This window comes from Salvelinus fontinalis, chromosome 4 (assembly GCF_029448725.1).
Source record: "Salvelinus fontinalis isolate EN_2023a chromosome 4, ASM2944872v1, whole genome shotgun sequence".
NCBI classification, from domain to species: domain Eukaryota; kingdom Metazoa; phylum Chordata; class Actinopteri; order Salmoniformes; family Salmonidae; genus Salvelinus; species Salvelinus fontinalis.
The window spans coordinates 31,516,474-31,578,781 of record NC_074668.1 but is presented as its reverse complement, the minus strand read 5'-3'; the positions used below and the strand labels follow the sequence as shown (position 1 = coordinate 31,578,781).

General features: G+C 42.1%; 3 protein-coding genes, 1 long non-coding RNA gene and 1 other non-coding gene across 6 annotated transcripts in view; 2 read left to right on the top strand and 3 right to left on the bottom strand.

Annotated features, from left to right (window-relative positions):
• Positions 1-2,884: 2,884 nt before the first annotated feature.
• On the top strand, positions 2,885-3,017 carry LOC129854656 (small nucleolar RNA SNORA49). Its single transcript, XR_008759361.1, has one exon. It is a non-coding gene; the product is annotated as a small nucleolar RNA SNORA49 (small nucleolar RNA).
• Positions 3,018-4,443: 1,426 nt separating this feature from the next.
• On the top strand, positions 4,444-50,093 carry LOC129853525 (dedicator of cytokinesis protein 5-like). Of its 2 annotated transcripts, none has more exons than XM_055919657.1 (51): positions 4,444-4,600; positions 14,935-15,018; positions 15,325-15,365; positions 15,458-15,513; positions 15,660-15,756; positions 15,930-16,078; positions 16,213-16,348; positions 16,469-16,626; positions 16,873-16,954; positions 17,273-17,402; positions 18,214-18,286; positions 18,713-18,855; positions 19,091-19,216; positions 19,357-19,481; positions 19,701-19,799; positions 20,061-20,133; positions 20,273-20,376; positions 20,667-20,847; positions 21,010-21,107; positions 21,192-21,281; positions 21,453-21,553; positions 21,705-21,839; positions 21,942-22,053; positions 25,595-25,665; positions 25,798-25,904; positions 26,013-26,149; positions 26,287-26,382; positions 28,422-28,520; positions 28,870-29,040; positions 29,171-29,271; positions 30,385-30,443; positions 30,714-30,868; positions 31,012-31,097; positions 31,216-31,372; positions 31,621-31,661; positions 31,744-31,834; positions 31,969-32,088; positions 38,500-38,589; positions 40,362-40,466; positions 40,894-41,035; positions 41,269-41,350; positions 41,429-41,513; positions 41,724-41,810; positions 41,996-42,172; positions 44,159-44,242; positions 44,343-44,480; positions 44,701-44,876; positions 45,168-45,318; positions 45,446-45,596; positions 45,810-45,928; positions 46,025-50,093. In XM_055919657.1, the coding sequence occupies exons 1-51, from the start codon at positions 4,558-4,560 to the stop codon at positions 46,127-46,129; spliced, it is 5,619 nt and encodes a 1,872-aa protein (XP_055775632.1). In that variant the 5' UTR covers positions 4,444-4,557; the 3' UTR covers positions 46,130-50,093. The 2 variants fall into 2 exon arrangements, with proteins under 2 accessions (XP_055775632.1, XP_055775631.1); XM_055919656.1 differs by having other exon boundaries at positions 45,443-45,596.
• Positions 20,760-24,928, bottom strand: LOC129853526 (uncharacterized). Its single transcript, XR_008759137.1, has 3 exons — positions 24,644-24,928; positions 21,799-22,029; positions 20,760-21,074 (listed from the first exon to the last, which is right to left on the bottom strand). It is a non-coding gene; the product is annotated as an uncharacterized LOC129853526 (long non-coding RNA).
• A 2,531-nt stretch (positions 50,094-52,624) lies between the features above and the next one.
• On the bottom strand, positions 52,625-53,602 carry LOC129852849 (uncharacterized). The gene has a single exon (XM_055918484.1). The coding sequence runs from the start codon at positions 53,600-53,602 to the stop codon at positions 52,625-52,627; it is 978 nt and encodes a 325-aa protein (XP_055774459.1).
• Positions 53,603-61,202: 7,600 nt separating this feature from the next.
• vsig8b (V-set and immunoglobulin domain containing 8b) overlaps positions 61,203-62,308 on the bottom strand; it is a 3,225-nt gene continuing 2,119 nt past the window's right edge. The window contains exons 5-8 of the mRNA XM_055919655.1: positions 62,247-62,308; positions 61,989-62,111; positions 61,735-61,873; positions 61,203-61,609 (exon numbers count right to left, since the gene is read on the bottom strand). The exon at positions 62,247-62,308 is cut by the window's right edge and continues 91 nt beyond it. Of these exons, the coding sequence (XP_055775630.1) occupies positions 61,369-61,609; positions 61,735-61,873; positions 61,989-62,111; positions 62,247-62,308 (565 nt within the window). The 3' untranslated portion in view covers positions 61,203-61,368. The remainder of the gene's footprint in view (positions 61,610-61,734; positions 61,874-61,988; positions 62,112-62,246) is intronic.

Below are 62,308 nucleotides of genomic sequence, written 5' to 3'. Positions count from 1 at the left end.
AGGTCAGAGCACAGGGTAGGGCAGTGTGAGCAGAACCAGCGGTGTCGTTTGACTTAGCAAACGAGGATCGGATGTCGTCGACCTTCTTTTCAAAATGGTTGACGAAGTCATCTGCAGAGAGGGAGGAGGGGGGGGGGGGGGGAGGATTCAGGAGGGAGGAGAAGGTGGCAAAGAGCTTCCTAGGGTTAGAGGCAGATGCTTGGAATTTAGAGTGGTAGAAAGTGGCTTTAGCAGCAGAGACAGAAGAGGAAAATGTAGAGAGGAGGGAGTGAAAGGATGCCAGGTCCGCAGGGAGGCGAGTTTTCCTCCATTTCCGCTCGGCTGCCCGGAGCCCTGTTCTGTGAGCTCGCAATGAGTCGTCGAGCCACGGAGCGGGAGGGGAGGACCGAGCCGGCCTGGAGGATAGGGGACATAGAGAGTCAAAGGATGCAGAAAGGGAGGAGAGGAGGGTTGAGGAGGCAGAATCAGGAGATAGGTTGGAGAAGGTTTGAGCAGAGGGGAGAGATGATAGGATGGAAGAGGAGAGAGTAGCGGGGGAGAGAGAGCGAAGGTTGGGACGGCGCGATACCATCCGAGTAGGGGCAGTGTGGGAAGTGTTGGTTGAGAGCGAGAGGGAAAAGGATACAAGGTAGTGGTCGGAGACTTGGAGGGGAGTTGCAATGTGGTTAGTGGAAGAACAGCATCTAGTAAAGATGAGGTCAAGCGTATTGCCTGCCTTGTGAGTAGGGGGGGAAGGTGAGAGGGTGAGGTCAAAAGAGGAGAGGAGTGGAAAGAAGGAGGCAGAGAGGAATGAGTCAAAGGTAGACGTGGGGAGGTTAAAGTCGCCCAGAACTGTGAGAGGTGAGCCGTCCTCAGTAAAGGAGCTTATCATGGCATCAAGCTCATTGATGAACTCTCCGAGGGAACCTGGAGGGCGATAAATGATAAGGATGTTAAGCTTGAAAGGGCTGGTAACTGTGACAGCATGGAATTCAAAGGAGGCGATAGACAGATGGGTAAGGGGAGAAAGAGAGAATGACCACTTGGGAGAGATGAGGATCCCGGTGCCACCACCCCGCTGACCAGCTGCTCTCGGGGTGTGCGAGAACACGTGGGCGGACGAAGAGAGAGCAGTAGGAGTAGCAGTGTTATCTGTGGTGATCCATGTTTCCGTCAGTGCCAAGAAGTCGAGGGACTGGAGGGAGGCATAGGCTGAGATGAACTCTGCCTTGTTGGCCGCAGATCGGCAGTTCCAGAGGCTACCGGAGACCTGGAACTCCACGTGGGTCGTGCGCGCTGGGACCACCAGATTAGGGTGGCCGCGGCCACGCGGTGTGAAGCGTTTGTATGGTCGGTGCAGAGAGGAGCACACCGAAAACACCAATAGTTAAGTACTTTTTATCTCTATTTAACCCACATGTCAAAATAAACATGTAAAATTCAATAAGTAAAACATGAATGTCAAGTTAGTGTTGGTTTACCACATGTAAGCCAGTCTGAGGCAGAGCAGCGAAGACCCCACCAGAAGGAAATGAAGAGAGGAATGACAGACTAGCCAGTAGAGACAATCCTCCCAGCCCCATCTCTCTGGGCTCCTATAAGGCTGTTTACTCTCTTCCAGCTCTGTCTTTCACTTGAGACCACAAGACAATGAGAGCGATTGTTCTTTAAGTCCTACAGTCCTGGCAGTAACTCTACTTGTACACCTGTTTCTGTTAACATTGTACTCCAAAGCACCATTAATAGGGTACAGTACTCACCTTTCAATCTGTTTACCCCTGTCTCTGATAACCATAAAGGGTGTCTTGTTGTTCGGGATGACAGAAAACGAGTCTGTTCACAGTCATGCTTTCTCTCAAGGGGTTTTTAATAAAGCAGGCCTGGCGTGTGATGCAAACCGATCTAAACTAGAACACTGGGTGAGAAGTGGAGGGTACAGGCAGTTTTTCTAATCAGAGCCTGACTTAAGTGAGGAATAGACACACATCCCTGTCTGCTTAACTGATTCATCGACCTACACCTTTTCGACATCAACCTGAGATGCCAATACATGTCATGCTTACATAATGCTTACAATAAGCTTGCCTCTGAGTTGGTAGAATGTTCAGAAAACAATTATACTCGATGCCCTATTGAGCCAGAATCTGTCTCTCATAAACTTATTGAGATTATGAATATGACCTCATAATACCATGACTCAAGCACAATCATGCAATCTGAATAAGAGGTATCTGTTTCATAATAGTTGTAAAACCACTTGCTGTCACATGATGGCAATATTGTCTTCCTTATTCACAGCTTGTGGAATTCCTTTTCATTTGAGTGGTCTCTGGTATGTCAAAGGATCTTTTTTATAAAAATAAATTAAAGGATTCCATTTCTGTTTATGATTATATTTGTAGAAGTTTTTTACATGGCAAAAGTGTACACCTGAATATTACTAAAGATCTGCAGACCTAGCCTAGTTGTTTACGCTATGCAAAGTAAGGCCTACTCTGAATTTAGAAGTGAGCTTTGATTCATTGCTGGTCCAATACATCTGCTTGAATCCAACATGACCTTATGCTGGCTCACTGTATTTGTGATGCACATTGGGATGTTCCCGTGCATTTTTAAGAATACACAAATCACTCTACCAAAAATGCTCAGATCCAACAAAACTGTGTCAAATTATTCAAAAGAACTTAAGTACATAAACCGTCAGTGGTCCAGTTTTTTAATCGCTTAGATGAGGCAGCTTAGTAAAGCAAAACAGAAAATGAACAAGTCAGACAAAGATAACTATTGGTCGCACTTTACAATAAGGGATGGTGTACAGTGTAATTACAATGTAGGTACGTTATCTGATTTGTGTAACTGCATGTTGACATTTTTATATGCAATAGATTTGTAACAACAAACTTCTCTTCCCCTCCCTTAGTCCAGTCACTCTGTCCCCAGTGGAGATGTCTGGCATTGACAGGGGATACAGCACCATGGCTCCCTCACCTCTCTCATCTAGAACCTCTTACATGGGGCTTGTGAGAGAGCTGAACATTTCTGTAGATTTAGATGTATTATTTTAATCCATGCAAGTCTAAAGCACTCTCTCTCTTTTAATTGTATTCAGCCACATAAACCTTCCAGCACAACAGTATATTCTACAAAAAATGTCCATACTCATTTCCCCAGCAAATAAATTTACATTAATTGTAGCTAAACCTCCTCTCGACACCGAATAAATGTTTAAGATTAGTTCTACTCAGTTTTTCTCTATTGTGACTTTAATTGCAAATCCTTTGTATTGTGCATGCCACAAACATGCATAGCAGTTGTAAGTGCTTTGTAAATATGTACCAGAAACTGTAGCAATAATTCCAAGGGCTGACTACTCATGCCATCTGCAGTTATCCTGCTGTTTCCATGGGAATATGACATTTTGCAGAATCAAATCAAGATATATTCTGTGATGGTTGGCAAAAACCCAATAATGTTTAATGCTTAAAACCTAATAGCAATTGCACAGAATACACAGAGAAATCACAATCCAAATATTGAGAGCTAAATCAAGCTGTCGAGGGGAACAGCAAAGTAAATGGATGGCTAATGGTTATTGACAGCAACATTTGGTTGTTCTGTCAAGTGTTATCAGCAACACATGATGTGAAGACAAATGGCTAAGTAGAATAACAGGCCTGACCCACTAAACAGCTGCAGATTGCTTCATTGGGTGGAGAGGGGGAGGGTGTGGCATCTCTGCCCATTGTCATAAATAAAATATCATAATCAATGCATGCATTGATGCAAACATACATAATGCATGAATGGTAACCTCACACAGATTCATCCTCTAAAATATAAACAGTGTGAACCTGATGATGATAGAGCAGGCTACTGTTACAAACACACACACCCTCTGTCAGTGTCCACTAAATTACATTTAAGTCATTTAGCAGACGCTCTTATCCAGAGCGACTTACAAATTGGAAAGTTCATACATATTCATCCTGGTCCCCCGTGGGAATTGAACCCTGGTCCCCCCGTGGGAATTGAACCCACAACCCTGGCGTTGCAAGCGCCATGCTCTACCAACTGAGCCACACGGGACTAAATACTGTGTAGTATGACAACGAGTGGATTCCTCACATTCCCGACCATGAGGAACATAACACAGTCAATGGTTGAATCACGTCAAATAAAAACGTTTTTATACTTCTAGTTGTGGCAATTACATCTTATGTCATGTGCCCATACAGTTTGCACCATGTGCTCATGGTGAAAGGTAGCCCACTGTACACTAGCCTACTAGACAGTGTAGTGTAGGTTACTCTTTTGAAGTGTGGTTGTGTTACATTGTTCTTATTGACATTGTTGGCAAATTGGCTCAATTTGGTAACTGAATGATCGTTTTACGCAAATTACGCATCGCTGCACCGCAACGCTCCGCTGCTGGATTCAGTTGCATAGCGTCCTAGATTTCTCCCCTCCCCCCTTTTGAAGTCATGATGGCGGAACTGTAGTGTTTAGGAGGACTAGAAAACTATTACCCGCCCAGCAGTTCACTTATTTATTTATTTATTTATCTATCATTTCCCCGCAATGACCCGCTGGATTCCAACAAAAAAAGAGAAATATGGCGTTGGTAAGTTAGAAAATTATATCGTCTTATTTACAATAGGGCTGTTTTCACACAGCAGTTTTAATTATTTAGCTAGTTGGCCAAGCCTATTAAACTTGGAAGTTATGTAGGAAGTTTTAGGAAAGGGCGAAATTAAGCTACCTGGAATATTTCACACATGTTGGCTGTATAGGGATCACTGAAAGAAAGTGAATGTTGGATAGATATGAATAAGTTTGGTCAGCGTGTGCGCCCTATGTCCATACAGTAGCAATCCGTAAATCAAGAGGTTCGACTCTAAAGTGAAATAGAGCCATGCTACATGTTGTGTGTAAACGTTTGTGTGATAACCAGGTGAAACGTTCTTGCGGCCCCTATACTGTAGAAATTGTGTAATTAGTCTATTACTAGACATTTCAGATATCATGAAAATACCAAGTCACATAGCCTACTACATGAGTCACTTCAGTTAGGGCATGATGTGTGTGTGTGGATACACGCCCTCAAGGTAAAGCAAAGCGAATGGGGAACCGTTTCAGCGAGTATGTTGACGTCAGTACACTGTAATAACGCAGTTTATTGGTACCTGCAAGGTTCTTTGGTTGATGTTGTCACTGTATCAAGCAGTAACACCTTTCATAGATTCTTATCAAAACATAGTTAAGTGAAAATGTATCAAAAGTTATCACCTAGTTGGTTTCCCTCCATTGTTTACAAAACATTAAGATGTGTAAATATAATAGGCATACAGATATCTGTATTCAGCAGGACAGAAAATAACCATAATCTCATAGAATGATTTAGATCTCATCATGTATGTTCATTTTGTTCTGACACTTATTTGGGTTTTAACTTTGTTTGAACTGGGGTATTGGTATAATTCAAAAAATAACAATATTCTAGTAAGGAATGCCCTTTACCCAGCTTGCTAGCACCAAAAGTAACATACCTCTGTGGAAGTTCCTGTTCATTATTTGTTGTTTTGTAAAGACCACAGACAGAGGTGTCATTTTCTCAGGGTTACTGAAGTCGTAGTTTTTCTCGTTGTTGTTCCACTCTTATATTTTTGTTTCTATCTTCTCAATTTTGAATATGACAGATGACTTCATTTAACTGCTGATTGGTTTGTTCTTATTTGGGTAGATACAGTTTGTAACAGACACTACTTTTAGTTATGTTTGTGTTAAATGCTGATTGAATCAGAACAGCCAGTAATTCGACCATGATAACAAGTTTAGATAGCTGGCCACTAAACTAAGTTAGCAATCTAAAAATATTTAGCTGACATGGGCTAATTGACCAACTATCAGTGACTGACATAACAAGAGAAAAACTGCTGATGCACTACCAAATTTCTAAATTGAACCTTGTGTATTCTACTATTCTAACTCACACCAGTAATTTGAGACCTTGACTGAGTAAAAAAAATAATAATATCAGAGGGTCTTCAAAAGGGCCAGTTGCCCATCCTGATCTATAACATGCCAGCCAGGGATGTCACAGGTTGAAGGCCAGCCAGGGATGTCAACATTGTGAAGGAGCTGCACTAGTGAACCATACTAAGGCACAGACAGTAGCACTTGAGCAGTGACAGTATTGCTGCATCACAACACGCTTGGCTTGATTATTTTCACTGGCACAGCGCCGCTGTTGCCAGGCCTGGCCCTGGACACAGTCAAAACTGTGTCAAGTTGGTGAAACGGGCCATTGTCACTATCTGCATGACAAGAGGGAGATGTCATTTCTTTGGTTTGTTTTTTTATAAAGGCTATTGTTTCTGAGTTGGCAGAGGGAGTTTTAACTACGAATAAGGAAATGTTTTGATGAGGTTTGATGCCATGATGAATTCTATTATTTGCATCCTCTATAGGACTGAATGGCACCCGGGCAATTCCACTGTTTCCATGCGCAAACACTTAAAATGTATGCCAAACCAAAAACATTGATTTCAAAGTTTAACAAACCATACAACTCTATGCACAAATACTATTTTTAACAATTTACACTTACATTATTACAAAAACACATTTACTAGAAGAACTGTGCAGATTCAAAGTTTGCTAACAGAATCTCAGTAAAATCTCCCTCAGTTTTTTATGTGACCATGTTTTCTGCTCCTATTAAACAGAAACTCCACCCCAAAACAACACTTTTATATTTGTTTCATTAGTCCATTGTTGATATAGTCCCAAAATATTTTGCTTGTCAGCAATCACGTTTTCAAGATATATACTTGATCGCTGACATGCAAAACATTTTGGGACTATATCAACAATGGACTAATCCAGCAGCATACCACCCTGCATACCACTACTGGCTTGCTTCTGAAGCTAAGCAGGCTTGGTCCTGGTCAGTCCCTGGATGGGAGACCAGATGCTGCTGGAAGTGGTGTTGGAGGGCCAGTAGGAGGCACTCTTTCCTCTGGTCTAAAAAAATATCCCAATGCCCCAGGGCAGTGATTGGGGACACTGCCCTGTGTAGGGTGCCGTCTTTCGGATGGGACGTTAAACGGGTGTCCTGACTCTCTGAGGTCATTAAAGATCCCATGGCACTTATCGTAAGAGTAGGGGTGTTAACCCTGGTGTCCTGGCTAAATTCCCAATCTGGCCCTCAAACCATCATGGCCACCTAATCATCCCCAGTTTACAATTGGCTCATTCATCCCCCTCCTCTCCCCTGTAACTATTCCCCAGGTCGTTGCTGTAAATGAGAACGTGTTCTCAGTCAACTTACCTGGTAAAATAACGGTAAAATAAATAAATAATGAAACAAATACCAAAAGATAGTTTTGGTTTTCCTTTAAGTTTTCCTTTAAGATTCAAAGGTGTCTGCAGAAAGTACGGGTGTCAGCTATGACATGACACCATGAGTTTGAAAAAAATATATTTTGGTTTCTGAACTACAGGAAGTGAAGTGGGTTTACATCCGGTAACAGAATTGTGGTAACGGATTATCATCATGGGTCCCTGATCTGTACTACACAGAAATGCATGATTATAGATATGAATGTCATTCTCTTCATGGTGATATATCCTAAATAGGTACACAAAGGTAGAAATATGCAGTATCCTAATTTGCATATGTGGGTATTATTCTACCCACTGGCTATTTTTCTAATGAGCTCCGCCACCAAACAAGACCAAATTTGGTTGGTCCTTACCAAATCTTAACCAATCATAGACATCGATGTTTCACAAGTTTGGACTTCAAAGAACAGCACAGTAGAGCTCAGTAAAGTAGAGTATAGTTAAGTACAGTAGAGTACATTATAGTGTACTCAACTCTAGTGTGATCTACTGTCTACAGTACTTAACACTACTCTACTCTAAATTACAGGACTGTGCTGCACTGTACTGAACTATACTCTACTTCTCTTTACTGAACTGTACTGAATTATACTCTACTTCTCTTTACTCTACTGTACTGAACTATACTCTACTTCTCTTTACTGTACTGATCTATAATCTACTTATCTTTACTGTACTGTACTGTACTGAACTATACTCTACTTCTCTTTACTGTACTGTACTGAACTATACTCTACTTCTCTTTACTGTACTGAACTATACTCTAATTCTCTTTACTGTACTGTACTGTACTGTACTTAACTATACTCTACTTCTCTTTACTGTACTGTACTGTTCTGAACTCTGCTGTGCTCTACTGTATTGTACTGTACTGTGCTCTACTTTAATGTACTGTTCTGTAATTAACTATACTCTACTTTTATTTACTTTACTTTACTGTACTATGCTGTACAAACTTGTAAACATAGACGTCTATGATTGGTTCAGATTTCGGCCAGACCAAATCTGAACCATTCATGGACATCTATGTTTGGGTCAACTGAAGGCCGGTCCAGATGTCTGTGGATGTTGAAATCAGGGAAAGTCCGGACCAAAAAACGACGTCTGTGGATGTTGAAATCAAGGCCAGGGTGGACTTTTCAACATCAATGGACGTCCAGTGTCAATCGGTGCTCACTGGGTGAGGATGCTGGTTACAGTAAATGTAAAGAGAGGGGGCTCATGAGTAGGCGTCAGTAAGAGCCGGGAGAAGTGACATTAATTGGAAAAAGAGAGAAAAGAGGGGAAGAGAGAGAGTGAAGGGTTGTCCAGACTTTTCACACTAATGCTTTGACCACCAGACATAGAAAGAGAAAGATAACAGTTATCAGCTGAACATAACAGTATGCTAGTGGAAGGGAGGACAGTAGCAGGTGACCCAACTGTGGTTTGTGGCTATTATGAGTTCATATTGTAGCCAATTCAATTGCAGAAATTACATTAACGATTGTTATGAAATTCTGTTACCTATTTTGAAAGAGACATTTTTAGTTTTAATCACTTCATGATTCATAAACAAAATTGATATCAGTAAAAACCCTATAACTAATTGATAGGTCTACCTTTACTTGTTACTTCTTTGAACTTCCATTGTCCTTCCTCCTCATGCGGGAGATAAATTAGAAAATATTTTTAAAATATGTGGGTTTTTGGTAACATAACTTTAAGGCACAGGGCAATGTTTCATAAACAAATTATCGCAAACTAAATATCAGTGTTGATATTAGTTGGCAGGGATCTTTACCTTAACATTATTGTGTTTTCATGTATTTCTAATACCTGTTTCCATCTGTTTGACAAGAAATCAAAGCTTTTGGTTATTCCTAATTTTTAGGATGGGAAATGGTTGAAAAATGTATTCAGACCCCTTGACTTTTTCCACATTTTGTTATGTTACAACCTTGTTCTACATTTGATTAAATTAAACATTTTCCTCATCAATCTACACACAATACCCCATAATGACTAAATGAAAACAGGTTTTTAGAAATGTTCACAAATGTATAAAAAATAAAAAAACAGAAATATCTTATTTACATAAGTATTGTGTAAATTGTGCTATTATGTGTTTTTTTGTTATTTTTTTGTTATTTTGTACATGTTTCTGCCACCGTATATTACGGCAAAAAAGAGCTTCTGGATATCAGGACAGCGATCACTCACCTCGAATTATACTAAGATTTTTTCCTCAACAAGCAGGACGCACAGGATGTACGTCAGACACCCAACAAGTCCGAAATCCCCGTCATTGGCAAGAGAAAGAGACGCAGGTATAGAGGACACAGGGCGGGGTGCCTCGTAAGGATCCGCCGATGGCGAGTGGGAAATCTGCCCTTACAATATTACTTACAATCATTGGACAATAAATTAGACGAGGTACGATCACGAATATCCTACCAACGGGACATCAAAAACTGTAATATCTTATGTTTCACTGAATCATGGCTGAATGACGACATGGAAAACATTCAGCTGGTGGGATATATGCTGTACCGGATAGATAGAACAGCACACTCCGTTAAGATGAGGGGGGGTGGTCTGTGTATATTTGTAAACAACAGCTGGCGCACGAATCCTAAGGAAGTCTAGATTTTGCTCCCCTGAAGTAGGGTATCTCATGATAAGCTGTAAACCACACTATTTGCCAAGAGAGTTTTCATCTATTTTTTCGTGTCTGTTTATTTACCACTACAGATGGATGCTGTCACTAAGACCACACTCAGTCAGCTCTATAAGGAAATAAGCAAGCAGGAAACTGCTCACCCAGAGGCAGCACTCCTAGTGGCGTGGGACTTTAATGCAGGGAAACTTAAATCAGTTTTACCTAATTTCTATCAGCATCTTAAATGTGCAACCAAAGGGGAAAAAATACTTGATTACATTTACTCCACACACAGACGAGTACAAAGCTCTCACTCGCCCTCGATTTGGCAAATCTGACCATAATTCTATCCTCCTGATTCCTGCTTACAAGCAAAAATTAAAGCAGGAAGCGCCAGTGACTCGGTCCATAAAAAAGTGGCCGAGATAAAGCAGATGCTAAACTACAGGACTGTTTTGCTAGCACAGACTGGAATATGTTCTGGGATTCTTCCAATGGCATTGAGTAGTACACCATATCAGTCACTGGCTTTATCAATAAGAGCATCAAGGACGTCGTTCCCACAGTGACTGTACGTACATAACCCAATTTATTTAACACTTTTTTGGTTACTACATGATTCCATATGTGTTGTTTCATAGTTTAAACAAATCAGTGTTAAACAAATCAAAATATATTTCATATTTTTGATTATTCAAATTAGCCACCCTTTGCCTTGAGGACAGCTTTGCACATTCTTGGCATTCTCTCAACCAGCTTCATGAGGTAGTCACCTGGAATGCATTTCAATGAACAGGTATGCCTTTCAGACATGAAGTTCAGTCAATCCGGAAAATGTCAAGAAATTTGAACGTTTCTTGAAGTGCAGTCGCAAAAACCATCAAGCGCTATCATGAAACTGGCTTTCATGAGGACCGCCACAGGAAAGGAGGAACCAAAGTTACCTCTGCTGCAGAGGATACGTTCATTAGTTACCAGCCTCAGAAATTGCAGGCCAAATAAATGCTTCACAAAGTTTAAGTAACAGACACATCTCAACATCAACTGTTCAGAGGACACCAATAATAAGAATATACTTGCTTGGACCAAGAAACACGAGCAATGGACATTAGACCGGTGGAAATCTGTCCTTTGGTCTAATGAGTCCAAATTTGAGATTTTTGGTTCCATCCGCTGTGTCTTTGTGAGACGCAGAGTAGGTGAATGGATGATCTCCACATGTGTGGTTCCCACCGTGAAGCAGGGAGGAGGAGGTGTGATGGTGTGGGTGTGCTTTGCTGGTGACACTGTCTGTGATTTATTTAGAATTCAAGGTACACTTAACCTGCATGGCTACGACCGTATTCTGCAGTGATATGCCAACCCATCTGGTTTGTGCTTAGTGGGACTATCATTTGTTTTTCAACAGGACAATGACCCAACACACCTCCAGATTGTGTAAGGGCTATTTAACTGAGAAGGAGAGTGGTGGAGTGCTGCATCAGATGACCTGGCCTCCACAATCACCCGATCTCAACCCAAATTAGATGGTTTGGGAAGAGTTGGACCGCAGAGTGAAGGAAAAGCAGCCAACAAGTGCTCAGCATATGTGTGAACTCCTTCAAGACTGTTGGAATAGCATTCCAGGTGAAGCTGGTTGAGAGAATGCCAAGAGAGTATGCAAAGCTGTCATCATGCCAAAGGATCGCTAGTTTGAAGAATCTAAAATGTAAAATATATTTTGATTTGTTTAACACTTTCTTGGTTACTATATGATTCCATATGTGTTATTTCATAGTTTTGGTGTCTTCACAATTATTCTGAAATATAGAAAATAGTAAAAATTGAAGAAAAACCCTTGAATGAGTAGGTGTGTCCAAACCTTTGACTGGTACTGTATATATGCTTTAATTTTTCTCAAACATACAGTGGAAGTTGGAAGTTTACATACATTTAGGTTGGAGTCATTAAAACTCGTTTTTCAACCACTCCACAAATTTCTCGTTAACAAACTATAGTTTTGGCAAGTCGGTTAGGACATCTACTTTGTGCATGACACAAGTAATTTTTCCAACAATTGTTTACAGACAGATTATTTCACTTATAATTCACTGTATTACAATTCCAGTGGGTCAGAAGTTTACATACACTAAGTTGACTGTGCCTTTAAACAGCTTGGAAAATTATGTCATGGCTTTAGAAGCTTCTGATAGACTAATTGACATCATTTGAGCCAATTGGAGGTGTACCTGTGGATGGATTTCAAGGCCTACCTTCCAACTCAGTGCCTCTTTGCTTGACATCATGGGATAATCAAAAGAAATCAGGCAAGACCTCAGAAAAACGTTGCCTGAAAGTACCATGTTCATCTGTACAAACAATAGTACGCAAGTATAAACACCATGGGACCACACAGCCATCATACTGCTCAGGAACGAGACACATTATGTCTCCTAGAGATGAGCATACTTTGGTGTGAAAAGTGCAAATCAATCCCAGAACAACAGCAAAAGACCTTGCGAAGATGCTGGAGGAAACAGGTACACAAATATCTATATCCACAGTTAAAATGAGTCCTATATCGACATAACCTGAAAGGCCGCACTGCAAGGAAGAAGCCACTGCTCCAAAACCACCATAAAAAAGCCAGACTACGGTTTGCAACTGCACATGGGGACAAAGATCTTACTTTTTGGAGAAATTTCCTCTGGTCTGATTAAACAAAAATATAACATTTTGGCCATAATGACCATTGTTATGTTTGGAGGAAAAAAGGGGAGGCTTGCAAGCCGAAGAACACCATCCCAACCGTGAGGCACGGGGGTGGCAGCATCATGTTTTGGGGGTGCTTTGCTACAGGAGGGTCTGGTGCACTTCACAAAATAGATGGCATCATGAGGAAGGGAAAATATGTGGATATATTGAAGCAACATCTCAAGACATCAGTCAGGAAGTTAAAGCTTGGTCGTAAATGGTTCTTCCAAATGGACAATGTCACCAAGCATACTTCCAAAGTTGTGGCAAAATGGCTTAAGGACAACAAAGTCAAGGTATTGGAGTGGCCATCACAAGGCACTGACCTCAATCCTATAGAGAATTTGTGGGCAGAACTGAACTGAGCAAGGAGCCCTACAAACCTGACTCCGTTCCACCAGCTCTGTCATGAGGAATGGGCCAAAATTCACCTAACTTATTGTGGGAAGCTTGTGGAAGGCTACCCGAAACATTTGACCCAAGTTCAACAATTTAAAGGCAATGCTACCAAATACTAATTGAGTGTATGTAAACTTCTGACCCACTGGGAATGTGATGAAAGAAATATAAGCTGAAATAAATCATTCTCTCTAATATTATTCTGACATTTCACATTTTTAAAATAAAGTGGTGATCCTAACTGACCTAAGACAGGGAATTTTTACTAGGATTAAATGTCAGGAATTGTGAAAAACTGAAAAACTGTAGACTCAGCTTTCATTTGACACCCAATTCAACATACCCCTATGCGTCCTTTAACATGGAAATGACCACCACTCTCTGGTGGAGTAATTTCTGTATTTAATTTTCATTCACTTTGTCATTATGGGATATTGTGTGTTGATGGGTGAGAAAAATCTATTTAGAATTTTGGCTGTAACACTACAAAATGTGGAATAATTCTAGGGGTATGAATTCTTTCTGAAGGCACTGTATAACTTTTCCCCACAGGTCTACGTATTAAAATTAGTACTATTTGTACTCACAGAACAAGTGTTGAACAGTCACATACTAATTTGCATTTGAGGGGAACTGCATACAATTAAATGGGAAGTATACTTACTGAAAGAATATTCATGTTTAGTTGTGAGGTATTCAGAGATGTGATGAGCTTAGCCAGTTGAAGCGTGCAGTGAGACCTAGCCTCCGGCAACAAGGATTATCACTGTGCAAGTCAGGACAGAGCTCCTTGTCTTGTTCCTGTGATAGAGGTTGGATGCTGAGTACTAGGCTATGAAAGTCTGTTTGCACTACAGCTCACCCAAGTCATGACAAGGAAGTGTGTGTGTGTGTGTGTGGGTGTGTGTGGGTGTGAGAGAGAGAGAGAGCATGCTGTGCTGTGTGATCTGTCTCTCACTTGTGTCTTTCAGTGAAAAGGAGGGAGGGAGATACAGCGAACGCCTCTAGGAAGGAAGTTAAGTTAACAAACTGAGGAGGGCAGGGTTGCAGCTGAAGAGGAGAGGAGGGCAGGGCACTCTACTGACCCAGTTGGCTGCCGCATACTCTTTACAATGTGACCTTTAACCGATAGGCTCCATGGCTTGGGGATTTAGGAATAAATAATACATGATGTCAATCCCCTCCTCACTCTGCTTTCCTCTGTGTGGATGTTGTAATACACTTGGAAAAACATTTTCCATTTACTCCATCAAACACATAGGCTCAGGGAATGATAAATAACAGGATTATGTCAGTCATCTCTTTATTTAAAACGTGAGGTCAGGCTGTCCTAAACTCCTAATCATGAATACATGCACATACTGTACATGTATTAGGCTATAATTAAGAGTGAAGTGAAAATCCAAGAGATTGAGGGACATTTTCAATTAAAACTGGGTTTCCAGTATAAGGCCAACACCGAATTCCACTTGCACCACACAAGAATGTACCTGTAATTTCATAGAACAATGTTTACTCTTACTCGAGCTCAAACATGCTTTTTCACAGCGCAAGAAATACCTGACTACAGTATACTGTACCTTTATCAGATTTGACCTGGGAAAAGGCTAAAGTCTATAGGCTTTGCTGGGCTTTTCTTATCTTTTTTTCTGTTTTCACTTTCTGTATGTTGAGCTAGCTGGGGATTGTCGTTTTGCGTTTGTATGTTGTTTCACATAGTAAAACTGCCATAATAAGACTGTCTTTTTTTTCTCCCCCTCCTATCAATTTTCTCTCAGCAATCTATAATTATGACACCAGAAGAGAGCAGGAGCTGTGTCTCCAGGTGGGAGACACTGTACACATACTTGAGACATTTGAAGGTGAGCATGAACAGCCAACATGCCCTAACATATCACTCTAGCTTCACGTTCTTATGTACAACAAGTTGTCACACGCTAAGTAACAGTTTTCAACACTGAAACTTTGTGAAACATTGAACTAAAGCTGTGATCCATACCAGACATGGATTGAAAATAATCAGCAATGTTTAATGAAATTCTTTTGAAAGAAATAACAGTCAATATCACCATCTGTATCTAGTTTGCCCTCTTCTCATCGGTCTTATCTATATTATATTTATCCCTATATCTCTGTCATATCTCTATATCAATCTTTAATCTCCCCAGGCTGGTATAGAGGGTACACAATACGGAACAAAGCACAGAAGGTATGGCAACAACCGTATATACATTCATAGTTTTTCCTTAAAATTAGAAAATAATTTGAAGAAGAGGTTTACGTTTCTGTTTCATCTTATAGGGCATTTTCCCAGCCTCGTACATCCATCTAAAGGAGGCTAAAGTTGAAGGGACAGGGTAAGGTGTCACTCACTTGTCATGTCATTAGAAATGGATTGTATTTGATGGGATGGGTGACTTGACCTATTTGCACGATTTGATGCATGTGATGCACCTGTGGGACCCAATATCTGGTACGTTCCTTCCTTCCACCCATCTTACAGCCAGCAGGAAATAGTTATCCCAGGAGACCTACCACTGGTACTGGAGTTAGGCGCCACTCTGAGGGAATGGGCACAAATATGGCACAAGCTATATGTGGTACGTTGAGAAAACTAGTTTCTTATCCATCACCCTACTTACATAATCTTCACATTAAAGAATTCACTTTACCCTTATGCTGTTATTCAACTCTGACACTTAGTCGGTTTGGAAAAGGGTAATTATGTCAGCCTGGGTGACTGTGATGATGAATATGACTGTTTGTTTGACAGAACAACAAGACCACTCTGTTCAGGGGCGTACAACAGATGGCCTACAGCCTCATCGAGTATCGATCTCAGATAGTGTCTGGAACATTGCCCAAGGATGACCTTGTGGAGCTCAGGAAGAAAGTCACAGCTAAGATTGATTATGGAAACCGGTATAAATTGTACTCTACTTGAATTGCATTTGACATAAACATGCTTGTAACGTTTTATGTGACTGAGTCATGGTGCTAAGAATATGCCCTTGTAAATCTGTCCTAAGCTATATTTGATGCTTTCTGTTGTACAGGATTCTAGGGTTGGACCTGGTGGTGCGAGATGACGCAGGGAACACTCTGGACCCGGACTGCACAAGCACAGTCAGTCTATTCCGAGCCTTTGAGACTGCATCCCGCAGTATAGATGACAGAATACAGGAGGAGAAGGCATGGACCAGCTGTTGTTTGCACCTCTCTGATAGATAAACTACTACATGTATATGCTGCAGAGTTTGCCCTGCCAGTGCATCGTGTTTGCTCATACAGTGTCTCTGTGCCCCTCTGTAGACCCGGAAGCAGAATCTGGAGATGAGGCGCCAGTCCCTGTTTAGCACAGTGCACACATACAGTCTCCTCATGAACCTCAAGAACTTTGTTTGTAACATCGGGGAGGATGCAGAGCTGCTTATGTCGCTCTATGACCCTGACCAGTCAGAGTTCATCAGGTCAGATACCAACTAATTTAAATTCATTGCATTATACTAAACCACCATTACCATTCTGACGCTTGACAGAACAATTCGTCCAGTACTCATTTGTTCCACATTGCATATATATTTAATAACGTGACTGTATGTAGGCATTTTGATATATTTGTTTTTGTGTTATCTTGTAAAAAAACACACAGAGGTTTGTTACAGTGAGGTATGGGAGTTGTGATTCTTGATTGTGAATGCCATGTATGTTTGCAGTGAGAACTTCCTGGTGCGCTGGGACAGCATGGGCATGCCCAAAGAGATTGAGAAACTCAACAATCTGCCTGCCCTCTTCACGGTAACAGAGATGAAACCCTCCCTTCCACTTTCTTGTTTCTCTGTTTTTGTAAATATAATAGTCTAGCCATGGGGCCTAATAGATGGACCGGAAGCAGGCAGTGACAGTCCTTGGTTGGGGCATGCTATGCAATGCCATGCCATGCCATTTATATCCTCAGACAGGCTCTTCATCTGAACTGCTCACATTAAAATTAATAGAAGCAACATTGCATAAGATATTGAATATGTTCTGCCTTCCAACTTTTACTTTACTTGCATTATGTCATCCTTATCTTTGCATTGAAATGATCTTCTCCACTCTGCCCTCTCTGGCCAGGATCTGAGCAGCAGTGACCTGATTAGGCCACGTCTCTTCCTCGTCTGTCAGATTATCAGGGTGGGCAGCATGGAACTCAAAGAGGGCAAGAAACACACAGGAGGGTTAAGGAGACCGTTTGGTGTAGCTGGTGAGATGTCTTTTAATTGAGATGTCTTCACTATATTTGTTTGCGCAAATTTACACATTCAATTAAATCTGAAATCAGAACACTACCCCATTTACTCAGAGTTTGAGTGAATGGGTAATTGAGGGCCTAAACAAACATTTACAGTAGGATCCCTGTCCTGGATAAAAGCCAGACACACCCTGAGCCCACCTGAACCTGCTTACCCTCCTGACCCATAAACTACCTCCACGTTGTCTGCCTTGCCAAAGGAGTCAGGGGAAAGGATTTAAACATCCCTCGTTGTTTTGAGTGGAGGATTACATTTCTGGGTTGGATGAGAAATTGTCTCCTTTGGTATCACAGCAAATGGACTGAACCCAGTATCATTGGGAGCAATACAGAGCTCTTATTTCCCTCAGCTATTTCCTAAGAAATTACTAATTGAGAGAGAAAGAGGAATGCCTACTGAACCATCATCTATTGCAACACAAAGCTCAAGATCACACAGACAGGTCTGCTGGAATCCTACCTATGCTCCTGTTGTGAATGTGTCTTTTTATCATTGTCTCTGGTGCATTGGAACAGGTGTGTGAGGGCCCAATAACTAGTTTTCAAACACAAATTACATTGTCGTTCTGCTCTGTAGTTTACTTAATCGGAGTGAAGACTGCTGTGAAATGGCTCGAGCTGAGAAATCAAATACCAAAGATATTAAAGTGAGGTCATGCTAGCAGCAGCAGTGGCAATAACAGGATCATTGAATTGAAAGCAGCTTATTAGCTTAGCCTTTGCCACATATCACCACCACATTCACAGTTGCCTCTGTTCACAGTGATGGACATCACAGATATCGCCCATGGGAAAGCAGATGATGAGGAGAAGCAGCATTTCATCCCCTTTCAGCAGTGAGTGTTTTAAAATCTCTCACAGGCTCTGCTCATTTTCACACTGTGATAATAGTCCTCACTCCCCTGTCCATTTGAACTCAACCTTCTCTTACACCATCATAGAGTCAGAAATGACAAATGGCTTGAACTGTTTTAGGATAGAGTACTTAAAGGAATGCATTATGCAACTGCTTCCTCTATTGCTATACAATACTGTAGATCAAGGACAAATCTAGGTTTGTAGTGCAGTGTAACAAAAATGCAACTGGAGACTGTTTCTTATTCTTGCTTGGTCACATGCACTGTTATATTTTGTGGATTTTCTTTTCCAATATATGTCTTTCATAGCTCTATGTTTTGTGATCAATGGTTCCATCCACTTGTCAGTCCCACTTTAAACATATATTTATCCTCCTCTTTATCTATCCTTCTTCTCTCTCCCAGGATAGCTATGGAGACCTACATCCGTCAGAGGCAACTCATCATGTCACCTCTCCTCCCATCCCGGGTCATTGGAGAGAACGAGCCTCTCACCGCCGTCTTCAACAAAGTCATTAACACCCGGGAGGTTAACCACAAGGGCCAGGGTAAAGAGACACACTCACTGCCACTCTGTGGCAACAACTCACCAGTTTGCCTAGAATATAGCAGAGTAGAACAGAATGTAAAATACAAAAGAATGTAACTCGGAAGTGGCTTTTAAAATGTGGGTCTGGGTTCAAAATAGAAATGTAACAGGTTGTGTGTATCCATTCTGACATTCTGTTAGTTCCTCTGTCTTGTTAACTATCTCTTCATTGATTGGCCCTGCTGGGTTCTCAGGACTGTTTGTGACCTTAAAGCTACTTCCTGGTGACCTGTCCCAGGTCAGGAAGGACTATTCCCACTTTGTGGATCGCACCACCGCCATTGTTAGAAAGATGGGCTTCCCTGAGATCATCCTCCCAGGTGCCATACGTTTACTGTACATGTTCTTCTTTATAGCTGAATTGCGTCTGAAACAAGGGGTTGCATACTTTGTAGCTGCCTTTACAGCAGTGACAGTTAATATACTGTTTTTCAATATTAACCAACTAATTCTCCTCTAGGATATGTGAGGAACGATATATATGTGACCTTGCTGCAGGGGGAGTTTGACCGCGGTAAAAAAACGTCACCCAAAAATGTTGAGGTGATGTTGAGTGTACTAGATGACGATGGCAATCTCATGGAGGTAAGGGTGCTGTCTTAACATTATGTGTGCCTCCACATTTCTTTCTTTAACCATTTTTACCTCAAGTATTGCATGTTGGTCAACTCATGTTTGTTGGTTTACTGTAAGAAAACCTAAGTTATTACAAAATGACCCCAATTAATGTCTATACATATACATGGGGTTTCTTGTCTGCAAAAAAATATGTTTGACTGAATCTCATTCCTTCTCCTTGAATAGAAAGCAATATTTCCTGGAGCTGGATATGATGGGATCACAGAGTACAAGTCTGTAATTTACTACCAGGTCAAGCAGCCGAGCTGGAATGAAACAGTCAAGGTACAGCTCACTTACCAGCATCCCAGGTGTTTCTGTCAGGACAAAAGAGCTCTGTACTCTCCCCATGGTGGCTCAAGTTCAGCAATTCATTTCCCCAAAATATTTGTCTCTATACAATTAAATAATCCTTTAGAGGAGATATTGGCAAGGATTGTGGCACTCATACAAAATGCTAGACAGACACTAGAAATGACTTTCTCTGTCTCTTGTCATGATACTCTCCTCACTCCTCTCCTCATTCCTTTCTTCTCCCCCTCCAAGGTGACTATTCCTATTGAAGATGTTGGCCGCTGTCATCTAAGGGTGATGTTTCGACACAGATCATCTCAGGACTGTGAGTGCCTCATGTTTCTATCACATTCGACACCCGGGCATCCTGCCCTAACCCTCTGGCATCTGGTCAGAATGAATATGAATGTGTCCTTCAGAGTTGGTTGATTGGGTCCTCACTGACACTGCTGTGTTTCCTTTAGCTAGAGACAAATCAGAAAAGCCGTTTGGCATGGCGTTCGTCCGCCTGATGAAAGGAGACGGAACCACGCTGAGAGACGGCAGACATGACCTCATTGTCTACAAGGTGGGACCAACACAGCACTATGCTACTGACGCAGACCCCATATGATGCCCACAGCTTGGTGGAACCAGAGGGTTCAGATACATTTGATTCATTTGAAATAATTCTCTCCCCATAGGGATTCTATTTCATTATCTGTTAAGTAGTGAAGTAGTAATTAGTTAGATATTTCATATAAAATAAAAAGCTGAAAGTAAGTAGGTCATTCATGGCCGCTCCCTGGTCAATGAATAGCAAATGACATACAGATGAATATGTTTTAGTATTTAATTCCTTTTGTTCATTTGGCTCAGGTTGACGTAAAGAAGACTGAGGATGCAAAGACATACCTGACTCTGCCAGGCTCCTGGGCTGAGGTGGAGGAGAAGGAGAGGCAGACAGGGAAAACCTTTCAGCATTCAGGAGTCATCCCAGTCACAAAGGACAGCTTCCAGATTGGCACTCTCACCTGCTCCACTAAACTCACCCAGAATGGTACTGTAGTAGGACACGATTATCTGGGAAACAATGTATTTAGAATCAAACAGACCTTAACAAATTGAATCAAATCAAATCCAACTCTTTCCGCACTTCGGCTCATAATACAGAGAAGAATGATGTTGACATAAAAGTAATATTCTCCTGTTCCTCTTCCAGTGGATCTCCTGGGCCTGTTGAACTGGAGGTCCAACCCTGAACAGCTGGACCAGAACCTGCAGCGCCTGATGGAGGTAGAGGGAGGAGAGATTGTCAAAGTGAGTCTGACTGCTCCAGTATTCTTAACTAGTTTAACATACAATGACACCCTGTACTAATGCATTTGTCTTTTGTGGTCTTAGTTTCTACAGGACACACTTGATGCCCTGTTCAACATCATGATGGAGACTTCAGAGAAGGACACCTATGACAACCTGGTCTTTAATGCTCTGGTGAGTTCTGGAGTGGTGGGTGAATTACCTGTGTTAAGCGATCAGGGTTAATGGCATTTGTCTTTAATATACCAAAAGACAGTTGTATATCAGAAACTATTCATGCAACAACATTTTCCAGCAGGTTTCTAAATTACACCGGTTCCTGACTGTGCTTTGCTTTTCTTCTAGGTGTTCATAATCACACTGATTGGAGACATCAAGTTTCAGCACTTTAACCCAGTACTGGAGACATACATCAACAAACACTTCAGTGCCACTTTGGCTTATATGTGAGTCTAGCCCTCTCCATTTTCACATTTCCCTCTCTACTCTGTTCATTTTTCTTTCTTCCTGTTTTGACACCTTTCCACCCATTCAGAATGCAGTCGTTTATATGCAGTTGCTGGTATGCCTGAGTGCCCCATTCCATTACTTTTTCAGGAAGCTGACCAAGGTTCTGAATTACTATGTGGGCCATGCAGATAAGCCTGTCCTAACAGAGGGGTTGTATTCAGCCCTCAAAGCCCTCAAGTACCTGTTCATGTTCATTGTGCAGTCCCGGGTCCTCTACCTCAGGTATCATAGCTGTGGCCTTCCTTCCTCATACATACTCATACATTTGGTACACAATATTAGTTTGTTTTGAAATGAGCAATGTCCTTCTTTTTGTTTATTCAGATTCTATGGGACCAGTGAGGATGGGGATGCTTTCTTTAACTCCATCCGGACGCTCTTCCTCTCCTTCAACACACTCATGGACAGACCGCTAGACGAGGGAGTGAAGATAAAGGTGAGTTGGTGTAGGGGAGAGACACTGGTATGGACACTTACATGGTACTTCATCTTCTTTAATGCACTCTCAGTTAACATTGAGTAGCCTGGTAGGGCAACACTCACTGTATTATTCGAATGAAATTGTCAGCTTTACAAACTAGCTTACCCTTTCTATGTTTATGGAAGCCTTAAGGGCCACCTACACCAAGGATGAGAACTATAAAGATACATTATACAAAACTATAACCAGCGTTCTGCGGTACACTTGTCAATCAACTTATCAATGCATACTACTGCACGCTGTAGGCCTGTTAATAAGGTGGTAAGACAGACCATTCAGTGCTTCAGGGTGTGTTCACTGTTATTGTGACAACTGCAAATAATACATAAATGTACATATAGGAACTCATATTCAAATGTCATTCAACAACAAATACTGTTTAGGCTGCACATCTTTTATATCTTGTCTTTTATATCATGTCATTGCTTGCATTGTTGCTGAAGTGGTTTGGAAGTGATTTCCATGTTTCTAATGGATGTCAATTTGTCTCCAGATCTTATTTGATGCTGTGCTCATCTCTGTCTGTCCTGAGCAACCATTTGCAATGCATCAGTGCAACAATGTTATCATCACTGGCCAGTGTTGACACCAACGCACTCTATCTCCTTAACTTTTCCACGACAGTTCATTTGGCCTAGGCCTATTTTACATTCAACAATTAGCTAGAGCAATCATGCTTCTCTCTGCGAAAATGCAATTAGGCCTGGTTTAAAAAAGGCTAAAAATAAATGGTCTATAACTTTAGTAGTCTATAGCTTTTCCTGGGATTACACGTGAAGAGGAATAGCGGAGCGACTCTCGTAGCCAAAATGAAATAAAATCAAATGTTATAGGTCACATACACATGGTTAGTAGATGTTACTGCGAGTGTAGCGAAATGCTTGTGCTTCTAGGTCCGATAGTGCAGTAATATCTAACAAGTAATCTAACAATTCCCCAACAACTAGCTAATACACACACATATAAAGGGGTGAATGAGAATATGTACATATAAATATATGGATGAGCGATGGCTGAGCGGCATTGGCAAGATGCAATAGATGGTATAAGATACAGTATATACATATGAGATTAGTAATGTAAGAAATGTAAACATTATTAAGTGGCATTATTTAAAGTGGCATTGTTTAAAGTGACTAGTAATCCATTTATTAAAGTGGCCTATGGCCTACACTACAGTATATTGCACAGATGGAAGAGAGAGGGTAGAGATGTGTAGCCTTCAATAGTTAAATAGTAGTGCTATCAATATTTATTTTTTTACAGAATATTACATGGCAGATCTGTGGTTCCTCCAGGCTGCGCTGCAGTCTCAGACACGCAAAGCTTCACTATTGATTAGGTTTACATTTTTAGACAAGAAAAGTATTCTACCTAAGCTACAACAATACAGTGTAATGGTGAATGTATTATTGTTATCAAGTGACTACACAATTATTGTCTTGGGCTGTAAACTGAAGTGATGTGGGCAAATTTGAATAACTGCTTAAACGTCCTGTTTTGAGTGCTTCATGCCGAAATAACTGCATACAACCTAGGTCCAGAAAGATACGTTAGCAGGCTAATCATGTGGTTTATTTTGCTCACACCATCGCGCTCCCTCTTCTTTCAAACTCCCCTATTTTACATTCAGCAAGTAAGAGCAAGTTGCAATATATCCTAAATAGGCTAGTAGTAGTAAATAAAATGCTCGAATTAGGTGTACAACAAGATATTGGGATTCCAAGGGAAAGGAATAGCTGTGTAAAGGAATAGGAAAGGAATATCTGTAGCTGCGAGGCAGCAGATGCCAGGTGCGCAATTGTGCAAAAAGAACGGTGAAGACAGAATAGAGATTTGCAGCCTTAGAAGCGTATGCAACCCATTTATTAACTAAATGTTAAACCCTAATACTGCCGTGAATAGCTTATACGCAATGAATTTACACAGTTGAAATATATTGTTTAATCTGATAATAAAATGGCAGGTAGCCTAGGATAGTGTGCGCCCCAGTCTGCGCTCCAGCTCGACATTCTCCCTAATTGATTAAGCTTTTTGGGGACAAGAAAAACAATCATACGTAGGCTATAACAGCACAATGCAATAATGCATTTGTCTAGCGAGTAAATCATTATAGTCTAGGCCAGGGGTGTCAAACTCATTCCACGGAGGGCCTTGTGTCTGCAGGTTTTTGGTCTTTCCTTTCAATAAAGCCCTAGACAACCAGGTGTGGGGAGTTCCTAACTAATTAGTGATGTTAATTCATCAATCAAGTACAAGGGTGGAGCGAAAACCCGCAGACACTCGGCCCTCCATGGAATGAGTTTGACACCTGTGGTCTAGGCTGTAAACTGTAGTGGATATGTCATTTCAATAACCGCAAAAAAAAACTGAATGCATGTTTCATTCTGAAATAATAATAATCTAGCCTAGGCCTGATTAGGCAACCATTTTGATCAGTAATGGGTATTTTCCTGACAGTTGACAAGGTCCAGAAAGGCACATTAGTAGGCAAGTCATAGTGTGTATTTTGCCAGGATGTATCGGCGTTAACAGATAGGCCTACCATCGAAAATATGTCCTTCTCGCGCGCTGTTTGTCGTGGATCCTCATTCTCCCAAGTCGTTTTATACGTAACGTGGACACCAATATGCTCACACATGGCCAGTTATTCAGGCAAGATTATCTTGCGCTCTGCTCTGCCTTCTCTCCTCTCTGAGCAGCCTTGCGCACCTAGAGCCATGAACGCTTCAATAGAACGCGTTTTTGATTGGTTGTCAATGTTTTATCTCTTGAAGTGATCGCTCTCGTTGTCGTTCTCCACTATTTTTGTAGTTATGTTCTAGTGTGACCTTCCTGTTCACTTGAATTAGAACGATTTTATTTATTTGTATAGTTTTTATCGTTTTTGTTATAGTTATCGTCCTTGGTCCTATAGTTATTGTCCTTTAGGCTGGCTTTGTCACGACCGTCTATGGGAGAGAGAGAGAGGACCAAGGCGCAGTGTGTGAGAAATACATATTCTTTTATTAAAGATGACGAAACAAACACTATACACAAACGCGAAGCTAAATAACGTAAGTGCACAGACAAGCAACAAACGTTCAACATAGACAATTACCCACAAACAGCTAAAGCCCATGGCTGCCTTAAATATGGCTCCCAATCAGAGACAACAATAACCAGCTGTCTCTGATTGAGAACCAATTCAGGCAACCATAGACTTTCCTAGACACCTACACTGAACACTAACCCATCTACTCTACTTAACCCCCTAAACCATACAACCACCCTAGACAATACAAAAAACACATACCTTCCCCATGTCACACCCTGACCTAACTAAAATAATAAATGAAACAAAGAATACTAAGGCCAGGGCGTGACAGGCTTCATGAAAGATGGTTCAAGTTTTACTTGATAAACACTTTTTAGTTGACTAGCTCTGTAAAAATGTATCCAGTGATATTTCCCTCATGTTCTTTTTAAAACACTTTTGAGACCTTGTCTTTTTCAGGGGGCGATACTGAAATACCTCCCCACCATCATTAATGACATAAAAAATGTCTTTGACCCTGTGGAGCTCAGGTAACTCCTTGTAATGACATTTTAACAGTAAAATCGCTGCAGAAATTATACTGTTTCCTGTTTAGAAAAGATAGTGACATTGTCACATGTCCTTGCCTTTTTCTGTATGTCTTCCTGTCTCTCCCTCACTAGTGTTCTTCTGACCAAGTTCATCGAGAGCATCCCTGACTCTCAGCTGGTGCGCCAGAAGCTTGGTTGCATGTGTAAGATGGTGGAGAGTGGCCTTTTCAAAAAGCCAGGTACTGTGGCGCCTCTGGTTAAAACACAACTTTATAATAATCTCTATTTAAAAACAGAACCACATGATGACACATTTGAATGGTCTCTATTTGTCTTTGACCCCACAGAGTGTCGAGATGTCCTCTTGCCACTGTTGACTGACCAGCTGAGTGGGCAGCTGGATGACCACTCCAATAAGCCTGACCACGAGGCCTGTGTTCAGCTGCTCAGCACTGTGCTTGACAACCTGGACCGCAAGGATGTGGTGAGTGGCTAATTGCTACAGCACATCTCTATCTCTGCTGCTGGAAACACTGAAATCAGTCACATCCCTGACTCTAACTGGATGGGTTTTGAAACATACGTATATTATTTATCTGAGCTGCTTGTCTGTGTCCTCAGGGTCCAACCCGGGCTCATGTCCAGCTGATTATGGAGCGGCTGCTTCGCAGAATCAATCGCACTGTCATCAGCATGAGCAGAACCTCCCCTCTCATTGTAAGACTCTTCTTCTTCATCTAACTCTAAAGCTATTTAAATTTGTTCAGTTGGTAGCCTAATACTTTATTTTAAGTTTCCATGTATAAGGCACAGTGCTGAAAATCTGCTTCTATGCATCCTATACAGTATATAACTTAGTTAGCACTTATAAGCATTTAACAATATAAGCAGGTTATAAGCATATAACATGTTATACCGTACCAGTCAAAAGTTTTGACACAACTACTCATTCAAGAGGTTTTCTTTACTTTTACTATTTTCTACATTGTAGAATAATTGTGAATACATCAAAATGATAAAATAACACATATGGAATCATGTAGTAACCCAAAAATTGTTAAACAAATCTAAATATATTTTATATTTGAGATTCTTCAAAGTAGCCACCCTTTGCCTTGATGACAGCTTTGCACACGTTTGGCATTCTCTCAACCACCTTCTCCTGGAATGCTTTTCCAACAGTCTTGAAGGAGTTCCCACATATTCTGAGCACTTGTTGGATGATTTTCCTTCACTCTGCGGTCCAACTCATCCCAAACGTTCTCAATTGGGTTGAGGTCGGGTAATTGTGGAGGCAAGGTCATCTGATGCAGCACTCCATCACTCTCCTTCTTTTTCAAATAGCCCTTACACAGCCTGGATGTGTGTTGGGTCATTGTCCTGTTGAAAAACAAATGATAGTCCCACTAAGTGCAAACCAGATGGGATGGCGTATTGCTGCAGAATGATGTTGTAGCCATGCTGGTTAAGTGTGCCTTGAATTCTAAATAAATCACTGACAGTGTCACCAGCAAATCGCTCCACCATCACACCTACTCAATGCTTCACGGTGGGAACCACACATGCGGAGATCATCCGTTCACCTACGCTGTGTCTCACAAAGACACGGCAGTTGGAACCAAAAATCAAAAATTTGGACTCATCAGACCAAGGGACAGATTTCCACTGGTCTAATGTCCATTGCTCGTGTTTCTTTGCCCAAGCATGTCTCTTCTTATTATTGGTGTCCTTTAGTAGTGGTTTCTTTGCAGCAATTCGACCATGAATGCCTGATTCACGCAGTCTCTTCTGAACAGTTGATGTTGAGATGTGTCTGTTACTTGAACTCTGTGAAGCATTTATTTGGGCTGCAATTTCTGAGGCTGGTAACTCTAATGAACTTATCCTCTGCAGCAGAGGTAACTCTGGGTCTCACGAGAGCCAGTTTCGTCAGAGCGCTTGTGTTACGGCTGTTGTCGGAATGAGAACAAGGTGCAGCGTGGTAGGCGTACATTTTCCTTTAATTGTAAATGTTCCACCAAAAAAACAATAAACAACTCAACGAACGTAAAGCTAGTAGTACAAACACATGCAACACAAAAAGACAAGATCACACAACAGAAAGTGGGAAAAAGGGCTGCCTAAGTATGATTCCCAATCAGAGACAACGATAGACAGCTGCCTCTGATTGGGAGCTGCCAAAAACAAAGAAATAGACAACATAGAATGCCCACCCCAAATCACACCCTGACCTAACCCAATAGAGAAATAAAATGGCTCTCTAAGGTCAGGGCGTGACAGCTTGATGGTTTTTGCGATGCACATTTTCCGCATTGACTGACCTTCTTGTCTTAAAGTAATGATGGCTGTCGTTTTCTTTTCTTATTTGAGCTGTTCTTGCAATAATATGGACTTGGTCTTTTACCAAATAGGGCTATCTTATGTACACCACCCCTACTTTGTCACAACACAACTGATTGGCTCATACGTATTAAGAAGGAAATAAATTTGCCAAAAGTGTGCAAAGTTATCATCAAGGCAAAGGGTGGCTACTTTGAAGAATCTAAAATACACTTTTTTTTGTTACTACATGATTCCATATGTGTTATTTCATAGTTTTGATGTCTTCACTATTATTCCACAATGTAGAAAAGAGTAAAAATAAAGAAAAACCCTTGAATGAGTAGGTGTGTCTAAACCTTTGACTGGTACTGTATGTGGGAACCTAAACTAGTTTTTCAGCTAAGGTGACTGATGCTCTGTCTTCTCCATACCAGGGTCATTACCTAGCCTGCATGACTGCCATCTTGAAGCAAATGGATGACATGCACTACGCCCACTACATAAGTATTTTCAAGACCAGACAGGACATTATTGTAAGTGGTCCGCTCCGCCTGCCCTGGGCATGGCTCTTCCTGAGTCATCCAGTCGATAGCTGGTATTCAACCACTGGTGCTTGTAACTGCGCCTGAAGTGGTTATTGATTATAGACATTTCATGGGACTGACTTGGAACAATGTGAGGATCTCCCTGTCCTTGCTTCTTTACTGAGGTGTGTGGGTCTAAAATGAGGAAAGCTTAGGTACCTGCTGCGCATAGTTTAACTTGTTACTAATCAATGGACTTGGTTAGAAACACAATCCCATGTTTGTGCAGACATGAAGATGCATAAATCCAGGTACTTGCAGTACAGGCAAGGTAACTGTTCTCCCTGGCCCACTACAGGACTTCCTGATGGAGACATTCATCATGTTTAAGGACCTGATGGGGAACATTTTCCCCTCTGACTGGATGACCATGAACCTTCTACAGATTGGGGTGTTTCTGCGGGCCATCAACCAGTACTCTGAGGTCCTCAACATGTACTTCCTAGACCAGACCCACTTTGAGCTGCAGGTGGGTCTCAAGTCTCCACCTCTTAATGGGGTGGACAAAAGACATCTGTGTCTCTCTCCTAATGTAATCTTAACTCAATCATTGTCTCATTGTCCATGTAAAAATGTTTATCATATTCTCCTCTCTTCAGCTATGGAACAACTACTTCCATCTGACTGTGGCATTCCTTACCCACAAGTCATTGCAGCTGGAGTCCTTCTCTCAAGAGAAACGGAACAAAATACTTAACAAGTATGTCCTTTTTTTCTTTATTTTGTGTATGAGTGTAATATTTAAATTCCCAAAAATAAATAATTACACAAGAAAAATCCAAATTGCACAGTGTATTTTAATTGATGTACAGTATTCACACCCCTTTACTTTTTCTACCCTTTGTTGTGTTACAAAGTAGGATGAACATTTATTAAATTTTTTAATTGTTCAACGATCTAAATACTCTGTTATGTCAAAGTGGTCGAAAAATTACAATATTTGCTATAAATTAATAGAAATAAATCACTATCTTGATGAGATAAGTATGCACCCCCCTGAGTCAATAGATGTTAGAAACACCTTTGGCAGCGATTCAATTTTGAGTATTTTTTGCTTAAGTCTCTAGAGCTTTGCACACCTGAATTGTACAATATTTGCCCAATATTCTTTTAAAACAACAGCGAGCTCTGTCACCATCGGCCTAATGGTGAAATCCTTGAGCAGTTTCCTTTCTCTACGGCAACTGAGTTAGGAAGGACGCCTGTATCTTTGTAGTGACTGGGTGTATTTATACTCCATCCAAAGCCTAATTATTAACTTCACCATGCTCAAAGGGATATTCAATTTCTGCTTTTTATTTTAATTTTTTTACACATCGTGCAATCAGTGTCCTTTGCGAGGCATTGAAAATCTTCCCTGGTCTTTGTGGTTGAATCTGTGCTTGAAATTCACAACGCGATTGAGGGACTTTTACAGATAATTGTATGTGTGGGGTACAGAGATGGGGTAGTCATAGAAAAATTATGTTAAACACTATTATTGAACACAGAATGAGTCCATGCAACTTATTATGGGATTTGTTAAGCACATTTTTCTCCTGAACTTATTTGGGCTTGCCATAACAAAGGGGTTGAATACTTTTGACTGAAAACATATTCAGCTTTTAATTTTTTATTAATTTGTAAAAATTTCAAAAAACTAAATTACACTTTGACATGATGGGGTATTATGTGTAGATCAGGGTGCAACACAAAACCTTTGGGGAAAAGTAAAGGGGTATGAATACTTTCTGAATGCACTGTAAATGCTCCTGTTAGTAAATATGTATTCATGCTCTACTGCATGTAGTGTCATTCTATGATGTGGTTACAGGTATGGAGACATGAGGAAGAGCATTGGCTTTAAGATCAGAGACATGTGGTATAATCTTGGTAAGTACCTTCCGGTAGTTGTTATCTCTGTGAGACAGGAACTCCTCAAATAGAGACGTCTACAGAATGGCCTGTTCAGTGGAAACATGCTCTGATAGGAGAGAAGCTAGACATTGTTGTTTTATTGCCTAGTTTCATGGTGGCCCGCTTTTTGTTTACAGCTTTATGAGTTTACTGTCTTTTTGTTTGCATGAAAAAGGAGTGTGGCTTATTGCCCTTTCAAATGAACCCTGTGTAACATTCTAACTGCATCCTGTGTGTATCCCTCAGGCCCCCACAAGATGAAATTCATCCCTGCCATGGTGGGGCCCATCCTGGAGGCTACCCTGGTGCCTGAGCCAGAGCTTAGGAAAGCCACCATCCCCATCTTCTTTGACATGATGCAGTGTGAGCACAACTTCACTCCCAGCCGTACCTTTGACATGGTGAGATAGCTGCCCACGGTAGTGTTGCCTGTCTGACTTTACAGTATAACTGTACAAATAGAGTTTCCCAGCTTTATTTGGCTGAACTGATCCTTGCATTGGCATGTGTGATGTGTTTTTAATATGTCTGCCTGTAAATGCAGTTTGAGAATGAACTGATCACCAAGTTGGATCAGGAAGTAGAGGGAGGCCGTGGGGATGAACAGTACAAAATCCTGCTGGAGAAAACGTAAGCACCCTGCCAATCAGAGGCTGATGCCTTTTTCTTATTCTTATTACCTCATAGTTTCATATTCAAAAACAAAATAAGGGCTATTTATCTATATTGCATTGTTGGTATTGTGTAGGCTACTGGAGCACTGCCGGAGGCACAGATACCTGTATCAGTCAGGGGAGGAGCTGGCTCTGCTGCTCAGCAGTCTGCTGGAGAAGCTACTGGCATACCGCACCATCACACATGACGAGAGCCCTGAGCTCCGCATGAGCTGCACCGTCAACGTCCTGGTACGCCCTTACAGTACCCAACTAAGATGCAGAGGGGAGCTCACCAGGCACTATCTAATCCATTGGACTGGTTTATGTGGAACTCACAATATAGTTTGAACGATTGAGCCACATTCACCACCTCAGAGGAGTAGTATATGAAGATGTTATGTTTCTACATTGAACCAATTCATTTTTTACTAAATGTTATCATCAAACATTTGAACCAAACCTGAGTTTTTCCACTGTTTTTATTTTGGTTGTGACAGAATTTCTATAAAGAGAAGAAACGGGAAGACATTTACATACGGTGAGACAGTTGGATAAATGAATAGTCTTCTTTGCATCCCATTTTGTTAGATATCACTCTAAAATACTGAATACGTCCTCAGGTATCTGTACAAGCTGAGGGATTTACACCTTGTCTGTGAGAACTACACAGAGGCAGCCTACACCCTGTTACTTCATGCCGAACTCCTTGAGGTCTCACTCAACATTCAATTCGACTTTCAATAAAAACATCAGTCTTTTGAATATTTCCCTAAAATTACAGTTAACATACTATAACATACATTACTAGAAAACTAAATGCAATTTGTGTATTGTGTCCACCTCAGTGGTCTGACAAGCCCTGTGCACCTCATCTGATCCCTGGTGACGGCCAACATGTCTGGACCCAGCAGGAGCTCAAAGAGAGGCTCTTCCAGGAGATAATCTGTTATTTGGACAAGGGAAAAGTGAGTTCCCACCCTCATCCTCACTACAGTTACCCTATTAGGAACCCTGATCTTCACATGAAGTTCAGTATATTGGCTCCCTTGCACTTTGCAATGGAGCAGAATGTTCTGTTTTCTCTTTTCAAAACTGGTTGAATGGCTATTTTTACCCTGTAGGCACCTGCAATTTAACACAAGTAGGATCATTGCTGAGAATCATCAAGGCCATTTTATGACTTTGAACTGAAAAATCTCATTTTCAGTTTAGATTTATTTTGGGGTGCAGTTGTAAATCAAACAAAAACACGTGTGAACCCCATCAGTTTTTTAAATTTAAACTTATTTGAGAAGAAATAGTGAATTGTGCAAGAGTGCCAATATATTTGACCGCATCTGGAGGGTTAGAGCTCCTATGCTACTTACCCCTGAACATACCACAAGAGCTACTGCCAGCGATATTTGTGTCAGTTGAATTTGCAACAAAATAATCTGATGGCCATATTCAATCAAACATGGTTACCAGATTTACAGATTACTACTGTTCACTACAGTACATGGCCATGCACATACCTTTTGGGGGGCATGTGCTCAAAGAATTCCAGCAACCGTGGTCACAAACTCGTTGAGCAGTTATTACAGAAGAGAGGAAAGCAGCACAATCTGCCCACTTGGAACCACATTGATTCAACCACTGTGTGAGCAGTGCAAAACTATTTTGAACTGGAAAAAATGCTGCACTTATTAACAATGAACAACACAAATCTAGTCAAAATAGAAGATTGTAAGAAATACTGTAGCCACCTTTACTATAATGAACAAAAATATGAAAAAAATATGAATGCAGCATGTAAAGTGATCCCAGAAATGTTGCATATGCACAAAAAGCTTATTTCTCTCATGTTATGCACAAATTTGTTTACATCCCTGTTAGTGAGCATTTCTCCTATGCCAAGATAATCCATCCACCTGATAGGTGTGGCATATCAAGAAGCTGATTAAACAGCATGATCATTACACTGGGGACAATACAAGGCCATTCTAAAATGTGCAGTTTTGTCACACAACACAATGCCACAGATGTCTCAAGTTTTGAGGGAGCGGGCAATTGGCATGCTGACTGCAGGAATGTCCACCAGAGCTGTTACCAGAACATTTAATGTTAATTTCTCTACCATAAGCCACCTCCATCATTGTTTTAGAGATTATGGCAGTACTTCCAACCGGCCTTACAACCGCAGACCATGTGTATGGCGTCATGTGTGTGAGCGAGTTGCTGATGTCAACGTTGTGAACAGAGTGCCCCATGGTGGCGGTGGCGTTATGGTATGGGCAGGCATAAGCTACCGATTTATAAACACTATTGCATTATTTCGATGGCAAATTAAATGCACAATTATACCTTGATGAAATCTTGAGGTCCATTGTTTGAAGGTATTTTTATTTAACCTTTATTTAACTAGGGAAGTCAGTTAAGAACAAATTACAATGACGGCCTACCCCGGCCAATTCCTAACCCGTACGATGCTGGGCCAATTGTGCGCCTCCCTATGGGACTCCCAATCACGTCCGGTTGTGATACAGCCTGGAATCGGTTCTGTTGTGACGCCTCTAGCACTGAGATGCAGTGCCTTACATTTTTTGTAATATTTTTATTCAGTACACAGTACCAGTAAAAACGTTTGGACACACCTACTCATTCAAGGGTTTTTCTTTCTTTTGTCTGCGACCAAAGGGCTCCTGAACAGCTTTTACCCCCAAGCCATAAGACAGCTGAACAGCTAATCAAATAGCTACAGCTTCATTAAATAGTGCAAATAGCTGGCAGCTTCATGAAATAATACCAAAACACCAATCTCAAAGTCAACAGTGAAGAGGCGACTCCGGGATGCTGGCCTTCTAGGCAGAGTTCTTCTGTCCAGTGTCGGTGTTCTTTTCTTTTTATTGGCCAGTCTGAGATATGTCTTTTTCTTTGAAACTCTGTCTAGAAGGCCAGCATCCCGGAGTCGCCTCTTCACTGTTGACGTTGAGACTGGTGTTTTGCGGGTACTATTTAATGAAGCTGCCACGTGAGGACTTGTGAGGCGTCTGTTTCTCAAACTAGACACTAATGTACTTGTCCTCTTGCTCAGTTGTGCACCGGGGCCTCCCACTCCTCTTTTTATTCTGGTTAGTGCAAGTTTCCGCTGTCCTGTGAAGGGAGTAGTACACAACGTTGTAGAGATCTTCAGTTTCTTAGCAATTTCTCCTCTGGAATAGCCTTCATTTCTCAGAACAAGAATAGACTGAGGTTTCAGAAGAAAGTTATTTGTTTCTGGCCATTTTGAGCCTGTAATCGAACCCACAAATGCTGATGCTCCAGATAATCAAGTAGTCTAAAGAAGGCCAGTTTTCAGCTGTGCTAAAGGGTTTTCTAATGATCAATTAGCCTTTTCAAATTATAAACTTGGATTAGCTAACACAACGTGCCATTGGAACACAGGAGTGATGGTTGCTGAGGAACATCCGGCGCCGACAGAGATGGCCGCCTCGCTTCGCGTTCCTAGGAAACTATGCAGTATTTAGTTTTTTTTTATGTGTTATTTCTTACATTGTTACCCCAGGAAATATTAGGTTTTATTACATACAGTTGGGAGGAACTATTGGATATAAGAGCAACGTCAACTCACCAACATTACGACCAGGAATACAACATTCCCGAAGTGGATCCTCCGTTTGGTCCACCACCCAGGACAATGGACCGGATCCCAGCCAGCGTCCCAAAACAACGGCGCCGCAGAAGGGGCAGACGGAGCGGTCTTCTGGTCAGGCGCCGTAGACGGGCACATCGCGCACCGCTCCCGAGCATACTATTCGCCAATGTCCAGTCTCTTGACAACAAGGGAGATGAAATCCGAATCAGAGATTGCAATGTTCTTTGTTTCACGGAAACATGGCTCACTCGGGATATGTCATCATGGTGACGTGGTGTGATCATAACAACATACAAGAACTCAATTCCTTTTGTTCACCTGACCTAGAATTCCTTACAATCAAATGCCGGCCGCATTATCTAAGAGAATTCTCTTCGATCAAAATCACAGTTGTGTATATCCCGCACCAATCAGACACATCGACGGCCCTGAAATAACTTCAGTTGACTCTATGTAAACTGGAAACCACATATCCTGAGGCTTCATTTATTGTAGCTGGGGATTTTAACAAGGCTAATCTGAAAACAAGGCTCCCTAAATTGTATCAGCATATCGAATGCGCAACCCGGGCTGGCAATACCCTGGATCATTGTTATTTTAACTTCCGCGAAGCATATAAAGCCCTCCTTTCGGAGAATCTGACCACGACTCCATTTTGTTGCTCCCAGCCTATAGACAGAAACTAAAACAGGACGCGCCCGTGCTCAGGTCTGTTCAACGCTGGTCCGACCAATCGGATTCCACGCTTCAAGATTGCTTCGATCACGTGGACTGGGATATGTTCCGCATAGCGTCGAACAACAACATTGATGAATATGCTGATTCGGTGAGCGAGTTTATTAGCAAATGCATCAGTGATGTTGTACCCACAGCGTCTATTAAAACATTCCCCAACCAGAAACCGTGGATTGATGGCAGCATTCGCGCAAAACTGAAAGCGCGAACCACTGCTTTTAATCAGGGCAAGGTTACCGAAATCATAACTGAATACAAACAGTATAGCTATTCCCTCCGCAAGGCAATCAAACAAGCTACGCGTCAGTATAGAGACAAAGTAGAGTCGCAATTCAACGGCTCAGACACGAGAGGTATGTGGCAGGGTCTACAGTCAATCACGGACTACAAAAGGAAAACCAGCCCCGTCGCGGACCACGATGTCTTGCTCCCAGACAAACTAAACAACTGCTTTGCTCGCTTTGAGGACAACACAGTGCCACTGACACAGCCCGTTACCAAAACCTGCGGGCTCTCCTTCACTGCAGCAAACGTGAGTAAAACATTTAAACGTGTTAACCCTCGCAAGGCTGCCGGCCCAGACGGTATCCCCAGCTGCGTCCTCAGAGCTTGCGCAGACCAGCTGGCTGGTGTGTTTACGGACATATTAAATCAATCCCTATCCCAGTCTGCTGTTCCCACATGCTTCAAGAGGGCCACCATTGTTCCTGTTCCCAAGAAAGCGAAGGTAACTGAGCTAAATGACTATCGCCCCGTAGCACTCACTTCCGTCATTATGAAGTGCTACCTACCTGACACCCAAGATCCACTCCAATTTGCTTACCGCCCCAATAGGTCCACAGACGACGCAATCGCAATCACACTGCACACTGCCCTAACCCATCTGGACAAGAGGAATACCTATGTGAGAATGCTGTTCATTGACTACAGCTCAGCATTTAACATCATAGTACCCTCCAAACTCGTTATTAAGCTCAAGACCCTGGGTCTCGACCCTGCTCTGTGCAACTGGGTCCTGGACTTCCTGACGGGCCGCCCCCAGGTGGTGAGGGTAGGTAACAACATCTCCACCCCGCTGATCCTCAACACTGGGACCCCACAAGGGTGCATTCTCAGCCCTCTCCTGTACTCCCTGTTCACCCATGACTGCGTGGCCATGCACGCCTCCAACTCAATCATCAAGTTTGCAGACGACACTACAGTGGTAGGCTTGATTACCAACAACGACAAGACTGCCTAAAGGGAGGAGGCTAGGGCCCTCGGAGTGTGGTGTCAGGAAAACAACCTCACACTCAATGTCAACAAAACAAAGGAGATGATTGTGAACTTCAGGAAACAGCAGAGGGAGCAGCCCCCTATCCACATTGACGGGACAGTAGTGGAGAAGGTGGAAAGTTTTAAGTTCCTCGGCGTACACATCACGGACAAACTGAAATGGTCCACCCACACAGACAGCGTGGTGAAGAAGGCGCAGCAGCGCCTTCTTCAACCTCAGGAGGCTGAAGAAATTTGGCTTGTCACCAAAAACAGTCACAAACTTTTACAGATGCACAATCGAGAGCATCCTGTCGGGCTGTATACGGCAACTGCTCTGCCCACAACCGTAAGGCTCTCCAGAGGGTAGTGAGGTCTGCACAACACATCACCGGGGGCAAACTATCTGCCCTCCAGGACACCTAGGAAGGCCAAAAAGATCGTCAAGGACAACAACCACCCGAGCCACTGCCTGTTAACTCTGCTATCATCCAGAAGACGAGGTCAGTACAGGTGCATCAAAGCTGGGACCGAGAGACTGAAAAACAGCTTCTATCTAAAGGCCATCAGACTGTTAAACAGCCATCACTAACATTGAGTGGCTGCTGCCAACATACTGACTCATCTCTTGCCACTTTAATAATTAAAAATGTATGTAATAAATGTATCACTAGCCACTTTAAACAATGCCACTTTATATAATGTTTACATACCCGACATTACTCATCTCATATGTATATACTGTACTCTACTGCATCTACCATCTACTGCATCTTGCCTATGCCGTTTGTCCATCGCTCATCCATATATATTTATGTACATATTCTTATTCATTCCTTTACGCTTGTGTGTATAAGGTTGATGTTGTGAAATTGTTCGGTTAGATTACTTGTTAGATATTACTGCATGGATAAGAGCGTCTGCTAAATAACTTAAATGTAATGTAAATGTAAATGTCAGAACTAGAAGCACAAGCATTTCGCTACACTCGCATTAACATCTGCTAACCATGTGTATGTGACAAATAAAATTGGATTTGTTTTGATTTGCTGATCATGGGCCTCTACGCCTATGTAGATATTCCATAAAAAATCAGACGTTTCCAGCTACAATAGTCATTTACAACATTAACAATGTCTACACTGTATTTCTGATCAATTTGATGTTATTTTAATGGACAAAAAATGTGCTTTTCTTTCAAAAATAAGGAAATTTCTAAGTGACCCCAAGCTTTTAAACGTTAGTGTATATGTACATATTACCTCAATTACTTCAACAACCTCGTACCCCTGCACATTGAGTCGGTACCGGTACTCCTTGTATATAGCCTCGTTGTTGCTATTTTATTGTGTTACTATTTCCTGATTTTCTTATTTGCACATTTTTCTTACTTTTTAACTCGGCATTGTTGGGAAAGGGCCTGTTGTATTCGGCGCATGTGACAAATAAAATGTTATTTAACGACTATTTGCGGGCAGTGGGTTCAGAACAACAACGACAAAATGGTGAGGAAATTATACCTCCACCGAAAAGGGCCCTTGGACACTGGAATGGCAAATGGGCATGTGCTCTGCACAGGTAGATGCCTATCGGTACACGTGCCTACCACAGTACATCACCCCTGAAACCTGCTGTCTGGGTTTGATTGAATAGAGGTGTTAGTGAGGGACAGATGGTGATGTCTAGATCATGTTCACATCTCATGTTGATATTTAATTCATTTTTTTTCCAACTGCTGCATGTGTCTGTTCAGATGTGGGAGAAAGCCATTGAGATGGGTAAACAGCTGGCAAAGATGCACGAGAACCAGATGTTTGACTTCATGGAGATTAGCCAACTGCTGGTAAGACGATTTATCTTCTGCTATCGTGCTGTAGTCTGAGATTTATTCAAAATATTGTCACTACTGATTATAGATGTTTCTTTAAAAACATGCAAAGTAAAACTAAAAAGTATTATCCTCTTAGTTTCTTCATGGTAAAAAAAGGCTTCACCAACATCGCAAGAGAGGGATTGTCAATAGCCCACTGCCAATTTAGTGTGAGGCCTTTTCAATAGGACCAGGTCCAATGCTATACTGGCATGCTTTTCAGTGTTCTCAAAGACTAGGAGTTAATTACATACACCCCTTGAATTTTTCCCTAATTTGTTGTGTTACAGTCTGAATTTAAAATGGATTCAATTGAAATGTTGTGTCACTGGCCTACACACAATACCCCATAATGTCAAAGTGGAATTATGTTTTAGATTATTATTTATATTAATTAAAAATGAAAAGTGGAAATGTCTTGAGTCAATAAGTATTCGACCCCATTGTTATGGCAAGCCTAAATACGTTCAGGAGTAAAAATGTGCTTAACAAGTCACATAATACATGTCATGGACTCACTCTGTGCAATAATAGTAATTAACATGATTTTTGAATGATTACCCCCATCCATACAATTATCTGTAAGGTCCCTCAATCGAGTAGTGAATTTCCAGCACAGATTCAACCACAAAGACCAGGGAGGTCTTTGGGTAAAAATTAGATGGGTAAAACATTTCAAAAGCAGACATTGAATATCCCTTTGAGCATGGTGAAGTTATTAATTACACTTGGATGATGTATCAATATACCCAGTCACTACAAAGATGCATACGCCCTTCCTAACTCAGTATCCAGAGAGGCCTAGTTACAGTTTTGGCTTAAATCGTCTTCAAAATCAATGAGAAGACTTGAAAATGGCTGTCTAGCAATGATCAACAACAAACTTGACAGAGCTTAAAGAATTATTTTAAGAATGTGCAAATATTGTACAATCCAGGTGTGCAAAGCTCTTAGAGACTTACCCAGAAAGACTCACAGTTGTAAACACTGCCAAAGGTTATTCTAACATGTATTGTCTCATGGGGTGTCAATACTTATATAAATGAGATATTTCTGTACTTCATTTTCAATTAATTTGCAAAAAAAATGTATAAACATGTTTTCACTTTGTCATTTTGGGGTATTGTGTGTAGATGTGTGAGAAAAGACATTTATTCATTCAATTTTGAATTCAGGCTGTAACACAACAAAATGTGGAATAAATCAAATGGGTATGAACACTTTCTGAAGGCGCTATACAATGCGAATTAATTGTTCAAGATACATTGTCAAAAGCTAGGATAACCATGTCTTGTCTAAGACAGAAGGTAATTTCAGCTAGCCCAATCCAAATAGTTGAAGAAAAAAACAATTAATTACATCAGAAAACAGAAGTTGAGGAAATGGGGAAGAGATAAGAGTTACTGCCAACAGTCTCACTCATGCACTGCCGGTTGACATACTGGCATCTGCCGTTAGGAAGTAATAGTGAATGAATTATGAAGTGATACTCTATTTTATGTCATATTTTTGTAAATACTGTGTCATTATGGTATTCAACCGTTCTTCGCTGCAGTGGAGTGGTACAAAAACGGTGTTCTGTCACACTGTGCCAGACAATCTATGTTCATTATGGATCCTTAAATTTCACACTGAACCATGTTTGTGTTTGTTTTTTATACAGTTGTAATTAGATACCACAGTATGTTGTATGTTGTCTGTGTTCCTGATTGTGGCTTTGTTACTCTCTCTGCTGTCGTCCACAGAAACAGCAAGCCCAGTTCTATGAGAATATAATGCATGCCATGCGGCCTCAGCCAGAATACTTTGCTGTGGGATACTATGGCCTTGGATTCCCCACTTTCCTCAGAGTGAGATTATTAACTATTTTCCTAAATTCAGCCTATATAGCACATTTCAAGGTCTGTCTTATTCACCAGAGATTATGTGTTAATGTGCCTTTTATTAATTTTACTTATGGCACGCTCTATCAAATTAAATGATAGTCAACTGTTTTAATAAATGTTTCACGATGTATTCACGATTTACCCAAAAAGACTCCGCCAAAGGTGCTTCTACAAAGTATTGACTCAGGGTTGTGAATACTTATGTCAATTAGTTTTTTCTCTATTACATTTTCAATAAATTGGCAAAAATGTCTTACATTTTTTTTCACTCTGTCATTATTGTGTGTAAAAATAAATGTAACCCATTTTGAATTCAGTCTGTAACACAACAAAATGTGGAATAAGTCAAGGGGTAATGAATACTTGTCTTTGAATGGATTTGCCCCTTCAGAACAAAGTGTTCATCTACCGTGGTAAGGAGTATGAGTGGTTGGAGGACTTCAGTCTGAAGCTGCTGTCTCAGTTCCCAAACGCCGCCAGGATGACCAGCACAGCGCCCCCTGGGGACAACATCTGTAACTCCCAAGGACAGCGTATCCTATAGCCCTCTTGCAGCATGCCCTCGTTCTCCCAGCTATTTAATGCTATTTAAATGTTAATAGGTGTTAATGCTTCTAAACAGGACATTGTTCATTTTTACCTTTCTCAAGGACACAGTTTTGAACCTGTAATCCACTGGTGCCTCAGTCTCTGTTTACCTATAGCACTAGGGATTAGTTTTAGTTTTTGAATAATATACAGTCCTATCCTTAGCTGCTCTTCACAGACATCCAGTGTTTTACAGTCAAGCCAGTCCTTACTGTGCCCACCCAGTTCAAAGACAAGGGGGTTCCTGAGCAGATTCTAAAGTAAGGACACAACAGTTTGTGGTATGATTAATTTATCTTACATATGCATTACATTGTTGCTCCCTCTTCCTCTCCTAGCTACTACAGAACCAATGAAGTGGACCAGTTCCAGTATTCCAGACCCTTCAGGAAAGGTGCAAAGAACCCAGACAATGAATTTGCAGTGAGTACCTTTCACACAGCTTTGACAGCCACACCATGCTGCAAAGTCCCAACAAAGCCACATCCCTCCATTTATACTAACACTCTTGTCTTTGAACATCGCTAAGGAACTCGGGAATTTAGCTCTTTTACTTAGCAGTTAAACACAAGAGGTTGCTGCTCAAAATATCTGTGTTAACCATTCCTGCATATTCTCTGCCTCATGTTACAGACCATGTGGATTGAGAGGACAACTTACATCACGTCCTATTACTTCCCAGGGATTCTCAAATGGTTTGAAGTGAAGTCCATCTCTGTTGTAAGTTCTCTCAGTAATGATGATGACAAGCACAGTAAGACAAACTTACTGGTGTTCATGTGCTCTATGTTTAATCTAAACACAGTTGAGTACTCTGCTACCACCCATAGCAAATAGTTCCTACTCCAATTTGGGCTTCTACACTTCAATGCCTCCTCACCTCTCCTTGCTTTTCTATTGGTCAGGAGGAGATCAGCCCCCTGCAGAATGCTGTGGAAACCATGGAGATGGCCAATGAGAAGCTCAGTAACCTGGTGCAGCAGCAGGCCTGTGACAGCTCCACGTCAGTCCACCCACTCTCCATGATGCTCAATGGCATTGTTGACCCTGCCGTCATGGGTGGCTACACCAACTACGAGAAGGTTTGACTTCCACTATTATTTTGTAGGAGGTTAAATCCTTTCCAATTTTATCTCACATTTCAGTGAAGATTTGTTACCTTATGTTCTTATTTTCAAATCGAATCAAATTGTATTAGTCACATGCGCTGTATACAGCAGGTGTGGACCTTACAGTGAAATGCTTACTTACGAGCCCCGAACCAGCAAAGCATATAAAAAAATAAGAATAAGAAATAAAAGTAACAAGTAATTAAAGAGCAGTCGAGGTAATTGAGGTAATATGTACATGTAGGTAGAATTCTTAAAGTGAATATGCATAGATGATAACAACAGAGAGTAGCAGCAGTGTAAAAGGGGTGGCTATGCAAATAGTCTGGATAGCCATTTGATTAGATGTTCAGGAGTCTTATTGCTTGGGGGTAGAAGCTGTTTAGAAGCCTCTTGGACCTAGACTTGGCGCTCCGGTACCGCTTGCCGTGCGGTAGCAGAGAGAACAGTCTTTGACTAGGGTGGCTGGTTTCTTCGACAATTTTTAGGGCCTTCCTCTGACACCGCCTGGTATAGAGGTCCTGGTTGGCAGGAAGCTTGGCCCCAGTGATGTACTGGGCCGTACGCACCTTTCAGTCTCCTGAGGGGGAATAGGTTTTGTCATGCCCTCTTCACGACTGTCTTGGTGTGCTTGGACCATGTTAGTTTGTTGTTGATTTGGACACCAAGGAACTTGAAGCTCTCAACCTGCTCCACTACAGCCCCTTCGATGAGAATGGGGGTGTGCTCAGTCCTCTTTTTCCTGTAGTCCACAATCATCTCCTTTGTCTTGATCACGTTGAGGGAGAGGTTGTTGTCTTGGCACCACACGGCCAGGTCTCTGACCTCCTCCCTATAGGCTGTCTCGTCGTTGTCGGTGATCAGGACTACCACTGTTATGTCATCGGCAAACTTAATGATAGTGTTGGAGTCTTGCCTGGCCGTGCAGTCATGAGTGAACAGGGAGTACAGGAGTGGACTGAGCACGCACCTCTGAGGAACCCCTGTGTTGAGGATTAGCGTGGCGGATGTGTTGTTCCCTACCCTCACCACCTGGGGGTGGCCCGTCAGGAAGTCCAGGATCCAGTTGCAAAGGGAGGTGTTTAGTCCCAGGATCCTTAGCTTATTGATGAGCTTTGAGGGCACTATGGTGTTAAATGCTGAGCTGTAGTCAATGAATAGCATTCTCACATAGGTGTTCTTTTTGTCCAGGTGGGACAGTGTGGAGTGCAATAGAGATTGCATCATCTGTGGATCTGTTAGTGTGGTATGCAAATTGGAGTGGGCCTACGGTTTCTGGGATAATGGTGTTGATGTGAGCCATGACCAGCCTTTCAAAGCACTTCATGGCTACAGACGTGAGTGCTACAGGTCGGTAGTCATTTAGGCAGGTTACCTTAGTGTTCTTAGGCACAGGGACTATGGTGGTCTGCTTAAAACATGTTGGTATTACAGACTCGGTCAGTGATAGGTTGAAAATGTCAGTGAAGACACTTCAGTTGGTCAGCGCGTGCTCGCAGTACACGTCCTGGTGATCCATCTGGCCCTGCGGCCTTGTTGACCTGTTTAAAGGTCTTACATCGGCAGCGGAGAGCGTGATCAAATAGACCTTCCGGGAACAGCTGGCGCTCTCATGCATATTTCAGTGTTATTTGCCTCGAAGCGAGCATATAAGTAGTTTAGCTTATCTGGTAGGCTTGTGTCACTGGGCAGCTCTTGGCTGTGCTTCCCTTTGTAGTCTGTAATAGTTTGCAAGCCCTGCCACATCCGACGAGCATCAGAGCCGGTGTAGTACGATTCGTTCTTAGTCCTGTACTGACGCTTTGCCTGTTTGATGGTTCGTCGGAGGGCATAGCGGGATTTCTTAAAAGCCTCCTTGAAAGCGGCAGCTCTGTTATGGTAGCTACTATTTATTGTGACCATATGACCATATGTCCCAGTAAAAAAATTGTTTATTCCACCCCCTTTCTTTCTCTGAAGGCGTTCTTCACTGACACCTACATAGATGAACACCCAGAGGACCTTGAGAGCATTGAGGTCCTCAAACATCTTATTGCCCTCCAGGTACAGTATATCCTCATTCTCCACTTGTTATTAAACCTGACCTTAGACATGCAGTACATGCAGTAAGAACAGAGGCTCCTCCCTCCTCCTCTCCCCTCAGATCCCTCTCCTGGCTGATGGGATCCGGATCCACGGGGAGAAATCCACGGAGCAGCTGAAGCCCTTACACAATCGCCTGCTCACCTGTTTCTCTGACCTGCGGGAGAGAGTGGAGAAGCATTACGGCGTCATAACCCTGGTCAGTTGCCAGCAGCAAACTCAATTTAATGTTAGAGGGTGGCAACTTTAGCTATTGGCTCCTCTGACTGCCTCCCTATTAAACTCCCCTCATTCAAAGCAGAGTGTACATTATATAAATCTTTCTTTAGGCACTCCATTGCTGCTAGTGTTTTGCCTGTCAATCCACTCATCCCCTGCCAAGTTTCCTGATGATGTTTAATCCCATTTGTGTGTCCCAGCCCTGCTCTCTGACTGAGAGGAAGAAGAGTCGCGTGGGCTCAGTAGTGATTCCCTACATCCTGTCCTCCACCCTGCGCCGCATGTCCACTGTCTCCATCATCTCCACCACCTCCTCAGGCCTCTCCAGCGGCTCTGCCTCCTCTGATGGACCCTCACGGCGCTCCTCCTCACAGGAGTCAGTCCTTCACCTCCTCCTCTTTCCTCCTTCCTTCTCCCTCCTCCTCCCAGTAGACAGTCCCCCTCCTCCTCCCTTCTCCCTAGCTGTGTTTCTCTCTTTGTGCTGCTCTGGTGGTCAATTTGTGTTGCTATGTTTGTAAGGATTATTTGTCTGTGCTTTTCCACATCTCACAGTGTGACATTATCTGAAGTCTTGCACATGCCAATGAATCCCTCTAACTGTACACCCCCCCCACCCCCCATTTCTCCCACTCTCTCTTTCTCTATCTGTCCTGATATCCATCATCAGTTCACTGTTGTCCCGTGCCACTGCCAATGATCGCCGGGCCTCAATGTTGTCCCGCTCGGAAGATGACAACCGGATCGGCCGAAAGAACAGAAAAGAATGGAGTGTGAGCAAGTCACAGGTTTTGGTGGAGAGACAGCCAGACATAGATGAGGTAACTTAAACGGGTTTTGGGCTCATAAACAAAGGCAACAAAGTTGTAATTTGAGAATGTAAGTAATTACCCATGTACTTGACTGATTTCAAGGAGGGCTGTATTTTTGTACTCTATTCCTTAGCAGACCCTTCCAGAGAAGCAGCAGAGACCCAAAAGCCTACATTTTGGGGACCGTCGCATGACCCTGTCTCTGTTCCAGGGCGTCTCTTCTCAGCTCAGCCTTGGCAACCCTCTCAGCCCCCTGCCAGCCTCTCCTCACACTCCTCGCAGCTCCTGTACGTAGCTTAACTACGCACAAAGGATACCTTCAAAGCAGCCTATCCCAAACAACCTTTTAGAGATACATACCGGTTCACCCTGAACACAGAAAAAGTCAACTGCACAGGCATAGAGATCAACCCTGTATTGGATCCATGCCTCGTACACACACAGTTTTACATGTCATGCTGCCTAAAATATGTGTGTTTTGTCACTCTCTCTCTCTGCAGGTTATTCATCTCTCCCTGAAGATAATGATACCATCACTGACACTCCTGGGACACCCCCACCCATGCCACCAAAAAACCATCCCCACGAGATGTTTGACCTCTCCCAAAACTCCTCTGAGGTACCGCTAGACTGAAAACATCTATATTTTTTGTAAAATGCACATTGTGAAACAGATTATTTTATAAGTTTATTTTTTACCCTGGTCTCTCCATAGGTCCTTCCTCCTCTGCCTCAGAAAATTGAAAGCAAGCCCCCTCCACCTCCTCCTAAGACCAGGAAGTCTATGTTCCCCGGCTCCTACGAGCACAGTCCTCAGTGAGGATCCTCCACCTGCTGCCTGGGATGGCTTGGTTTATTTTGTGGTACTGTAGCACTTTATTATTACAGAACTAGTACAGGACCAGTACTAATACCTGTTATGTACTTCAGAATTACATGTCAACAATTTATATTGCTGATACTATCGACAAGTAAGAACCAACCAACTGGTTCTTGTGGTATATGTGCCCTGTGAATATCTAAGAAACAAGCATACAGTTGAAGTCAGAAGTTTACATACACTTAGGTTGGAGTCATTAAAATTCGTTTTTAAACCACTCCACAAATTTCTTGTTAACAAACTATAGTTTTGGCAAGTCGGTTAGGACATCTACTTTGTGCATGACAAGTAATTTTTGCAATAGTTGTTTACAGACAGATTATTTCACTTATAATTCACTATCACAATTCCAATGGGTCAGAAGTTTACATACACTACGTTGACTGTGCCTTTAAACAGCTTGGAAAATTCCAGAACATTATGTCATAGCTTGAGAAGCTTCTGATAGGCTAATTGACATAATTTAAATCAATTGGAGGTGTACCTGTGAATGTATTTCAAGGCCTACCTTCAAACTCAGTGTCTCTGCTTGACATCATGGGAAAATCAAAAGAAATCAGCCAAGACCCCAGAAAAATAATTATAGACCTCCACAAGTCTGGTTCATCTTTGGGAACATTTTCCAAACGCCTGAAGGTACCACGTTCATCTGTACAAACAATGGTACGCAAGTATAAACACCATGGGACCACGCAGCCGTCATATCGCTCAGGAAGGAGACACGTTCTGTCTCCTAGAGATGAACGTCCTTTGGTGCGAAAAGTGCAAATCAGTCCCAGAACAACAGAAAAGGACATTGTGAAGATGCTGGAGGAAACAGGTACAAAAGTATCTATATTCACAGTAAAACTAGTCTTATATCGACATAACCTGAAAGGCCACTCAGCAAGGAAGAAGCCACTGCTACAAAACCACCATAAAAAAGCCAGACTACGGTTTGCAACTGCACATGGGGACAAAGATCGTACTTTTTGGAGAAATGTCCTCTGGTCTGATGAAACAAAAATAGAACTGTTTGGCCATAATGACCATCATTATGTTTACAGGAAAAAGGGGGAGGCTTGCAAGCCAAAGAACACCATCCCAACCGTCAAGCACGGGGGTGGCATCATCATGTTGTGGGGGTACTTTGCTGCAGGAGAGACTAATGCACTTCACAAAATAGATGGCATCATGTGGTAGGAAAATTATGTGGATATATTGAAATAACATCTCAAGTCAGGAAGTTAAAGCTTGGTTGCAAATGGTTCTTCCAAATGGACAATGACCACAAGCATACTTCCAAAGTTGTTGCAAAATGGCTTAAGGACAACGTATTGGAGTGGCCATCACAAAGCCCTGACTTCAATCCCATAGAAAATTTGTGGGGAGAACTGAAAAAGCTTGTGCGAGCAAGGAGGCCTACTAACCTGACTCAGTTACATCAGCTCTGTCAGGAGGAATGGACCAAAATTCACCCAACTTATTGTGGGAAGCTTGTGGAAGGCTACCCGAAACGTTTGACCCAAGTTAAACAATTTAAAGGAAATGCTACCAAATACTAATTGAGTGTATGTAAACTTCTGACCCACTGGGAATATGGATAAAAGCTGAAATAAATCATTCTCTCTACTATTATTCTGACATTTCACATTCTTAAAATAAAGTGGTGATCCTAACTGACCTAAGACAGGGAATTTTTACTAGGATCAAATGTCAGGAATTGTGAAAAACTGAGTTTAAATGTATTTGGCCAAGGTGTATGTAAACTTCCGACTTCAACTGTATTTCTGAAAAAGTAGTAATAACGGTGACCTTAACACATTTCCCAAGGGACTTTGAAATGTTGTTGTATATATTTTATATCACTGCTAGGTAAGGGAATGACCAAAGCTTCAATTTTGTCTTTTGTCATTATGTGTTAGAATCACACTGAACTGTTCATAATTTCCGGTGCATTCTTCACAAAAAAGCACAGGCAATGACTGCATTTTAATGTTTTATTATGTGATATAGCTAGGTGAAAACCTTTTCGTTAAAATCACTATTTCTGATCAAGGGCAGGGAATGTGTGGTATGTGGTTCACAACTGGTTTCAGCATGCACAGGCTTTGATTCTGTTGTTGTTGATTATATAGATATATATTAATATCTATGGTTGCGTCAGCACTGACCTAAAATGACAGTAAATGCCGCCCCTTGACGTTTTGGTTCTAATTACCCCGTCATGGTCACAGTACATAGTACAAGCATAGTAGTCCTTTTTGAAGGAACTGAGATTTTAATCAAAATGGCATTTTCCCCAAATCATAGAATCAGTAGTATTTGTCTAAGATAAAGTCAAATTGAATAACCTTGACTGACTCATAATACTGTGTAGCTATGCATTAAATATCAAATGTAATTTGTCCCATGCTTTGTTAACAACAGGGAAATGCTTACTTACGGAGCCTTCCCAAAAATGCAGAGAGAAAAAAAGAGAAATAATAGAAAAATAATAACACAACAAATAAATAGACAATGAGTAACGATAATTTGACCATATACACAGGGTACCATTACCGAGTTGATGTGCAGGTGCATGAGGTAGTAGAGGTAGATACAGTATGTACATATAGTTAGGGATCTTACATAATTCTGTGATGTAAGCACACTAAGATATGCAAGTACCTCAATGATATCACATTCTTTAGAGACATGCACTGGATTGAATTAATGTAAATTTGATTTTATTGTATATCATTTTATTTTTAAGAACAAACTACTTTGTATCCTGACCTCTTGCTTCCTATACAAATCAGCTTAATCTATTTCCTTGAAGCAAGTTCTCATTTATGGTAGAGAGAGAGAGAATGTTTTTTGTACAGTTTTTTCAACAGAACATTGTACAAATGGCAGCAACATGCTGAATGTGAGTACAAATTACATTTGAAAATAAAAATAGTCAATACTAACTAAAACACAATAAAAAACAGATGTAGGCAATGAAAAATGTACAAATAATGTTCATCATCAACTGTTAAGCAGGCGAACAATGGCTGGGATGGTGCTGCAACGGAAACACTCAGTCCTGCAGTGGATCAGTTAAGTTGTGGAGTGGGTCAGGTGTACACTAACAGATGATCGTTTAGAGCATATGGGGGTAGGGATCCGATTGCCAAGGATCTTGAGACTCCCTGCGTCTGTAGAGGGATGGTAGGTCCAGATTGGTGCATGTATCGGAGTAGGAGGTGTAGTCTGCCCATGATGATCTGTACTGCTCTTCTCTGGACCCTCTCAATGGTGTCTCTTGGTTAGCCCCGAATGCCACACTGGAGCAGCATATTCCACCGCTGGTCGGATGTAGGTGGTGAAAACCGCTACCAGGTCCAAACTCAATCATCTGTTCAGAGTTGATGTGTTTTTTCTTTCCAAGTCCTGGTGCATTTACTAGTTTCATTTGAGGCTTTTATTGTTTCATTGTTTAATTGAATTATTTCAGTGATAAAGGTTTAAATTGAATTGTTATGCACTCATCAACCAATTTGAGTTAGACAGATAGAAACCTGGTCATTTACATAGTGTCTACTTTCAACAGTGAACATTTATACTTTATACATTCTTTATACATATCAATATATACATTCTAAACTTTTTTTAAATTCAGTCTTATTTTTTTATGCAATGCTCCCTTTTGTCTGCTGAATTGCTCATCCATGCATGTGATGTATTTCAGAAATTACAGGTTTGATTTATATAGTGCAAGAATGAATCTTTTATTTTCGAGGGAACTAACCTTTTTGTATGAGTTTTTCTAACAATGATCAGAACAGATATTTGTAAAGAGATTTATAGCTATGTACTAGCATGAAGATGTAATATACATTTTTGACCAATGAAACTTGTAAAGCCGACCAAACAGAAATAAATAATTTCATAAATGTTATTTGTTTGGTGACTTGTGTTTGTTATAATATGTATGCTGATGAGGTAAAATGTTCAGTTGAAATGAAGGAAGTATTGTTACAGAAGGCTAAACTCAGCCTCGAACCTGTCAGCAGAAGTTCTTAGAATCATTATCCTATACTCATCTATTGCCTTTATCATCCCTTATATCTCTTATCAAGGACATAATAGGCACTAGGCGGGACATCATTATAGCTTCTTTGATCAATAATTGTGATAAATGCGATGATAATGTAGGGCCTCAGCGTCTGCTGAGATGGTTTGACAATGAGATCGTTTTCATTCTGTCACACAAAGCCTAATTTTCTTTCCAGTAAATAGTGAGAGAATTTATGTCTGTCAGTAATTTCATTGTGATACCATCGGTTATGCATGTTATACATATGATTCTGTTTCAGTTATATTCATGCTTTATTTGTATGTTCTATATTGAGAAGAACATTTATTTTTTTAGTAGCATTAGCGTATATGTTGAAGTGGACTTAAGTAAAACACAATAATGTTCCCCATATGTGAAAGCAGTTTGTTTCTGTACAGTAGTGTGGGCTGGGCTGGGGAGAGAGGTTTATTGCGTAGTTTATTGCAGTAGGGCCTGTGTGATATTTAGCTACATGTTAATCTGGTCTGCTAATGGCCTGTTCCTTCCTGTCAGATACTGGGGGACAGGATATCACTCTCCCTGCAGTCCCTTCGTCACATGGCCACAGACTACTGTAGGGATGCTTCCAGGCTGGCCTGTGATGTGTGCTCATCCATGGACGAGTTTTCCTGGGCCGGGTTTTTACCGTCAACATTTACCCATATCTTCTTGGACATAAACAACATTCCTGACCACATGCCATTGACAGACATAAGTAGACTTGAGTGCAGCTGACTGATAATAAATGCCCCTGTGTATCTCCGTATTAGACTTCACTAGATGGTGCTAGAGGGAATGTAGCGGTGGGGTATTTATTGTCAGTGTTGCCGAAATAGGACGGATGGTTTTCACATATTTTAAGAGGTGTAAAGTAACTAATTACAACTACTTTTGTTTTCAAAGTATGTAATTTAACTTCTACTTGAGTAGGATATTTCAGTACTCTTCCACCCCTGAGTGAGTGAGGGAAAGAGTGTGTGAGTGAGTCAGTGAATGTCGGCCGGTCCTATGGACATGTAACAAGTATCAGAGGGGTGAATGAGGGATTGAATAGGTGAAGGATTAGACATGTTTATTTATGGAGTATATTGAAGTCTGGCAACTTCATTGTTTATGTACTTTATTTTGTATTGGTGTTGTATTTATCAATACATTTTAATTGCTTTGAATGTTTAATTTATTTTCAAATGTTAATAGTATATTCTTTTTACAAATCCTTCATTTTTTTTACCTTGTAGCAACTCATAAATTCCTTCTGTACATGAATTTCCTCTCTTCCTTTTCAATTTAATGCATGGCAAAGATCATGTGTAACAACTTTCAAGTAACCTTAGCGAAAGTAGCTAATTATTAAGGTTTTTATATAAAGTAGTAACTCAATTACTTTCACTCTGAGTACTTTTTAAATGGGCTACTTTTTACCTTTACTTGAGTAGTTTTTTTTACACCATTAATTTTATATCTACTTGAGTAAAATGTATTTACAGTAACAGTACTTCTATTGGATTAGGATATTTCAGTATGCTTTCCACCCCTGCATATTTTCCTTAATATTCTAGATGGTTTGTGAGCAGAGATTATACAGAATGTGTATGCAACCACTATACATCACATCGTACAGATTTTCAGCAAATATTAACCACCCTTTCCAAATGCAGTTTGATTGGTAGAGTGTCTTGTTTGGTTGTTATCTAGTAATGACCTTGGTATAGATGTCAAAGGAATATACAGAACCATAAGAATCCCATTCGCTATGCTCTCAGCTGAAAAAGATAGAAACTGACACTGGATATTAGCTATTGAGATGAGAGAAACAAAGGCGAAATAGAGGCATTTATTGTAGGCTATGGCAAAGCCCTGTAATGAGTAGCCATGATATTAATATGGACTGTACATCATTTTAATCAATATCTATAATGGCAAAATACATAGGTTATTCATTAATTAATAACTACAACACATTGAAAAATATTCTTAATTATATTGAGAAGAACATTAAACAACAGAGACAGGGCTGTTAGCTAAAATACTTCTTATTCACAAGTTATTTTATATATCTAATATAGGTTTATGCCTGGAAAAACAAGTAACACGTTGAACCTAATGATGAAGTTAAGTGGTCAGACAAGCAGATGACTCTAAATCCATACTATCCAAACATAATCATGCAAATGATTAATTGGATTTATATAGCGTTTTTCTTCTAACAGAGATACTCAAAATGCTTTACATAGCAGGGGGAAACTCACCTCATCACCACCAATGTGGGTCACCCACCTGGGTGATGCACGGGGACCATTTTTGTGCCAGAATGCTCACCGCAACATGTTAAATGAATGTACCCAAAGCCATTGTGGCTACCCTGGTCTGACTCAGTGTTTGACTGTGTGAGCAGAGCTGGGTTTGCGTTTGGTCTCTGGTACCTTTAGGCAGGACAGACAGGGAAACTCATCCAGGCCAACATTGTAAGAGTGGAGGAGAACCTTCCAGAATGTCTTCTTACCGTAGATAAGAACCAAGGCACTGAAAGTGGTATAGATGGAGGTGAAGAGAAAAGAGAGCAGAATAGCATTCTCTTTCTTCACCGTCACCTGATAGTACGCATATAGATCAACCACCATGAAACAGAGGAAAACAACCACCAGGGCGAGGGTCATGCGTATCACCCGCATCTCAGAGCCCAGCTTGGGTGCGTGGGAACCATTGCTACTGGCCTTCATGTGCTGGAGATGGATGCCCAGGTGAACAGAGATGGATATGCAACACTTTACCATCAGAACTCCCGGTAGGATGTTAGAGAGGACTAGATAAACAGTGTTATAGATCATGCCAGGGGTGTCATTAGGCATGATGGAACCGCAGTCCTTGTTTTCCGATGTATTGTTCTCAGGGACGAGTACAGTCAGCATGGGCAGACACGTGCTGAGACCACACATAGGGATGACCAGGACCACAGTGGTGACGTGCTTCAGGATGGCCTCCTGGATCTTGGTGTAGCAGTGGATGGGCTCGATCACCAGCTTGGTGCTGTAGTAGAAGGTCAGGAAGGAGGTGGTCCACATGATGGTGAACTTGAGGCTGAACACTGTCAATATCATTATGGAGTAGAACAGCTCTTCCAGTCGGCAGTCTTTGTCTATTTCGGTCATGGTCATCCAGAGATAGCAGAGGAGCTGGTGAGCTCCATTGGCCAGGGACAGGGCTGTGATGATGGTCTCACAGGGGGTCCAGTGTTTGTTCTGCTTATAGCTCTTCAGGCTCATCAGGAAGATGAACAGGTTGAAGAACATGGTGAGGACGGCCACCAGGCCAGTTATGACCCAGATAGCCACCTTATTAGCTCCTTGCATGGTGCTGTTGGTTCTTTAAACAACGTCCACCAGCTAATTTTAGGTGTTTTAAGGTGCGTTCGAGATTGAGGGGGAGGTAGTGCTCGAATGTTTCAATACCATATTTTGCAAGCTTTTTTAATATGGCGTTTACTTTCAAATTCTTCACTTAACACAGACAGTCAAGGGTTTTCTTCATTTGAATCAGACCAACACATAGCCAGGAGGTTTCTGTTCTCTGTAGAAGAAATGTACAAATAGAAAATTAACTGGAAAACATTTAAAAGTCCACAAGGGTAAGGTAAACAATTACACCATGATGAGTGTGGTTATTTTGGATGCAGCTTTACCTCAGAAAAAGATCCCTTTGCGTTGGTTATCTTGGTTATTTTAGTACAACTTGAATAGGTTGTCTGATTCAAAATCTTAGCATTGAAGACGAAAATATATATATTTTTAAAGGTTGGCTTTTAGAAGTTGCCTGAAGATGTTGACTGAGAACGGCATCGCAAGTTGAGGCACAGACCCTTTGATTTCAGAGTAGCCTGATTGGAATTTATAGAGAAGCATCAAACTCTATTCACAATAGTATTTGCATGGTGGGGATGGCAAAAGGCAGTGGTGGCAGGGTATTTCCATGGGCCTGGGGTGAAGATGTGTGTATATCCGGTGGAATTACTGTACGAGAAGTACTGCAGCATGACAGGTTTGCCAAACCACAGATACTGAACAAAACCTCTCAGGCAGGAGGTCCAATGTCCATGCAAATGTACTTCCTGGAGCTATGGCCACAGATTTACACATCGTCCCACAAGGTCAATTTACGTATCATAAAGGGGGCAACCTGCCTTTTGTTCACCTTCAAATTCTGTGTTAATTCATCACTTTATAGCAGGGCTGTTCAATTCTGGTCCTGGAGGGCTGAAATGCTTCAGAACCTGGTAGTTAATTCCGCTCACCTGGTGTCCCTTGTTTGAATCAGTCCCTGATTAGAAGGAGAGTATGAAAGCCAAGTGTTTTGGCCCTCCAGGATCGACATTGAACAGCTCTGCTTTACAGGGTAAACCTTGGAAAGCAATAAAGCCTTCTCCTTGGCAAGAGCACAATGAAAACATGCTTATTTATTTGTGGCAGGCTTGAGTCTATACTGAATAAAAATATAAACGCAACATGCAACAATTTCAACGATTTTACTGAGTTACTGTTTATATAAGAAATCCGTCAATTGAAATAAATTAATTATGCCCTAATCTATGGATTTCACATGACTGGGCAGGGGCGCAGCCATGGGTGGGCACGGGCCCACCCACTGGGGAGCCAGGCCCAGCAAATCAGGAGTTTTTTTTTTTGTCCCCAGCACAATGTGCACCTGTGTAATGATCATGCTGTTTAATCAGCTTCTTGATATGCCACACTTGTCAGGTGGATGGGTTATCTTGGCAAAGAAGAAATGCCGACTAACAGGGATGTCAACAAATGTGTGCACAAAATTTGAGAGAAATAAGCTTTTTGTGCGTATGAAAAATTCCTTGGATTTTTTATTTCAGCTTATGAAACACTACATGTTGCGTTTATATTTTTGTTCAATATAGAAAGAGGAGTCTAAGTCACAGGTGTCAAACTCATTCCACAGTGCCAAATGTCTGCAGGTTTTTGCTCTTTCCTTGTCCTTGATTGATGAATTAAGGTCACTAATTAAGGTCACTAATTAAGGTCTCAATTGGTTGTCTCCGGCGTAATTGAAAGGAAAAAACAAAAACCTGCAGACACTAGGCCCTCCACGGAATGAGTTTGACACCCCTGCTATACTAATGCTGCGTTCAAAACTACTGGGAGCTCAGAACTTGGAAATCTTCGACATCCGACTTCAGTACGTTCAAACCAACTTGATTTTTCAGAGTTTCCAGTTGTTTTGAACGGGGCAGTAGATCCAATATTATGCTCTATGGCAGGGATGTCAAACTCCTTCCATGGTGGGCCTAGTGTCTGCTGGTTTATGGGTTTTCCTTTCAATTAAGACCTAGACAATCAGGTGATTGGAGTTCCTTACTAATTTGTCAACTTAATTAATCAATCAAATACAAGGAAGGAATGAAAATCCGCAGACATGCGGCCCTCGAGTTTGACACCCGGTCTATAGTATGATAATGCACAAACCAAAAAGAGAAAGCAAAAACTCAGAGATCCTTGCAGCCAAATCAATCATTGTAGACATTCCACACTACTTCTACATAGATAGAAAAATTCCTTTGATCATAGACTTTCTGCAAGATTTTCTCCTCTACTTCTGAAGCCAGTCTGTTTCATACTCTTGTTTTCTACCAAAACCAATATCATATTCACATATCTGACTGGCACACGATGTTATTCCATCTCATCATTAAAAAAAAGATTTCCAACGAAAGTCTGTCATTCAAATCTGCAGCATCACTAGTCAAAATGAGTTCCCTCGTGAATTTGGCTTGGCGTGTTGGGGGTGGGGTCATTTGCTTTTTTCAGTTGGTGACACAGATTAATCACATGTTTGATAAACAAGTTCTTAGTAAAAAAAAAGAAAAGAAAGTGCTTTATTGTGAAATTATAGAAACGATGACAAACATTTTAGTTACTTGTCTCCTGGGCAAATTAAAACATACATAGATTTTTTTTTAAACATACATCTGACACTCACTGCATACATACACTTTAAATATAACCTTTTTTCTCATTTGCAAAATCCTGAATTTAGCTACACGTGACTAAAATATTATCCATTGCACTATTGCACCAATAGTCCCCAGGCTAAGCTTCAGGTGGATGTGGCTGGGAACAGAGTAAGTGAGCAGAGCGTTCCCAATTCGACTGGAGCATGATTCCCAAAGGCTAGAGCGTTGGGCTTTGCTTCGGCTCCAATTTCACTCTCACTTCACGAGCTCAGGCCAGTAGCACTCACTTCACAAGCTCAGGGTATGCCCGGCCCAGCATGCATTTGCAGCCTACTTGTGTGCTGCTGACTATAGCTACTATCATAGAGTTCACTAAATATTTTTAAAAAGTAACTGATGAAACACACAGGCGCTTAATAAAGGTGACTTACCAAGATGAGGACCAAGAACAAGAGAGGGAGTGCGGTGATATAGTGTCCACAACTAAATAATCATTGTGGAATCTGAAAAGACACGTATTCTGAAAGTATGATTGTGTACTTACTACATGCACATGCTAAAAGAAAGGAACGAGGTGGGTAGATAACTGTGTCATTGTAGCAAAGTATTTCTAAACAAAAAATCTGATCTCTTAAACCTTAAGTGTATTTTTGTTCTATTATCTATACAACAGGCCATAATTGATTTTGGCCCAATAGGCCTGGCATATTCCCACATTCAAGCAGCTTTCCGTTTTGATTGGGTTATTTTGCCTAAAAACCTTTAGGCCTACCTATTGCTCAGCAAGAGTGGCCTAAGGCGTGTTTAGCATCCCCAGTAGCTCTGCAAGTGTGGGGAGGGTATTCTCCGCTGCTGGCTGGCTCTCTAGGCACCATGTGTCACGTTCCTGACCTATTTATGTTAGTTGTTATGTGTGTTAGTTGGTCAGGACGTGAGGTTGGGTGGGCATTCTATGTTTTCTGTTTCTGTGTTGGTTTTGGGTTGCCTGGTATGGCTCTTAATTAGAGGCAGGTGTTTGGCGTTCCTCTATTTAAGAGTCATATTTAGGTAGGCGTTGTCACAGTGTTCGTGGTGGGTGATTGTCTCCTGTGTCTGTGTTATGTCTTACACCATACGGGATTGTTTTGGTTGTTCGTTTCGTTTCGTTTCGATGTAGTATGTTTCCTGTCCGTAAGTGTTACGTGTTAGTTATGTAAGTTTATGTTCAGGTTTCGTCTACGTCGTTTTCTTGTTTTTGTATTTTTGAAAGTGTTTTGTTTTGCCATCAGCGTTATAAATAAAAAGATGGCTTATTTCCCTCAAGCTGCATTTTGGTCTGAAGATCCTTCTCTCCTCACCTCGTCCGAGGATGAGGAGAGAGACAGCCGTTACAGAATCACCCACCCCACCAGAGCCAAGCAGCGGAGTCAACGGAGTAAGGGACAGGAAAAGAAGGAGCAATGGACATGGGACGATGTATTGGACGGAAAGGGTTGCTACACTTGGGAGGAGATCCTGGCTGGTAGGGATCGCCTCCCATGGGAACAGCTGGAGGCACTGAGGAGAGCAGAGGCTACCGGAGAGAGGAACCGGAGCTATGAGGGAACGCGTCTGGCACGGAAGCCCAAAAAGCCCGTAAGTAATTCCCAAAGATTTCTTGGGGGGGGGCTAGGAGGTAGTGGGCCAAGGGCAGGTAGGAGACCTGCGCCCACTTCCCAGGCTTACCGTGGAGAGCGGGAGTACGGGCAGGCGCCATGTTACGCAGTAGAGCGCACGGTGTCTCCTGTACGAGTGCATAGCCCAGTGCGGGTTATTCCACCTCCCCGCACTGGTAGGGCTAGATTGGGCATTGAGCCAGGTGTCATGAGGCCGGCTCAACGCGTCTGGTCTCCAGTGCGTCTCCTCGGGCCGGCATACATGGCACCTGCCTTACGCATGGTTTCCCCGGTTCGCCTACATAGCCCGGTGCGGGTTATTCCACCTCCCCCCACTGGTCGGGCGACCGGGAGCATTCAACCAGGTAAGGTTGGGCAGGCTCAATGCTCAAGAGAGCCAGTACGCCTGCACGGTCCGGTATTTCCGGCGCCACCTCCCCGCCCCAGCCTAGTACCTACAGTGCCTACACTACGCACTAGGCTATCAGTGCGTCTCCTGAGCCCAGTTCCTCCTCCACGCACTCTCCCTGTAGTGCGTGTATCTAGCCCGGTGCCTCCAGTTCCGGCACCACGCACTAAGCCACCTGTGCGTCTCCAGAGCCCTGAACACACTGTATCTTCTCCCCCTACTAATCCTGATGTGCTTGTCCTCAGCCCGGTGTCACCAGTGCCGGTACCTCGCATCAGGGATAGAGTAGGCTTTGAGAGTACAGTGTGTCCTGTCCCTGCTCCCCGCACTAGTAGGAAGGTGCTTATCCTTAGCCCGGTGCCTCCAGTTCCGGCACCACGCACCAGGTCTACAGTGCGCCGTATCCGGCCAGAGCCATCCGTCTCCCCAGCGCCATCTGAGCCATCCGTCTCCCCAGCGCCGTCTGAGCCATCCGTCTCCCCAGCGCAGTCTGAGCCATCCGTCTCCCCAGCGCCGTCTGAGCCATCCGTCTCCCCAGCGCCGTCTGAGCCATCCGTCTGCCATGAGCCTGCAAAGCCGCCCGTCTGCCATGAGCCTGCAAAGCCGCCCGTCTGCCATGAGCCTACAGAGCCGTCCGCCAGACAAGAGCCGCCAGAGCCGTCCGCCAGACAGGAGCCGCTAGAGCCGCCAGCCAGACAGGATCTGCCAGAGCCGCCAACCAGACAGGATCTGCCAGAGCCGCCAACCAGACAGGATCTGCCAGAGCCGCCAACCAGACAGGATCTGCCAGAGCCGCCAACCAGACAGGATCTGCCAGAGCCGCCAACCAGACAGGATCTGCCAGAGCCGCCAGCGAGCCATGAGCGTCGAGAGCCGTCAGCCTGCCATGAGCGTCGAGAGCCGTCAGCCTGCCATGAGCGTCGAGAGCCGTCAGCCTGCCATGAGCGTCGAGAGCCGTCAGCCTGCCATGAGCGTCGAGAGCCGTCAGCCAGCCATGAGCGTCGAGAGCCGTCAGCCAGCCATGAGCGTCGAGATTTGTCAGTCAGCCATGAGCTGCCCTTCAGCCTGAAACGGCTAGATACCCAGAACTGCCCATCAGTCCAGAGCTGTCTCTCTGTCCGGAGCTGCCTTTCAGTCCGGAGTTGCCCCTCTATCATTATCTCCCTCTCTATCTTGATCTACCTCTATATTCTTATCTATCCCTCTGTCTTGATCTATCTCTCTGTCCCGGTGCTGTCCCTATCAGTGATGATACTAAGAAGATTTTGTGGGGGTAAAAGGAGGGTGGACATTCTTAGAGGGAGATGGAAGCTAGGATGGATTATGGTGGGGTGGGGACCTCGCCCGGAGCCTGAGCCACCACCGTGGTTAGATGCCCACCCAGACCCTCCCCTAGACTTTGTGCTGGTGCGCCCGGAGTTCGCACCTTATGGGGGGGGTAATGTCACGTTCCTGACCTATTTATGTTAGTTGTTATGTGTGTTAGTTGGTCAGGACGTGAGGTTGGGTGGGCATTCTATGTTTTCTGTTTCTGTGTTGGTTTTGGGTTGCCTGGTATGGCTCTTAATTACAGGCAGGTGTTTGGCGTTCCTCTAATTAAGAGTCATATTTAGGTAGGCGTTGTCACAGTGTTCGTGGTGGGTGATTGTCTCCTGTGTCTGTGTTATGTCTTACACCATACGGGATTGTTTCGGTTGTTCGTTTCGTTTCGATGTAGTATGTTTCCTGTCCGTAAGTGTTACGTGTTAGTTATGTAAGTTTATGTTCAGGTTTCGTCTACGTCGTTTTCTTGTTTTTGTATTTTTGAAAGTGTTTTGTTTTGCCATCAGCGTTATAAATAAAAAGATGGCTTATTTCCCTCAAGCTGCATTTTGGTCTGAAGATCCTTCTCTCCTCACCTCGTCCGAGGATGAGGAGAGAGACAGCCGTTACACCATGCATGAGCCTGAAGCCAAATACTGGCCAAACTTGTATTTAAAAAAATTGAAAGGCACTAATAGGTCATTTTTTGGTGTATTTTGTATTTAATTCTAAGTAAGTCACCGCCTATATGTGCAATTAATAGACTACAATGATTTAATACAACAAAAGGTTGCTCTTTATGTCCCTATTGTGTCGCACTCGCAAATGCTTCACTATGTATTTTTTGTAGACTATAGCCTTGAAATAATTGAAATTATTTTGCCTAAATAATTCATTTTTGTTCCTTCTTAGGCTCCCTGTCTGGATTTCCAACCGCTCAACTCCCCTCACATGCTCTGGCTGGGAACGAGAGTATACATAAAACATATCCTTTAATAGAGTACCACAGTATGAATCTTAATACCCATAAAAACTAGCGGTCAAACAGGGAAATGGTTCCAATCGTTTTTCCTCCATTGTTCCCATAGGGGATTTTAGAAACACTTCAAATAAGGGCTGTGTTTCGTGTAGGCTTACCCTGGAGTGATGTTTTGATAACCGTGTAAATGTCTCTTGGACAAGGTGACTTTTATCAATATATTTGCCTGTATGTGGCTATCATAAAGAACTACAAATACCATGATGATCTGGACAAAACGGCCGAATCGAGGCAAAGGTAAGAATCTCTCGTTTAACTATCTACATGTTAGCTAAATGTAGAATTGAAAAAATAACTTTAAACTGACAATTCTGTGAACTGTCTTGTGCAAGTTTTAAAATTGACACATTACCTGTTAGCAAAGGTGTCAGGAGCTTGCACTGATTTGTAGTCTTGCATGATGTCTACTTTGATGCAAATTAGCATTTTCAAACAGAGAAAATAGAGCCAAATATTTTGATAAAAGTCCCCTTGTCCGAGAGAGATTTAAATGCTTATCAAAACGTCGCGCCAGGGTAAGCCTACACAAAACACAGACCTTATTTTAAGTGTTTCTATAATCCCCTATGGGAAAATTTGAGGAAAACAATTGGAACCATTTCTCTGTTTGACCGCCAGGTTTTATGGGTATTATGACATCTCAACTGTGGCGGTCTATGCCTGCATGTGATAGCTGTTTATACTGAAGTTTGGTAAAATGACCTAAAACTGACACTTCAAAAATGCAATGAGGTTTCTTATCCCAACCCAAATCATTGTTACACAGGGTAGCCATAACTGCTGTCATATTTCAACAGAGGAGGGGCCTGCTGCCCATTGGGTGCGGGCGTGCCTTTGCTCCTGTCTGTGTAGATGCTGCTGTGGCCTGATTCTGTCCTCTTGGGCTGGCCCTTTCTTACGGAGCTGTAGACCACCCCGGGGTGGGAGCGGTAGCCTAGGACCGAGCGGAAGCTGGAGTTCCTGCTGGCGGGGCGACTCTCTGGGGCTGGGGCATCCTCCCTGGAGGGCAGGGGTAGGGCCAGGCCACGGAGGAGAAGCACAGAAAGGTAGGAGTTCAATTCATTTTCCAGTTTGTCTGCTGCAGCATGTAATTCTTGGAATGTATGGAATGTCATATTTCATACCTGATTTCATGGGCAACCTCCTTCTCATAGCGACGCTTGTGGCAGCAGCAGACCAGAAGCCAGATGAGAAGCAGGAGGAGGAGCAACAGTAGCAGGCCACCAATTACAGCACCCACTATGGTCTCTGCCTTGTTGGAAGCTAAAAGGTCCTGATATTCAGACAGGTTCCAAGGCATAGGTCTACACATATGCACCGTTCTCACTTTCTTTCTCCCAATTAAAATGATTAAAGAGATTTGTGGTTTTAAACTTACGGTTGTATGCGTTCAGGGTATATTTACACTGCGCTTTGCCAACAGGATTCGACACCACACAAAGATAGTTTCCCATGTAGCTCTCTGAGTGATTTCTTATCATCAGCTCTCCAGTCTGAAAGTCTAAAAAAAAACACAAAGACAATCACTGCCAGCTACAAGCCACACCTCACCTCAGTATATCAACATGTACAGTACAGTAGATCTATGGTTATGTGTGCCATGTCTTATCTAGAGGCTTTGGTTCTTGGTTCCTACTTTGTGTTGCTGTGGGCGGGATGGCCCCTCCACTCTCTCTGGTCCAGACATAGCTGACGGGG

What these genes read in the sequence shown, in the direction of transcription:
- LOC129853525 (XM_055919656.1), top strand. Translation starts at nt 4,558, where the DNA reads ATGACCCGCTGGATTCCAACAAAAAAAGAGAAATATGGCGTTG. An exon ending in ACGATGGCAATCTCATGGAG is followed by an intron (nt 19,482 to 19,700) that starts GTAAGGGTGCTG and finishes CTCCTTGAATAG; the next exon opens with AAAGCAATATTTCCTGGAGC. An exon ending in GCTACACCAACTACGAGAAG is followed by an intron (nt 42,173 to 44,158) that starts GTTTGACTTCCA and finishes CTTTCTCTGAAG; the next exon opens with GCGTTCTTCACTGACACCTA.
- LOC129852849 (XM_055918484.1), bottom strand. Translation starts at nt 53,602, where the DNA reads ATGCAAGGAGCTAATAAGGTGGCTATCTGGGTCATAACTGGCCTGGTG.